The sequence below is a fragment of the Coptis chinensis genome, chromosome 4 (assembly GCF_015680905.1).
Source record: "Coptis chinensis isolate HL-2020 chromosome 4, ASM1568090v1, whole genome shotgun sequence".
Classification (NCBI taxonomy): Eukaryota; Viridiplantae; Streptophyta; class Magnoliopsida; order Ranunculales; family Ranunculaceae; genus Coptis; species Coptis chinensis.
The window spans coordinates 20251924-20324012 of NC_141459.1; the positions used below are offsets into that span (position 1 = coordinate 20251924).

The 72089-nt window shown below is 34.6% G+C and overlaps 3 protein-coding genes, 3 long non-coding RNA genes and 2 pseudogenes across 6 annotated transcripts; 1 reads left to right on the forward strand and 7 right to left on the reverse strand.

The window, feature by feature from the left end:
• Positions 1 to 10975: 10975 nt before the first annotated feature.
• On the reverse strand, positions 10976 to 12180 carry LOC147502468 (uncharacterized). The gene is made up of 2 exons (XR_015220007.1): positions 12054 to 12180; positions 10976 to 11189 (listed from the first exon to the last, which is right to left on the reverse strand). It is a non-coding gene; the product is annotated as an uncharacterized LOC147502468 (long non-coding RNA).
• A 16090-nt stretch (positions 12181 to 28270) lies between these two features.
• On the reverse strand, positions 28271 to 31667 carry LOC147502469 (uncharacterized; annotated as a pseudogene).
• Positions 31668 to 37262: 5595 nt separating this feature from the next.
• On the reverse strand, positions 37263 to 38889 carry LOC147502470 (uncharacterized). The gene is made up of 2 exons (XM_086604539.1): positions 38571 to 38889; positions 37263 to 38305 (listed from the first exon to the last, which is right to left on the reverse strand). The coding sequence occupies exons 1-2, from the start codon at positions 38887 to 38889 to the stop codon at positions 37263 to 37265; spliced, it is 1362 nt and encodes a 453-aa protein (XP_086460665.1).
• A 483-nt stretch (positions 38890 to 39372) lies between these two features.
• On the reverse strand, positions 39373 to 40220 carry LOC147502471 (uncharacterized). Its single transcript, XM_086604540.1, has 2 exons — positions 40058 to 40220; positions 39373 to 39971 (listed from the first exon to the last, which is right to left on the reverse strand). Exons 1-2 carry the CDS (start codon positions 40218 to 40220, stop codon positions 39373 to 39375), a joined length of 762 nt encoding a protein of 253 aa, XP_086460666.1.
• A 30-nt stretch (positions 40221 to 40250) lies between these two features.
• LOC147502472 (uncharacterized) lies at positions 40251 to 40804 on the reverse strand. The gene is made up of 3 exons (XR_015220292.1): positions 40701 to 40804; positions 40425 to 40608; positions 40251 to 40347 (listed from the first exon to the last, which is right to left on the reverse strand). It is a non-coding gene; the product is annotated as an uncharacterized LOC147502472 (long non-coding RNA).
• A 973-nt stretch (positions 40805 to 41777) lies between these two features.
• Positions 41778 to 44346, reverse strand: LOC147502473 (uncharacterized). Its single transcript, XM_086604541.1, has 5 exons — positions 44086 to 44346; positions 42958 to 43091; positions 42168 to 42858; positions 41937 to 42041; positions 41778 to 41842 (listed from the first exon to the last, which is right to left on the reverse strand). Exons 3-5 carry the CDS (start codon positions 42847 to 42849, stop codon positions 41778 to 41780), a joined length of 852 nt encoding a protein of 283 aa, XP_086460667.1. The 5' UTR covers positions 42850 to 42858; positions 42958 to 43091; positions 44086 to 44346.
• A 3428-nt stretch (positions 44347 to 47774) lies between these two features.
• LOC147502474 (large ribosomal subunit protein uL5c pseudogene) lies at positions 47775 to 48119 on the forward strand (annotated as a pseudogene).
• Positions 48120 to 60674: 12555 nt separating this feature from the next.
• On the reverse strand, positions 60675 to 61202 carry LOC147502475 (uncharacterized). The gene is made up of 2 exons (XR_015220008.1): positions 61042 to 61202; positions 60675 to 60947 (listed from the first exon to the last, which is right to left on the reverse strand). It is a non-coding gene; the product is annotated as an uncharacterized LOC147502475 (long non-coding RNA).
• Positions 61203 to 72089: the final 10887 nt, after the last annotated feature.

Here is a 72089-nt window from a genome sequence, read left to right on the forward strand (position 1 = left end):
TATTTTGTGGGTCAACTTTTATCATTCAGCTTGTTGGTCGGGTTCTTTTTTGGCCTAATTTAAAAATGTTGTCATAGGCACGGCTATATACTAGTGCCAAATATAGGATGTGATATCCGAGGCCTCTTGATAAAATAATAATCCTACCTACATTAATATCGATTCTTCCAAGATGCTCATAGTGAGCCACGCCAAAAAAAATTTTTAAGTAGGTACCCAAAATTAATTAAAAATCATAACAGTATTTTGATTATTTATAGACAGTTCCCTACTAAAAATTACACTAGACATTGGATTTGCTCGAAATTGGTTATGTGTTTTCTAGATCTATAAAATTATGAGAAAACAATTACACACCACATTAAAAAGGATTCGCGGATATATCTACAAATCATAACAACAACAAAATTGATTCAAAAACAAAAACATCATTCTACTTTTTAAACTACTTAAACCTAAAACCCAAATAGCCGACAAGTTCCATATATTTTGAAACTCTTCATAATTAAACTCCTACAAAACCTCTGAGGAGTCTTCATCAACTATCTTCTCTATCTCAATCAACACCCAATCTTATTTTTCCACTATTCTTTCAAGAAATCGAGATATATATTAAATTTTGAGTTATTCTTTTTGTATTTTTGGTTAGAGATTTCTTTTTGTATGATTTGTTTTGGGTAATGGATGAAACCATCGCCATCCCTCAATCCAATCTATCTTCTCAAATCGCAATGGCCATTTTTGTCAAACTCCCTTTCTCTTCAACCTTTGTTTATTTCTTATTTTAATTTTTAGTTTTGATTCACTTATCACAATATCATGGTTGACTCTTGATTTGTAATGAATAGTTTATGAAGTTTCAACGCCTCGACGGTTATGGTTTTAAAATGACTGAAATTTAGGTTTTTCTTTCCGCCTTTTCATTTCGTAATGGGCATGTTCAAGATATGTTGTCATGTTATGGTGCGAACTTCGCTTATGATTGCTTTCGCATTACCTTTCAAGCAAGGTATCAAAGTTTATCCTACATTTTTGTTTTCGCATCAGTTGATCTCATGTTGTTATTATTCTAATTCAACATTAATTTTAAAATTTAAAGCCTCAAAACATCTAATTGTTTCAAGCTATAGAATGATGGATAGAAAATTACCAAAATGTTAGCATTAGCACTATTGACACTTTTTAGTGAATCTTTAGCTCATTTGAGTGGGTGTATTGTCACGCTCGAGACCCAACACACATCCCGAGGACGTGGAATGAATCTCGAGGCCGACACCATCCCGATTCTACCGAATTTTAGCAGAGTTTCCTTTGTTTAATCAACATTCGTAAACCCTAAAACCTGTCATAAGCCTGTCATAACCTGGAAATCCTAAACTACAACCTTCTAACAACCATATATATACAAACCAACCTTCTAAACAACATTACATCCATCCACCAACCGTAAGTGTAATCGCTACTTAAATACATCAAATATTACATCAAAATGAGCTAAGCTCTTTTATATATACAACCAAAATGACTAGACTATCTCTATACAACCCAAAATATGAACTTGACTCGTCCTCGCCAAGCATAAGGGAATCCTCCCAAATCACCATAACCGCCATCACTAGGGTTAGGAAAACCCTCCTCCGCGAATCGCGCCTCGTCCCAAATGTTAAGTAGATGAGCAAACAACTATGCCCAAGAGAAAAACACATAGCCAATAAATAGTTACTTATAGAAAACATTTAAAACATGCAGTTTTCCATAAAAGTATTCAAATATCGCGGACTATATATATACATCACTAACTAGCAGAAATCATCTCACATGCTTCATTGATATACAAAATATAGTTTTTCACAATCATCATACAACTATTGTGGCCACGTGATCCTATTAGAATGGCGAGGGTACGACCGGTACTTAGCCCCAAATACAGTAATCTCGGCTCAAGATTTCCAAAGGTGAACCATGCACCGTTGTTTTCCCCGGATTTTACCGGTGGGAGCTGAATGAAATGCCGTTGTTGTTCGGCCACACAAAATCCCCAAAGCTTTTAGGGCTCAGGTGGGCCCCCGTGGACTACCACGACCCCCATACGGGCTATCACCTAACTTACGGTGGTCAACCGCTTGACGACCGCAGACCGCCAGATCCTCGACACATCCAGATGACTAAACTCTCACCTCGCTGCCTAAACCTCATCGAGGTAAAGATGTAACCCCACACAAGCTAATCACCATACAACGTGACACGCATAAACATGGTTATCTAGAAAAGTAGAAAAGGAATTCCCGGACTACATCCAGTGATGCATCCCTTTAAAGGTGGCCCACCACCTCCGAAGGTGTACACCACGGTTGAATCCTAGAGCTTAACCGCCTCCTAATCAGGACAACAGCTTTTTATTTATAGAATTCACAATTCCTTTTCTAAATCCCTTCGTGATAAATATAGTAATATCTATATATATACTCAGATATTCGATTGTTTTCAAATACTCTAGTTACATATTTAGTTTTTCTTTTAAAACTGTTGATTCTCAGAAAGTGAAGTTCTTTGATTTCCATAATCGAAAGTAGAAACAACCTATGACTCCCAAACGGGCCACCATAGTAAATAATAACCGATGATTCCCAAACGGCTAATCATCGTGAAATAACACAACCATCCCGAACAATCTAGAACCTCCCACCGAAGTTACAAACACCCGGTAATCCTCACCAAGATACAAAATTCATCTCTCTCTCCCATCGGAGACAAGAGACGCCAACCCTTCCTAAAACCAGCTTTTCTCTTTTAACAAAGAAAACAAATCTCCGCTACCCCGATTTTACCAAAAAACCCATTTCACACGAAAGCTATCTATATATATAGTTTATAGCGAGGAAATACAGTGCAAAATATGAATATCATATATACATGCATGGTTAATACGCTAACTATCTATTTCCTATTTAAACAATTCAAATCATGCATGAAAATAAGCAGACCATATATTGGTATGTAGGTTCCTACCTTAGCAAGCTCCGCTTCTCCTCAAGCCCACTTAACTAAATCCAGCCCGCTTTAACCAAATCAACTCGAATTCACTCCTATAACAAAGATATACATATACGCCGGTTATTAGAATTGATCGAACAACGAGGAATTCTTATCTAGTGTGCCGAGAAGAAATCTCGACGCTAAGAATTTGGTTTCGATAAATTTTCATCTAACTACCGCATCAGAGCTACAGCCATTTCGCATTGTTCCTCCTCGGACAGCTCTCAGAGTCATTTACATCCACCGTAGGACCGCACGCCAATGCCAATCATATCTATCAATCCCTAACTATTATGATTTTTCCCAACTCTAACTACAACAAATTCCACTCTTCAATTCACATTTAATCCAATACTACTAAGCTGGGTGTTCTTTCTTACTCATTCGATACTCAACGGATCTTAAACAAGTGTGAACTAGCATCAATGCTCTAAAATAGATTGAATATTTAAAATTCTTACCGAGTCACCGATCCCTCCTTAGTTTTCGCTCCACCACTATTTCACTCCACTCTAGCTTCTCCAAACCGCCACCCATCCCTTCAACACCCCCCAATACAATCAATTTCAGCAATACACCCTCAAGCTATCGAAATTGAAGCTAACTATTTATTTGAAACGAATTTAAACTCACCTTTCGCGAAAATACGACGCCAATTCCAAAATTTTTTGAATCCCCACACTTGATTTGAGTGTTGTTAGGGATTGGGTGTTCGAATTCTTGGGTTGAATCGGTTGAATTTGGGAGAAGGGAGTTTTCTCTCTCCTAGGTTTTTAGTATTTGCGAATTAGGGAAGAAGGAGAAATTAGGTGCGATTTTGGTTTCACATTTTTGGTTTTCCCTTTTCATTTTCGCTTTGTTCTATTTGGGTCGATATATTTAGGCCCAAGCCCAATATATTCCAATTAGGCTTAAGGTCCTAATACTCCTAACCACCAACTCGCTTTGACGTCAAGGTCGTAATTATTTTTCCGCCCATCCCACTAAATTTAATCTTCTATATTTTATCTCACCGCATGCTATAACGATGACCCAATCATGCGTAAGCCGTTAACTCGTATAGCCTTCCGAATGCGAAAAACCGCTAACCGACATTTTTGGTCAAATTTTTTGTATAAGATTTGCTTATCTAATCCGGCTTAGGAGTCGGAGTTAAGTTTCATTAAGTTACGTACGTTTGAAATATAAACCCGACGACCAATTTACATAAATGACCCTAGATTTAATATGAAATTTACAAAAATACCCTTAACGAGAATTTGAGTCTTTACATGTATGTACCTTCTGGAACTTATTTTGTTCATTAGATATTTGCTATGTTTTCTCGGTATCCATCTCATTATTCACACGGCACTGGATACAGAATGTGTGCACTGGGGATAGGATAAGAGCACCACCAATAGACATTCCCTCTCATAATATTCATGCCTTGAATTTTTTTAGACTAATTACATCCGGGGACCATGTTGAGATTCATTACAGGATTTTTTCAGTAAATATTTTTGCTCTTTTATAGTGTTTGCTAAATACCAAGAACAATTTTACTCTAATATGTAAGTTTTATGAAAAGTAATGACAATATTTAACCCATCAACTTTTATATATCATAAACTAATTGTTGCATGAATTAATTCAATTGATATGTAGGCTATGCCTTACAAAATCGAGGTATTAATATGAAGTAGCAAAGAACAAATGTGATTAAAGCCTTTTAATGGAGACACCCAAAGGGTTTACGCTTTGATAGTTATATCTTATGTTTTATAGTAGCACACCAAATTGATCGATATATATCATCAACTAAATATATTTACACATTTTGCAGTCCATTAATTTATAAGTTTTTTTAGTATTTATTTTTAACGCTTTGAAAAACTATTCAAATCAAAATTATAAAGAATGTAACTTTTCTTATTCTTCTTAACAGTAAAAAGGAAACCCCCCAATCGCAAATCTAAGAGGAAGGCACCAAAGGTTGTTCTAGGCAGTTCAATCAAGTAAGAAATTTTTCAATGATATGATACAAGGTGAAAACTGAATTCAAACAAATGTGAGAGCAACACAATGTTGTCACTGTTAGCAATAGAGTACGTCAATAGATCCACTTCAATATCGCAATTAGTATTAGAGGTTTAAAGTAGTACAAATAGCATTAAAAGACCATATCAATTTCTCATATGTTTTATTTGACCTATTAGTTTGGGACCTACATCCATATCTTCAGCACACAAGAATATAATTGATGAATGCATGTTCCATTGTGGATGTGCTTGGTCTTGATATCGTTGGTCTCGCAGTAAGTCAATTTTAGACTGTTTCATATTACCTTCTAATTCTACATAGGCTACAGATAGTATTTCGTATTTTATTTATTTATTTGTTTGGTTGTAATTCAATAGATTGCATAAGGTGCAAAAGCAGCTGGTGCTTCACGTGTCATTGGTGTTGACATTGACCGCAAGAAGTTTGATATAGGTGGGTTTAAGAGTTTATTACAGCTAAGGGTTTATATTGCACAATTTTATGCTCTCATATGTTGAACAGACTACGGGAAAAAGTTACATGCCCCCAATGCCTACATGTTGCATTGTTCTAAAGGTATATTTAGTTATATTTGCGAGGCACACACTAGATATTTTTTTTTAGTTTTTATTCACTTATTTTATTTATAGATTTCGATCAAGAGCACGGATTATGAGAACCATATGCTCCTACATCCGAATTCCAGGTAGCTACGCACAACTAATAATTGATTGATTTTGTTGCTAAAACTAAATTTCAGGTGTATATAAGTAATGTTAGATCATCACCAAAGAATTAGCTTTAATTGAACTTTTTTGCTAGAAATAGATATCCCATTTCTTTTAATAAATAGAGTTGATAGTTTATAGATAATCTATCTTCATTATGTATTTGAATTAGCAAAGACACTCCATGACATTGACTTAACAAGAAATTCAATTTGTTAATATAATTTTTTTTTTTTCTTAACTAATTTTTTATGTTTTAGGGGCTTGATCAGCATCTCGTGTGATCTAATGGACGATGAGTTACATTTTGTAATGATCTCGGTAAGAAGTCTAACTAAAAGTTATCACGAAAGCAAAGATGAAGCTCTTTATGGTATTGGATTCATTACAAAAGTTCGTCTAAATACTTTCTTGGACACTTGATAGATTTCATTATTTTTCATTTTCTACTAATTAAGATATGTGTGTGTCGTTATGCTTAAATTAAACCATTATTAAAATTCTTATTCATCTGCAAAGTAAATTCTTAGTGATGAACTTTAGAACAAAATGACAACATGTTCAATCCTACAGGAACTCCTTATCATGGTTACCGTTAACATGTAGTATGGAAGGATACCTTCGTATGTGCTTATGAGCTTAGACCCCATATATGAACACAGAGTAATTTTATATGTATATTTTTTTTGTATATAATCACTACATTAGATACTGGACATGTCTTATATGGGACACTGTTAAAGATTTTTTTAATTCTATTGCCGTATTATTTTTAAAGTGTAGTTTACCAGTGAAATTTTGGAGGCAACGCTGGACTTATCTCAACTAAAACCTCTCCAATTAAAGGACCTCTTATTAGCTAAGGTTAGCTTCGTTAGATTTGATCTCTTGTTAGAAGTGGTTTTGTCTAGGATAATTAGGTTAGAACATTGGATATAGTTGTTTTAGATGGTTTAGGTTTTGCTTTAATAGATTTCAGTATTTTACAATAAAATCATTATACACATGAAGGTGAAAATCCTTTGAAATTCTTTTGTGATTGATACAAAGTTTGCCATTTTGTAGTGTGTTGCTTTGATTTTGGTTGGACAATTTTGTCAAATTATGACCAAATAGAAAATTTACTTAGATTGATGTGTTGATCTGTTTTTATGCTTGGAGTTGCAGTTTAGAAGTTGTTGTTGTTGTTTTAGTGACGATGCAAACACAAAAGGAGACACTATCAGATTTGAATTGCAAAGACAAATTCCTTCTTCATAGTGTTACTATACCTAATGGTACAACTACAAATGATATTTCCTTTGAAATGGTAAGTTGGGTATTCAAGGTGTCATGAATTTCAGGCTACCATTTGTATTAGCATGAATGAAGTATAGTTGTCATGCTTTGATAATGAGAAAAACTAAATCATGCATGTCATCCTTTTAGTTTATTTTTCTACCCATGAGTCTTGAATCTTAAGTGCAAAAAGACTACTCAAAGCTGATCTCAAAGCTATCATTACTTTCTTCTTCATCAGGCCAAAGATTGAGCGGAGGCTTTTTTGTTGGCTTTCATCTTAAATGTCTTTCTTCAAACCATGTAAGTGAATTTTTATTTTTATCTTGCTTTCTTCTCTCCTGAATTATATATATTGAGTGTTAAGGATATTGTATGGGTTTATTTTGTATTTCAGAGATAAAGTGGTAAAGTACCATCTGTATGACTGACGCTTCTCCATGTGGTAGCGCATCGAGTGCCTGAGAATTTTACTGCTTAGCATATTGTTTAAACTATTTTAGGTAATAGAAAAGATTTTTGTGTAAACTTGCTTAGCATAATGGAAAGATTTTTTGTGTAATATTTTAATTAGAGCTATGTTGTTTAGCATACATGAAAATTAGTACCTTATCATTGAACATAAGCTACTCACTCGGTTTCAGTTTAGGATCTCAAGTGTTTTGAGCATTAATCTAAGGGTGACTAGTGTTAGCCCCCCTAGATAGGAAATTAAGGTCCCCCCTTAAATACACACAAAAAAAAAATCAAATTGGGTTGACCGATATATATTTTTTTTTTTTTTATTTGGGGGAGAGACCTTAATTTCCCATCTAGGGGTAATATTGGTTAACCCTTAATCTAATAACAAAAAATGTTCTTTTTTATTCCAGGTGTCTCAGGAAGCATGTAAATCTAATTACCAATGACTTTTGAAATGTGGACGTGGATAGGAGCTAGGTCTGAGCATTAGACAATACAATTCCATTCTCGGACGACGGTTATATATGAAAGTTTATGACAAGAGTGTCGTGTCATGATAGTTGTTGCAAGTAAATAAATGATTAGCATATGATTGAAATCCTGATGTTGTTACAAACAACTTTTCATTCCAAAATGGTAGTTGTAGTATATATAGAGATAAGTTTTTTATTAGCCATTTTTAGAACCAAATAGTAGGATTTCCACAATGCATTTGCCTAACTTTTAGTTTATTTGTTTTTGGTAAACTTTGTTAGTTACTCAATACTGTTTGAATGTTCTGTGCAGTATAAATTTCTATTTCAAATGTCTATATATCTTTATCAATAGTTCTATTGTTATCCATTTATGATGTTTGTTATATAATATAAGAGTTATTAATAAAAACATGCTTCCCAATTAAAAAAACAAATAATAAACAAGTATTTTCAATATTAAATAAACAATCCCCGCCATGGGCGGGGTAAAATGGTTAGTGTTTCTTATAAGATGGAGGTGAGAGTTTTTTTTTTTTTTTACAGCAAACTATATATAAGATGGGAGTTGATTTGTGTACTAAAGATCTAAAGCTCAGTGACAATTTTTTATTTGGTGTCAAATAAACATCTCGGGCACACCCATAGGTGATAATTTATAAATAAATAAGATCTCGATCTCAATCATATTATATTATCCGTGATGGGTTTATGAGGTCTATATCGAGTCATAGAGTCAGGCTCCTAAAAGAACTTTAAAATAAAAATACCAAATCTAAAATAGCCAACAACAAATGATTTAAAATCTAATTTTTTTGTGAAAATAATATAATGACCATAAATATCATCTATACAAAAATCTAACTCGTTTGATATCCGCTGACTTGAATAAAATTTGTTGTCCACTTTTGAAAAAATATGTAACGGTAAAAAAATGTTGAGTTTTTTCAATAATCTTTTGTCAATATTAAAAATTACTAAACGAGTTGCATTTTTGTAGAGATGATCATTGTGGTTAGTAGATCGATCGTATCCACAAAAAATTATGTTTTAAATCATTTTGTAGATAAAGTTGTGGGTTGTTTTAGATTAGATACTTAATTTGGTACTTCTCAATGCATGTGGATGGAAAGTTTATTATGTGTAGCAAAACTATATATTGATGTCATAGAATATGTTATTCTTGATAGTGTAATAATATATTAAAAGTGATTTATTTTCTTTCTCATCGCCATTTTTTCCTTTCTAAATTTGTGTAATATATAATAGAATATATAGAGTTGGTATCATATAGTGTAATTATATATTTTCCAACTTATATGCTGCAAACAATTAATTTTATATGACCTATATTTACTTTTTTCCCTCTAAAACCATGTTCTGTTTTTTTACCACAATAATTAAACATCATGCATGGAAATCGAATAACACAGTGTAGCTTATAACTCTCAAGTCGTTCACTTGAAGAACCTCATCAACAAACTAAATTACACGTAATACCACAACTGATAACCCTGTTGTATTCCTCACCGTTCTCTTTCTTCCTCCAGTTTATGTTGTTATATTGATTTGCCAAAATAAGAATTCACTTAAATGAGACACTACATATGTACATTCGATCATGTCTCTCTTCAATTAATGCATAAGAAAAAAAATAGACTGTACAATTCAAAAATAGAAATAACAATATTGCACAAGACTACAAAACATATTTCACAAAAATAGACATGTAAACTGGTCTTATTTTAATTTATTTAAATAATTTTCTCTCTTCAGTCCTTGAGGTTCTGTGTTAGATTATTCAACAGACCCTCCAAAGTCCTAAATGCATGCAACGCGAGAATGGATGAAGGTTTAGACATATATTATAAGGGACATTTATTTGCTAAACAAATTAAGTTGGCGCTAAGTGCACCGGGGGAAGATTTAGGAAAAGTTTTAAAGTTTTGTGTAGTGTGTGATGGAACTCACTTTTGTGTAGTTGGAATTTTAGAGTTTTAAGAGTTATTGATTTGTGATTGTAAGAGCGTCTCTGGACTTTTGAATGGATATTTTATAAATTCTTTTATCAATTCAACGTACAATATGTGGGAAGGCATGCACGAGTCGATTAGCTTTCTTTGGTTGATCATGGCAATTTTGTCCGCCTTGAAGTAACTGTTGTGGGTAAATATTGTCAACCCGATATTCCAGTCCGAATATCATAACTAACTCGAAATATGGACATGACTGTTTGTATATTATGCATAAGTTTATGTGTTACAGGAACAAGAGAGAAAGGAAGGAAAATAATGATAATGGACACGCATCATGATAGGATTGGGCACCACTATAGCTAAAAGACTATATAAAGTGATGATAAAGAGAAAAAAATAGAGATTCGATTCATTACAAAAATATTTGTAAAACCAGAACGAAATAGAAAGAAATAGCAACTTTATAACCACCATTAATAATGAATACAAAAGCTTGAGTTTCATTTCCAAACTCATTCAATTCATAATTGTTTTTAGAAGAAGACATTTGATCACCACAGTAAACATGGGTTTCTTCCATGTTGATCATGGTACTCTGATACTTGAAGTTGTTCATAAGAAGCTAAGTGGCGGTATCACGAGTCTACTTTTGATATTAGATGTTGGTATATTTTTTAATATAAAAATTTCCCATAAAATATGGGTTTATTCTAAGCTTTCTGTCAGAGTTCACTAATGAGACAGAACATCAATTACTTCTTACTAGCATTAGTGCACGTGCTCTGCACGTGGATGTTTAAAAATACTTTATAAAGTAAATGTGATCATATATAGTTTATTATTTAAAACTTAAGAAGACTATTTTTTTATGATAACAAATGCTTTGGATTCCCTGATTGCAGTAATTATTACTTACATGTGTCCCATTAATGCATTTAATATGGAAATTGTAAAATGAGGTCTTCTGAAAAGAAGTAAATATTTTTTATAACAAAACATATTGACTACAAAATACAATGACATGGTTAAATATATTTATTGAATTTAAAACATTTATACGTTAAACAATTAACATATATTTGTTTAGGTCTAGACCCCCAAAGCCGCTTTCCATAGAAGTAGTAAAACACAAATAATAACTGTTAATAGTAAAACTTTGACTGCATCTCCAATCTCGCTTTCATCAATAGCAAATGTGGTGCTCATGGTTGAAACTGTTGTTAAAGATAAAAAAATATTCCCAACGTTAAATAAATTAATCATATATCAGTCTGATGACAATACAAACAATTATGAAGTATAACAAATAAAAGAATCACTAAATAACATTGTATAATAAGCAGTATGAATTGTAAGAAAATGAATTACATTAAGTGGTTGGAACAAATTCAATATATTTCCCATTGGTTTGTCAATTTGAGCCCTGTGAATGATAATAAATTGGTAGATATATTGAAGGTTTTTTTTTTAAAAAAAAAAAAAAAAAACTCTAAAATTATTTTTTTAATCAAAGATTTACTATTTTTTTTGTTGACCACTACAAATATATATAACTTTGTCATGATATATATTAGAAGAAGTTGTAGATATTTCAACTATATATGGTTATCTTTTAAAAAAAAAAGAACCAAATAGTATTCAAAAGAATGTATAGAAAATCAAATATATTTTGTGTTGTTAAAATGGCTCAACATGGCAAAGATATACCATAGATATCTATATTGGTGACATCATGTTTCAATATATTAATTACGATGATTTCAGAATGTCATAAAAGATATTACATTAAACAACTGGAACAAATAAGTCATCTGATTTGTTATTGTTATAATAATTAGTATTATTATGGTTTTTATGAAAATGATTATTTTCTAAATCACAATATCTATTTTTTTTTTTATTATTTTTTTTTGTAGATATAGCCTTCAAATCAGCCAACTATTAAGTGAAAAAAAAAAATTTGAAGGTCATGATGATCTGTAATGGAAAATGTATGAAGAAGACAATGGAACAGGAGGGTAATATATTTAAGCAAAAAAGGATTAAAATAAGCATCAAAAATTTAAGAGAAGAATTACCTGACGGGGGTTGGTTGATGGAATCCACGAGATGCGAGAGAGGTGAGTACTGTTGTTGATCTGAGTCGTTTTCTTAAGAAATCAGTAAGGAAAGAGATAAGGTAAAGATATAAAAGTTTGTCCGTGAGTTGGAGACAAAGGGACCCTTTTTTTGTCTTAGTCGCGCTAACACGCTTTTAATATTTCGTGTCAAAACTTAATTTAAAATTTTCAAAGGAAACAGTTTAGATTAACTTTACTTGAGTAAATCTGATGGGATGTTGGATATTAAGGGAGGTCGACCTAATATATGTTATATATCCACATAGTATAATAATATAATTGGACGGTTCAGATTCAACTATATTTCATGAGACGTGTCAAAAAGCTACATATTCATTCAAGGGGCAAAAAAAAGAAAGAACCTTTTTTTTAATTTTTTTTGTATTATAAAAGGCTAAACAAAACTTTTCTTAGCAGTTATTTCTTTATATTTTTTTGGTGTGAAGTCATACGCACATATTGGTAACAACCATCATTAGCATATCCACCAATTGAAGCAGCATGATTTTTCATACACTCTCTATAACTCACACCAGTTTGCTTTGGATTTGTGGATGATTTATTTTTGTTTGATTCAATTTTTTTTTGCATAAATGAAAAGCACTTTTTTTTTCATATCCTACTTGCATATTTTCTAAAGAAAAGAGACTTTTTTTTTAACACAACGAAAAGCTCTTATGATGATGAAATGATATTTACAAATTTATAGTGGAGCTTGTATATTATTTTCAAAGTAATGACATGTACATACTTGTATGTTTCAATATATGTTTTATGTTTTTAAAATAACAATACAGTTGTATGGACGCAAAAAGTAATTGTCATGAAGTGGACCCATGCATAATGTTTTCATTCATGATTAATGTAGTAATTTTTTAAACTATTTTGCCCATGGGGTTAACTTTAACAATGATGTAATCCTCGAGTCCATCGCAATGACTTTAGTATGTTTTTTTTACTTTTTAATGTGGCGCATAAACATTGGAACTTCGGGTTTGAAAATGTGTCAAGATATTATGGGTAATGAGCTGGGTCTTACAAAGTGGTCATAGTAGTTGTAATGCCGTTATTGAACCCATTTAATTGGGTCAATCGGTTTGCAAAGGTGAACTGCTCAACTTAATCATATGCGATGGAGTATATATATTTGTTTTCTAGTTTTTTATTTTATTTCATTATTATTTTTTTTTTTGCTTTTATTATTTATTTAAAAAATTATGTTTTTTTTTGCTTTTCTTTTACTTTAAAACACATAGATTCTTTAAGAACCTTTAAGAAGTTTTCTTAAACATATAGATATTCCTTCTTTGGTCTTTTTTTCATGGTTGTTTTCATTTTTTTTAACAATGCTCATAACTATATATGATGATATACTATTTCGCAAGGATGACTAAGAAGGAGTTAAAGAAGAAGGGCAAAAAAAAAACATGTAATGGGTCCGATGGTTACGTTAAAGGTAATGGAAGGGTATATATCTGAAAGATTAACTGTTAAGTTGTTTTTAAGCGATCATAATATGAGAAAGAGAGAAAGGGTCCGAGAAGAATGATGTAAGAGATTATGAGCAAGAGATATAGAGAAAACTATAGCTCAAAGCGTTTTTTTTTCCCTTCTTTTTAAGTAGGCTATATTGGGCTATTTTATGTTAGGAATGTTGATTGTAAAGTTTAAGAGTAATGCCAAAACTTTTATACATACGATATTTAAAATATGTAATAAAACATATACATCAATATTTGGTATACCAACTACGAACATAATTTTAAACTGAATTTGGCATATGCGATTAGTGGGGGAAAGACTTATGGAGGCTCCTCCATATGCTTCCCGTACAACTTCAACTGAACTATTTCCGACTCTAAGCTACATATCCTTGTTTCCAACATATAGATATGTTCTTTACTTCGCAGGCGATCTCCATCAGCCCAACGGAGATCAAACTCTTGGGCCTCTATAAGACCTTTTAGAGTTATCTGATCTTCCTTTAGCTCTTCAACACGCAGATGATACTGAGTTAGAGTTTTTTCTAACTGAACTATATGAAGCTTTGTCTCTTCTAAACTGGTATCTTCAACCTTATGTGTCATTGCTTCTTCAGTTTCTTCCTTTACACTGCAACCAACATGGGTTCCAATAGCAAGCCTGTCATCGTCAGCAACTAAAGTAACAATCCGACTACTCTGCACATCTAAATATTCTTGGTACTGACGTACTACATCAGCAAGGAGCAATTGTACCTATATGAAACATTTAACTTGAATAAATTAAAAATCAAAAATCAAATTAAAAAAAAAAAAAAAAAAAAAGGTTAACCCATTTTGAGCATCAAAGAATTCTCAAAATAACATCCTTATTGTTTCCTTCCCCAATGGCTCCAACTCCATAACTAAACGAAGGTTGTTCCCCGATCATTATTTGGTTCAATGACATCTCTCCTACGTAGACAATCCCAACCGGTAGCATGGACGCACTTAACACGTGCTACCAACTCTTCCATAGCCTTGCGCTTCATGTGCTGCTCCTCAATAGTCTCTCCAGTGCCTTTCCCCATAACAAATAAAAAAAAAAAAAAAAAAACAAAACAAAAAAAAAAAAAAAATATAGCTATTTTAGGTTTCTCTAACCATTTGTCTTTTGTAACTTTTTTTTTAAAAGTTTTTTTCTACGGGGGTAATTTCAAACATATTTTAAAAAAAATTATGTAAAAAAATTTCTACCATAACTCTTAAACTTTATAATTAACAGGACTAACATAAAATAGCCCAATATAGCCTATATTAAAAAGCCATGGGGCAAAAAAAACTACTCTTTCAACTATAGTCTTTTACATAGTTGCTGGTATTAATCTCTCACACACCCTTGGACTCAGACCATTTAACTCTTATTCATATTATGTTGACTAAGAACACTACTAAACAGTTTATTTTTCATATATACTCTTCCATGACCTTAATGCAACAATCGGAGCCGTTATGAGCTTTTCCTTTTATACTGTTTATTTAGCGCCTTAATAGTTATAGTTATCACAACTGGGGATTAAAAAAAAAAAAAAAAACAAAAACAAAATTGTTATAATTTAAGATTGATGTAGTTTGATTCATTTAACGGGATGTTCAAATACTTATAATATGTAACATCTTTTTCCATTTGCAAATTTTGATCGTCAATTGAAGAGTACCCATTCTACATTTGTGTTATATAGGTTAAATTAAACAATTAAATTTTACCATCTCCTTGTAAAGCAAATGCGTTAAGCATATGCAAACAATCTATTTTTTTTTGTTTAAATACAACAATTAAATACTATATACAAGGAGGCAAATTTTAAATTAATTTTTTTTAAAAAAAATCTTGTTAGCAAAATTGTTCAGACTATTGGATTATTATATTTTGCAGTATAATAAACAATTACATTCTAAGACTACTTCAAAGCTGATTTTGTTTTTTAAAACAAACGTCTCCTTGGCAAAAAAATAAATGATGGAAGATCACTAAGATATTGGTGTAGTTCAATAAAACCAACTACGCCATTTTTTTTTCATGTGATTTTATGCTATTTCTAGATAAACCAAACAAACTGTTTAGCAACATGTGTGTAAATAGTATATAATAATATATAGTTATGAGTAATGTTAATGGATTTGATAATACCTTTGTTTTACCCGTACCAACAATCCATTAACTCAATTCCGACAGAGGAGCCTAAAGTTTCCTTCCTAACATAATAGTCAGGTGCAATTTAAAAAAAACAAAAAAACATTTTTGAAACACAAACTGCAAGGAATTGAACTAACTAATTTTCTATTTTAGTTTACCTTTCTAAGTTGGTTTCAAAGTTGCTTATTGAAACTTGGATAGTTCAAATAGACGTCCGCCGGTATCAAAATGGAGGGAAGAAGGAACAAACCTGCAGAAATGAATTCATTACAATTTAAGTAACAAAAGAGGAAAATAAAAATAAATGCAAATTAGTAGATACCGAGTGTTTGACGATGACAAATATTGTATAGCATCAATCCTTTTTTCTCTTTATAAAACCAGTTTAAGGCCTTTCCTATTAAACTCTGGCCATACGAGTGAGCCCAAGTCAAGTATTTGAAGAGGAAAGAAAATAATGGTGGGGATATTTAAAAAACTTAAAATATAAACCGGTTTGTTTTTTAGGTATGGTGGGGTTGAACACATTATAATGACTCAAGAGCCAAAATTTGGGGAGGTAATGGGCAATATGCTGGCTCTATATGTGTAGAAAGGGGCAAATAATGTGATGAGACAATATGTCTGGTAGTAAAATTCTCTCTTCCATCTCCAGAAGCGTTGGTCATACCTATCCGTTCTAATGGGGTCGTACACAACTATTTTGAAAAGTTAGCAGTTACCTATGAGAACAAAAAAAAAGGCTAAAAAGGTAAAGCAGGTAGGATGCATAATCATGCTTAATTTGGACTATGCATATGTGTTAAATACTATGTGGCGGAGCTAGAAAGAAAAAGACAACGGTGTATACTCCTCTAAACCAGTTGGCATACCTATTCGTCCTAACCTATTCGTCCATATGGGGGACACGCAAGCTTTTTGAGAAATTAGCAAATAATTGTGGGAAGAGAAACAAATTTTAAAAATATAAAGTAGGTGGAACACATAATCATGTTTAATTTGTACTATACAGAGGCGTGAAAAACTGTTTGTTTGCGTCAGCAAGAAATGGTGCGTACATTTAATAACATCTTCAAAAAAATATAAAGGACCTCTGTATATGCACTTTACTCTTATTAAACTACAGGCTATAAATGGAAAGAAAAAAGCAAATTACTATGTAGTCGATTTATTCGCCCACTCATCTAATTTTTTCCCAACACTTTGTAAGGGCATCATGCAGTACTGAAAAGGTTGATTACTTTTAAGGTGCCATGGTATTTAGTAGTAGAGTAGTAGTGATGTGTTCAAATAGTATAGAATAATATATAGATATGGGTACTATCACTACCTTAAATAGTACCTTTGAATAATTCCTAACAACAATCCATTTACCCAATGACGTCAGATGAGTCTCAAGTTTTCTTCCCACCACAATCCGTTTTCTAAAGGGAATGTGATTATATATAACGTTCATTATTTAAAAGTTAAGAAGACCTTTTTTTTATGAGGATTAATTTTTTGGATTTACTGATAGTAGTCATAATTACTGCGATGTGTTGCATTAATGTATTTAAAATGGAAATTGCGAACAGGTGTCTCACAGAAGAAGTAAGTATTTCAATAACAAAACATATTGGGTAAAAAATGTAATGACATGGTTTAATATCTTTACTGAATTTAAAACAGTGATATGGTAAACAAGAACATACATTTGTTTAGGTCTAGCCACCTAAAACAACTTTCCATAAAAGGAGTCAAACACAAATAATTACTGTTAATAGTATAACTTTTACTGAATCTCCAATCTCATTTTCCTTAACATCCAATCTGTTGGACATGGTTGTCACCAATTGTTTAAGAAAAAAAAAAAAAAAAGTTAAATAAATTAATCATAATGCTAGTTTGATGCCAATTCCAACAATTATGAAGTATAACTAAATAGTATCTTTACAAAAAAAAAATTATAGTATTGAAAAACAATATATAGAAAATCAAACTTAGGTAAATATATATTTAAAAATGATATATATTGTTTTACCCAAATTTACCCAAACAATTATGAAGTATAGCGAAATAGTAAATTTAAAAAAATGCAATAGTATTGAAAAGAATATATATTGTTTTACGCAATAGTTAAACTTAACAATTATGAAGTATAAATAAATTTACCCAAATTTGTTTTTTTGGTAATTTTTTTTCTAGATTTGTCAACTTTGTGAGCAAGAAGGCCACACAGTTCAAATCTGTCCTTACCTTAATCGAAGATGTAGGGAAGCAAGCTACAGAGGTATTATGTATTTGGTTAAGTGTTGGGATCGGTCAGGTAAAGTTTTTGAAATGTGGCTTAAATGTGACTGGGTTGGATGTTTTAGTAAGGAGCTGCAATTTACTGCTTCAAACCAACCAATGTTACCAAATAAAAAGAAAATGACCCATGTTGTGAATTGTGATGTTTGTGGTAATGAGTGCTGTTGTCAGATTGATTATACTATTTAAGTTTTTTTGCGTGTCAGGTGTAATGTTAGTGCTATATGTATTTTTTTAAGGGCAACGTAAACGTTTATTAAAAGTGTTTATTTGCTTATGATATAATAATAGATATTACACACAGTATTCAAAGACATAAATTTACACAACGAAAAACGTGCCATAACTTCAATATTACACAACTGATACGAATCTTAGAGAAGACAGTTGAGGACCTTTAATTTGAAGCATAATTAGATTATGCTGGCCCAGGCGGACGATTATAACGGGGAGGATGTCGAAGAAAAGTTGTGACAATAGTGTGAAGTTGTTCTATATGTTGGAGAATTTGTTGTTGAAGCTCTCCTTGGTGCTCGAAAATTTGTCTTTGACTCTCCAAAATTTGTGAGTGGTTTTCTAAGAATTGCGAGTAGTTTTCCAGAAATTGTTCCTGTTCTTCATCAAAGACTATAATACGTTGCTGTAAATCTGTTAACTGTTCATGCATAAATCCTTGCCGTTCATACATTGCCTTGATACACCCGTGAAGGATATGGATCCCTTCCATGGGATCAACTGTGTTCTGCAGGGCATTTTCAGCGAAGAAATCTATTTGGATTGGAGGTGAGGGAGGGATTCTCTGACGGTTTGGAGTCATTGAGAAGTTAGGTTTATGATGAGGAGGACTAATGAGATTGGATGAGGAGGACTTATGAGATTGTATGAATCAAAATATAAGCGTGCGTGCTTTATAGTGGCAAAAAAATAATTAAATATTAAAACATAATTAAAAATGTGGGGACTCTGTAATAATTTTAAGTTGATATGTAGAAGCGTAGGTGGGCTCTAAAGGAAAAGTTGAAGGGTCAAGTAGGTAGAGCAGGTTAATTTCATAATCTAGTTTTAAGCCACGTCAAATGTGCGTAATGTAAAAACTAATTTCTGCAAGAATCGCTGTCGGGCTTATCTCAATCAAGCAATGTGTATATTTTTTTTTTAATTTAATTCTAATGCACGTATTTGCATGTTCCAGATTGAGGAAATAACATGTAGATGTCTGACCATAAATAATAAAAAAAAAACATTATAGAAAGCTTTAAAAACTTAATAGAACGACGCCACGTATTTTTCTTAAATTACAAAACAAATTTACAGATGGATAAAAAAGTTTGGCCACTATCGATTTGAGCAATTGGCTGTCAAAGCCGCAGAATCGAATCGTTAACAAAACTTACTCTGCAAACTTGACAATAAGGCAAAGGTTTTGCAGCCTTTGGAAGCCATCAACGTTAAGTAGAGGCGTACGGACAGTTAGAAAATCTTGCTAAGTGTCTCTCATTGACAATGTTGGAACTATATATTGTGTAGCAGTTCCTGGCAGTAAGTTAATTAAAAAAAAAACAAAATGCAATTTAAAAAAAAATAGAACTAACTGTAATTGCATTTTTCGTTTTATGTAAATATAATGCATGTGAGATGTATCAAGCAATTTGAGAGCACAATGAGTTACATGTTTGAAGACTCAAGAAAACAAAGGTAAGGGTCTATTGACTGACCTTCTTTTTAAAGCACGGTATTGTTATAGAAGAAGCGCTTGCAATAGGCTCATTGAGGTTGATTTGTTTGTTTTCATTTCTGCATTAAAACAAACACAACGTATTATACGTTATTGATACGTTATACAAAAAATAGCTTATTTTGAAGTAGTAAACAATCCATTATGAGAGTAAACTAACTTTAGCTAAAGTGTACGACACAATATCAAATTTTAAAAAATGTTAAATTAAAAAAAAAAAAAAAAAAAAAAAAAAAAAAAAAACACCAACTGAAGTTTAAAACTGTTATTGAATAAGGAGAAAAAGGGTGTTTATTAAAAAAAAACAATAAAACATAGAAGAAGGAGTTAAATCATGATAAGTTTGACAATACTAAAAGAAAATTTAAGTATAAAGTGTTTACATCAAGCTAAGTACAATTAAGACGGTTGTTAACATCTAATAATATATGATTTTCGAACGACTCAGTAGTAAATGTTTTCTTAATCGGTAAACTATTTAAAAAAAAAAAAGGAAACTTATGGAGTTAATGGTTAGGGTAGGATTTTTTTTGTTGGAAAAAAATACATATCATATAACTTTTTGATCGATTTGCAATATTTAGTATTGAGAAGTCTTTAAAAAATATATAAAACAAATAGACAAAATCAAAAAGTTTTCGTTTATTTTTTTGAGTAGTAGAGATCAACATAGTAGGTTAAATATTAATGTTGCAACTGCAATAAGAGGTGGAGGGGTAGGTGTTAGTGTTGCTTCACCTTTTGCTTTTGTTATTATAAAGCCACACTTTGAAAACATTTATCTCAATGCCAATTTTCAAACAGAACTGGCTAATGGCAACAAAGATCACGCTTTGTTTGTTTTCCAACCTAATCTGTTAGCAAACACGCCATCCGCTTTCTCTTGAACTTGTGTAAATTTTGTTCTAAATCTCTTACTCTTAACACTCCTAGAACCACCACTGATGCAAACTCCTTTGCTCATATGATTACCAGGTTCATCTAACAATCGTTCTTTATCAACCTTACCCGTGATCAAGAACTTCTGGCGATGAAAATTCGATGACACCCACAAAGGCACATTTAAGTGATAAATCTCCATTGACAATAGTGGTACTAAGTGAAGGTATATGCATATATTGGCAACAACCATCATTAGCATATCCACCAATTGAAGCAGCATGGTTTTTCATACACTCTTTATAACTCACAGCAGTATGCTTTGGATTTATGGAATTGTTTTTTTTTGCCGACTCGGTTTTTGTTTGCATAAATGAAAGAACCTTAAACTTATCAAATCCTTCCCCGTGATCTTTTATAAAGGGAAAAAAACTTGTTATAGTACAAAATGAGAAGCTCGTATGATAATGAAATGATATATGGCAAATTTTATAGTTTAGTTTTTATAGTATTTTAAAAGTTATCACATGTCCATACTTGTATGTATCTATACATGTTTGATATTTTTAAAAGTCTATACATGTTAGAATGAATTGTTATTGAGGGGCACATTTTTTCACTTATAATTAAAGTAGATTTTATTTACTATTTCGTAAACAAATACCTTTTACCAATGATGTAATTCTTGAGCCCATCGCCATGACTTTTGTATGAGTTTTTTTGTTCTTTTTTAAATGTAGCGTAGAACATTGGAATGCGGGTTTGAAAATGTGTTAGATGATAATCTCTAAAGCACGGACGCACCTATCATCAATGGCTGTTTACTATTGACACGGACGCTGCATGGAAACGCGTCAACACGGGCCAAGACGCAATCAACTAAACCGGACGCAGTCAAGACGCAATGATGTCAACATGGTCCGACGCCGATTTTGACCCAAAAATAAAAAATAAATCAAAATAATATTAAAAAACTCAATTTTTTCAATTTTTGTTTTGTTAAGACTTATGATATGTTTTTAAAATTTGATTAGGAAATATTAAACTTAATTTTATGGTTATTTATCTTTAATAGTTTTGAATTTATGAATGTTGATACATTTAATTTAGTTTATAATGTTTAATTTATATAAAATAAAATTATAAATATTAATTAATTTCTGCGTCCTTTGACGCCCGTCCGCCCTTTTTTTTGAGATATAATCGAAGTCGCCAAGCAGCGTCCGGTCCGTCAGGTTTGGTCCTTATTAGATGATAATTTAGCTAACAGAGATGGGTCTTATATCATTAAATGTTTTGGTAGTTGGGACTTATTCAACATTCAAAGTTACTGTTGTTCGCTTTATTGTACTCATTGGATTTAGTCACTTGGTTTGTAAAGGCTTAACTACTTAACTCAATCATAGGCGTTTTAGTATATAAAGTTGATTTGTAGATTTTTATTTAATTTATTTAAAACATTATGGTTTGCTTTGTCTTTTTTGTTAGTTTAAAAAAACATATATTCTTTAATAAACGTCCGAATTTCCTTAGACATACATAAATCCGCTTCTTGTTCTTTAATAGTTTGTCATAGTTTTAATTTTTTTTTTTTTTTTTTTTTTCTAATATATTTAATTTTTTTTTTGTCTGAACAGTCCGTAAAATTTTATATGATCAAATACTATTTCGCAATGATGAGTAAGGAGGAGCTAAAAAAGAAGGGTCAAAGGATAAATTATTATGGGCCCGATTTTAACTTCAAGGTAATGGAAGGATATATAAGAAAAAATAAGTTGTTAAAGAGTTCTGTTTGTGATCATAATATCACAAAGAGAGAAAGGGGTTGAGTTGAAGGAGGTGTAAAAGGCTAGGAGCAGGAGGTATGGCAAAACTATAGTTTAAATTGTTTTTTTTTTTTTTAATTATGATTTTTTTATTAACTATGCTATATTGGGCTATTTTAAGTTAGTCATGGTAATTGTCTCGTGTAAGAGTTATGCAAGGCTTTGTATACATATGATTTTTAAAATACGTTTGAAATAACCCTGAGTAGAAAAAACGTTTAAAAAAAAGTAGTAAGAGACAGAGAGAGAGAGATGTAAAACAACTATATAATGGTTTGATGCATTTTTTTTTTCCCTGTTATGAAAAAAGGCAAGGGTGAAGCTGCCGAGGAGCACATGAAGTGCAAGGCTATGGAAGAGTCTTCAACACGCGTTGAACGTGTACATTCTACTGGCCGGGATTGTCTAAGCATTTCAAGTGTCTTGGAACTAAACAGAAGTTAGGAACGTCGGTCACTTAGTTTTATAGATGGGGTTGTTTGGGATGGGAACAATGATGATGTCAGTTGGTGAATTACTAATGCTCAAAATGGATTGACCTCTCAGTAAGTTTTTTTTATTGACTTTCTTGTTAGATCTATAAAGTAAAATGTTTTGTATAGGTTCAATTGCTGCTTGATGATGTCGCACGTCAGTATCAAGAATATTTAGAAAAACAGAACGATCAGACTGTTAGTTTAGTGGCTGACGATGAATGGCTGGATTTTGGAACCCATGTTGTCAGGAGTGTTACTTATCTAAATGGTTTTCATAGTTGATGAATTAAATTTGGGTAGTTCAAATCGACGTCAAACTGTATTGAAATGGTGGTAAAAAGCAAACCAAAACTGCAAAAATGAATTGAAATCTTTGAGTATGGTTTGTAGTAAGAATTTGGAACAAAAAAAAAGTTCAGATGGCGGCATAATGTAGATAACCTATATGTTTAATAATATTTAAATTAGTATATTTTATTGATAGGAAGCTCATGTACAAAGGTTGCTAGAGTTGATCACAGTAAAAAGCAAGTAAAAAATAAACATATGTACATAAATATTATTATTACACGCCGAGCTACATGACTTGAACAGAGTAAAATCAGTAGCATTTATTAGATGGACCTAGCGGCGGATGGAGGTACGCGTAGTAGTATTTCGTTCTCCATTTGACAGGCGAGTTGTGAGGAATTAAAGATAAAGACATAACACAGGTGACTTTTGATACATGGCTGTAGGCTGCAAAGGATACCAAAAAAAGTAGATGTAGTTAAAGCTTCTTGGTAACAAATAGACGAAATGAATATTCAAATAATGTCATACAAATGTATTTGTTGTTTATTTACCGAGTATTATGTGCTTTTCAATTTTTTTTTTGCTACTTGGATTTCAGGGTTGTCCTTGTCGGCTGAAGCATCTTTTTCGAGCCATTTCGTGGTTGCGAGCTTATAACCCTATGTTTGTTAAAAATGTAGCATGGTTAAAGTGTTTACAACAATTACTGTTTAAGCAAAGAAATAATAAATAAATAAAAGCATAACCTCACCGTCTCAATTACGTGACTATCTAAGTCAGTTTCTTCAGGGTAAACTTTGTCGATGGTAAATGATTCAAAAGTGTCCTTAGCACTGAAACCATTGATTTTAACTTGGAATATGAAAGATTTCCCTTCAATTTTTTGGAGTTCTTTGGAAGCTGCATCGGGACCATTTTGCTGTATTTTGTATAAGACATGTTTCAACTTATAGTCAAAAGATGTATTGATAAATTGTGAATTAACTTGCCTTTTGTATTATGTCCAACTCTTCAACCGACTTCATTAGCAAGGTTTCAGCATGCTTGTTGAAAGCGACAAAAGTGGTGATATCGGAGAAATCATTCACACACATTCGAAGTTTATACCTACTTTGAAATAAGAATGTGTTGAAGGATGTTGTTGGATACTTAAAGGAAAAACAGTGCAAAGACGTTAGTTTAATTTAACCGACCTTTTTTCTGTCTCCATCTTACATTTGGAACAGGGTTTATCAGAGTCACTTTGTGAGATAGTTATCTTACAACGTTTGCAGCAATTGTAGAACCAACTAACACTGTATACCTTGTCTACTATGGCAGCACAAGTATAGCTTGATCCGTTTTATGATTCATCTCTTCCAAGCTCCTTTAATTTAGCTATGGTAACTCTTCTATTTCTAAGTAGTTCTTCTTCAGATAGATTTTCAGGGGGACTCTCAACTTCAACGGAAATATATGTATCTCGGAAGCTAGTTTGTACCCAACAAAGAAAAGCGCACATCATAATGGGAATGAAAAAAAATGTAAATGAATTGCATTTGCATAAATATGCATAGTAATTGAAGTTAAAAAAATTGCACCCAATTATATATATATATATATATATATATATATATATATATATATATATATATATATATATATATATATATATATAATTCAATTGCGTTGTATTCCGTAACAACGCCAATTTCCGTGGTTGATATAGATTTTTGTCCCGCTAAGAGATGAAAGTGTAATTTTGCCTACAAAAAAATGTAGTAAAACACCTTTTTATTGGATGGAATTCCAGCTGTAAAATAAATTTGATATTAACTGATATTTGATACCAGAATAAATTGTCAACAATATAAATGTATATTTACCTTGATAATCTTTTGCATTTAGCGAAGTGGCTATAATGATTACATTATGTTTTGTAATAATTGTGTGAACCCTGTTATTACCCTTTAACTTCACACCTTCACTCTCTTCTGTCTCTTCTCAGAGATGAGACTCCCTCTCTTTTGAACCTCTCAGCTGAACCCATTTAGGGCTGCCTACGTACCCCCTTCAGGGAGGATCAAGCTGTGCCGTCGTTCTCCTTTTCTCTTCTCCTTCCTCTTTTTCTATATCTTCTAACCACCCTCTCTCTCTAACCGCTAACCGCTCCCTTATCCCACGATCTTCTTTCTCATTCCACCCCCACTAATTGTCCAACTATCTCTTGATATATCGCGGCTTTGTTATCGTACTCACGTATGCCCTTCACTATTCTGCCTCCCTTTGGGTCATTGAAGCCACACTAGTCCCTATGCCCCTTCAGATTCCGCATCCCTCCAGATTCCGCGCCCCTTACATGATTCGCGGACTGGATCACGTGCTCCCTCTTTCTTCTACCTTTTACGCTGTCTCGTCCCAAGACATGTCATCTTAAGGGTAACGAATTAGGCCGATCTGATGCCCCTCTCGGTCCGTCGCCGAAAGACGGTGGACCCGAAAGACCTTTGACGCCCCCTCAGATAATGCATTTCTAAATTCCAAACCTTCGCAGTATCATGACGTGATCTCATAATTTTGTGTAATCCTCTAACACTAGCTCTGTGCCATCTCGAATTATCTAATAGTTTGAATATGTCTCCATTTATATCATTCTGGCTCATATTGATATTTTCTCAGCTCATCTCTTGAAATTTTGGCCCCTACTAGTTTAAGGGTGTGTCCCGCCAACGCTTGTTTTGGACAAGAGGGTCCACGGATGGCTCCTCCCACTTGCTCCACTCATATAGCAAGGAATATATTCAGATAGCTTGCCCCCAGTTTGTTTTTCCACGGCCTTGAACTAGGCGGTGTCATCAACAGTGACTCGGTTTGCTCTCGCGTTACCGTTACTTGCCCCTGCTCTCCTTTATTGAACTCCCTAGCATGTCCGCGATGTGTCTCAACCCAGCCATCAACTCTCCCTCACATAACTCACCATTATGTCCGTGACGTGTCTCATCCCAGCGCTCAACTCTCCTTCACATGGCCCACTACTATGTCCGTGATGTGTCTCATCCCCGCCCTCAACTCTCTTTCAAAGAACTCACTACATAAGTTAAGTCAGACATACAGTCCACGAAGGGCTCATCCCCCCCGCTGTCTTTGATCAGCTGTGAAGCTTGTTCGGGTTGCCCCCAAGTTGATTCGGACATCTAGTCCGCGAATGGCTCATCCCCCCCGCTTTCTTTGATCAGCTGTGAAGCTTGTTGGGGTTGCCCCCAAGTTTGATTCGGACATCTAGTCCGCGAAGGGCTCATCCCCCCCGCTCTCTGGCTTAGAGGCAGCTCAATTTGCCCCAAGCTTGATTCGGACATCTGCGGTCCACGGCGGCTCATCCCCCCTCCTCGGCTTAGAGGCAACTCATTTTTGCCCCAAGCTTGATTCGACATCTGGGTCCACGGCGGCCTCATCCCCCGCTCTCTGGCTTAGAGGCAGCTCAATTTGCCCCCAAGCTTGATTCGACATCTGCGGGTCCACGGGGCTCATCCCCCCGCTCTCGGCTTAGAGGCAACTCATTTTGCCCCCAAGCTTGATTCGACATTTGTAGTCCCGGGCGGCTCATCCCCCCGCTTTGATCACCAGTGAAGCTTGTTGGGGTTGCCCCAAGTTTGATTCGGACATCTAGTCCCTGGGCGGCTCATCCCCCTCGCTTCTCGCGGCTTAGAGGCAGCTCATTTGCCCCAAGCTTGATTCGACATCTCATGGGTCCACGGGGGCTCATCCCCCCCGCTCTCTGGCTTAGAGGCAACTCATTTTGCCCCAAGCTTGATTCGGACATTTGTAGTCCGCGAAGGGCTCATGCCCCCCGCTTTCTTTGATCAACTGTGAAGCTTGTTGGGGTTGCCCCCAAGTTTGATTCCTCCGACATCTCAAGGGTCCACGGGCGGCTCATCCCCCCTGCTTCTCTCGGCTTAGAGGCAGCTCAATTTGCCCCCAAGTTTGATTCGGACATCTGCGGTCCACGAAGGGCTCATCCCCCCCACTCTCTGGCTTAGAGGCAGCTCAATTTGCCCCCAAGTTTGATTCGGACATCTAGTCCGTGAAGGGCTCATCCCCCCCGCTGTCTTTGGTCAGCTGTGAAGCCTGATGGGGGCAGCTCAGTTTGCCCCCACGTTATTTTCGTTCATAGCCCAATACTCATTAAACAATTTGAAGAAGTATGCTCTCTATTTCATTGATACAACATTTAACACAAACTATCATTCCTCACCCCACTTAGCAATATCTAAAAACAAGTTTCCTCTCTTTTAATTGTAAAACTAAACAAAAATTCCGAGGTTCCCCGTATAGCTAGTACGGGGCTCGACTCTGGTCTTACTCAATGTCATAACATGCAATATACATTTAATGCAGACAGTAAACTCTTTGATGATAATATAATGTATGCAAATAAGGTAGTAAATGAGGTGAGATGGATCCATCCCTCAATACCAGCTCAATCTCAACTCTGTTCCGCGGATCTTTCTCTTTCTCTGTAACCTGAAACTTTCATATTTGAGGTTGCATAAATAACACGTGAGTTTTAACGAATAATATTAATTCAGCATAAGTATTTGCATACAAATGTAATGGCAATCATATGCTCCAAACTGTGTACAATCCGTCTTACTCCGAGGTGTACAACCATGTTTCTCATTCATGGTCTGCGACCTCATAGAGTGAATAGGTTTGCGGAATACAATGAGGTCTGGGGACAATCCCAATCTGTCCCTAGATACATCTCTGCCAAGGACGGGGACAAGGCTTGCTTGCCCCTAGTGTAACTATGGCTGACAGTCGAGTCACTACTCGTCCGTCTATTATGTACATGACGGTAAAAGAAATGAGTTACCTGTCGCGGTGTATGCCTCTCTACGTTTTTAGTAATCATCTTACCATCCGTATATTCAGATGCTCCAAGCCGTTGATCTCAGTCCCAATCTATTGATCTCATTGTTCCTCTGTCTCCAACTTCCTCGCCGTCGATGTTGTTACATTGAATACTCTACAAAAACTAAAATCACCAATAACACAAAGGAGGGGACTATGCTGCCCCTTGTTAGACCCGTCACCATTCTGGCAATACTCGGCGTGATTGTCAACTTTTTAACAGCCCCGCCCAAACCCGAGGTGGTACACCTATCCTGCTACAACCATTCACACCCTACTAGTCCACCAAAGCCCACCCTATACCATCACTTAAGAGCCGTAAATCTTGATTCCAATTCTCATGCAAAAAGGATCCATCAGCATCATCCTCACACAAGCCATCCTCCCAATCTTGCAGTTGTTCACGGATGGACGGGACAAACTTATATGAACTATCAACCATTACAGAGGAAGACCCGAAGGATCTACAATGAAATGCGGCATCAACTTTATTTATGAGGTCTCTCAACTCCCTTGATGATGTCAAAACATTTAGTACCTTCAACACCATTTGTATTATTGTATCAACATCATTGTGAAGAAATTTGTGTGCGACCCCAGAAAATGCATAACCATAGAGCTATAGAAGAGATAATTGGACAGCACATATCCTTCCCAAGAAGATGTATACCCCTACTGTTGATTGGCACTATCTTTAACAAAGTCCCGGTTATGGGTCGTCCAGCAGATTGATCTATGAATGCCTCAAGATCTGCATACTTTATCGAGCTAACTTTCCAAGGCTCTATGTAAGTAATCCATACAAAAATACTTGAGAAGCATTTTAATATTAGTTTCCACCGACGTAACTAAAATGTCCTCGGATGAACCTCGCATAAAGGCCTCTCGAATCAACGAATTCCAAAGTGTAACGTAAACACCCATTAACAATTTGTGATACACCACTCTTAGACTTCACAAAATCATTAGAACCCCACTTCTCAACCGAGGACTTCCAAGATGCTTTCAAAGAGTTCAAACCCATGACTAATGTAAAACCAAGCTACTATTAAGATACTTCACAAATACCATCAAAATCTCCCCAAGACCCAAAGTCGGAAGCGCGTCTCCCTAACACAGCTCGAAAAGGAAATAACACACCAAAAGACTTGCAACATTCACAAGCAACGGAGAAAAATTCTTCTCCACTAACCAAGAATGCACCAACGTATAAACCACAAACTCCATTTGTAACATAACCGAACCATCACACTCAGACGAGTACTGCAATAACGAGCTCCTGTAAGGCTGATGCGCCTCAAAACCATAATTCGGTACAAAAGCATGTAAATAACTAATCCGATGACGCAATCGGGTATGGTGCCGTGGCGCCAGATTGCCATTTTCCACTTCTGTGATGTACCTATCTGAACTAGAAGGCAGCAAAGCCCAAGTAGCATCGACTCATGAAACACCCAATCTACTTCACCTCAATTTATAGCCAGGCTGACATCCCTATTCCACCCAATCCAACACCAATATTCATCAACCCCAACCCAATTGCAACTCAACCTTTGGTACTAACTTTAGAACACTCGCAGGCGGAGAAGAAGGTGGCGCTCTTTTGAACTCTCTCTCGCCCCCTTTTTTCTCAACAGAGATTTCACAATCCATCATAAGGGCCCAGCCCACAACGACTTAAGAATCGGCCCTACAACTAACCCAAGCCCAACTGCCTAAAGAAAAGTTACTCAGCATCTGAGAGTACTGGATAGCAGTCTCTTTCTCCTTCCTCGACAGCTTCCGCCACCACCCAACCGGTCACCACCGAACCAGCCACCACATCCTACCAATCACTCGGTTTTAACCACCACTGAAAACCCTATAGCTTTAATGAAATCAACATCCCCACATATGTATCCTCAAACCACTCGGTTCTCCTCACACCATTGATACGCTGGTTGATGGGAAAGTGCTGTCTCGATCTCCTTCATCGACCAAAAACCCGAACCGACTGAAGAACCAACCTCAAAACAGACCCAAGCGATTGCAACCCATCCAACAACACACAAATCATCGTCTTCAGTAATCTCGACCCAGTCCTGCAATTGTATACGCCCATCTACTCAAAATGTAAATACCCTACAGACTTTTTGTTCAAATCCCCACAGACGGCGCCATTGTGTGAACCCTGTTATTACTCTTTAACTTCACACCTTCACTCTCTTCTGTCTCTTCTCAGAGATGAGACTCCCTCTCTTTAGAACCTCTCTGCTGAACCCATTTAGGGCTGCCTACGTACCCCCTTCAGGGAGGATCAAGCTGTGCCATCGTTCTCCTTTTCTCTTCTCCTTCCTCTTTTTCTATATCTTCTAACCACCCTCTCTCTCTAACCGCTAACCGCTCCCTTATCCCACGATCTTCTTTCTCATTCCACCCCCACTAATTTTCCAACTATCTCTTGATATATCGCGGCTTTGTTATCGTACTCCGTATGCCCTTCACTATTCTGCCTCCCTTTGGGTCATTGAAACCACACTGGTCCCTATGCCCCTTCAGATTCCGCGTCCCTCCAGATTCCGCGCCCCTTACATGATTCGCGGACTGGATCACGTGCTCCCTCTTTCTTCTACCTTACGCTGTCTCGATCCCGAAGACATGTCATCTTAAGGGTAACGAATTAGGCCGATACAATAATGTCTTCTGGAATTGATTTGCCGATATCACCCCACAAAGCAATTGTTATTTCGGTGGCACTAAAAAATTGGAAGAATTCATTAAGTTACAACAATACATTTGATTTGTTAACTAAAGATATCAATGTTTAACTCACTTCTTATCCATGATCACGATCTCTTGTAAATTTGTTCCTGATTTGTCTTTTTGCTTGCCAACTTTTTTTAATACACCAATAACATCTACGTGTTGACGTCAAAGGAACATTAGAACTTCTGGCATTTAATTTCTCTTGTGAAAAGAATGTTTAATTTAATGTGAAAATATAAATTAGAAGAAATATTTAAGTTTAAAGGTGTAATATATAACCTGATAAAAGAGTTTTTCGCTTACACCTTTCTTGAAGGTTTTTGAAGTCAGTGAAATTGAACTTGTGCCTTGCAATTTCAGTGTCTTCTTCATCAACTGCTTCTATTAATGTTTCTGGCTTAAAATGAATCACAAATGGATGAACTACCGGACGATAGGTTGTTGCTAACATCACATCAAAGCGTTGAATGAGGTAGATTTTGCCTTCTTCTATCACTTTTCCTTTTGCAAATTTATCAAAGGCTTTAAAGTTTTCTGATGCCAATTTTGCATGTACGTGAGTTCCCTATGGATAAAGAAAAAAAAATTTATTTCTTTAAAAGATTATCTGAAATTTAATGTGATTGATTACCTGTGCATCTAATAGTAAAAAGTCTCGGCTTAAAACGTCGTTGTTATTCCAGTGAATTGACTCCCACATTCTTGTTACGCGAACTTTAACTTCCCACTTGTATGTACCTGTATGGAGATTAGCAAGAAATTGGCATGCTTGGGATGCCATTTGTTAATGGTTGGTTGGGGAATAAGTTTTCTGAAGTGGTTTCGACGGTTTTTTCCTCTAAGAGAAGGAATAACTTTAATGAACTGATAACAACTTTAAAGATAGGGTTGACAGATTGTATAAGTTTGCTGAAGCAACAAAGTAAGGTAATATTGTTTATATGTCAAGGTAATACAACTTAGAGGATTATTAATTCTTAAAAAGACAAAGGACATGTTTTTTGTAGAATGAACCTGTTGGGGTTCTTACGTGAAGCTTTAAATAAGTGTTGTAGATATGCAAATTTAAGGGCTAGTGGTGATAAGAATGTGTGCTACAGATATGTTTGGTCCCATCTTAACTATGCAACCAACTAACTTTTTTTTCCCAGCTTTTTGTTTCTCATCTATACTATTATTGTTGGCTGTTACCATGAATGAGTGGGGGGTTGTTGTGTAAGTTGTGCATGATAGATTTGTTTGATACTAATTTTGTTTGATACAGGCAAGCATTATGTAATGTGTGATTGACACGGATGATGTCCCACAATGTGGCAACTTTTTAACAATTCTTTTGATGGTGACTGGAAAATTAAGACATCAACTTCATCTACGTTAAATTTACTCACGCCTTGATAAGAATCAATGGGTGGGGTCGAGCTGCGCCGCCCGGTGCTTACGATGAAATCAACCTAGTTTTTTATTTTAAATTTTTCCGTGATCCTCCTAGTCAATGACTCTAATCATAGCTTCGTGGGGGTGGTTAGCTATCAACTGATGATGTTTTTTTAATAATAAATTTTTTCTCAGGTGACATCAACATCCACATATGGGCCGATGTACATTTAGGTGTCGTCCGTAATAACAGTGTGCGGCTAAGAGTTGAATGATCCCACTGTCATTATACAACCTACCAATTTGGTTTATGCAAAGTTTTTTTTTTCTCCCATACAATCTTTTCGTTGTCTTTTGGCATGATTCAGCGGGGTTGGTTTGTATCAACTATGGGTGATATATATGGTCTATAATAATTGCGTTTGATATAAAAAAAACATTATTTAATGTATTACGCCCACTGATGTCTGTTAACGTTGTAGCTATTTTTTATAGTAAGTTGTTTGTAGTTGTCATCAAAATTCATCTTTTTTTACATTACTGTAGTAATTGAATTTAAGTCTAATTTAATCAATCTGTAAAGGTCAGACGAATTATCGAACTAATAATTTTAAGTGACAGTAAAAAAAATTTAATAACTAACGGATCTTTGTATCTCTTCGTATGCTTTTACAATTAGTCAATTCTAATTTGGTGTTGTTAAATTGTGAACATGTAATGAAAAGAAACCTACATTTGAATCACATTGACAATAATAACATCGACTTAAGAGCTATATTAGACTCGACCGGTATTTCAACAACGCCAAACCCGCATACTATTTAAAGACAAATATATAGTAAAAATACATTATTGATTTTTTCTTACTTTTAGGCTAATTTAGTATACCCGTCTAGCGGAGCTCAAATGTCTTAAAAAAAAATTAATCTTAAATAAAGAAAACAATTAAATGTATAACGGATTTAAGTATTTTTCTATCTCGTGTCAACTATTAGTTAAAGCTCATTTGGCGATGACAAAAGTTGAACAATAACGAAAGGAATCTAAATGTGCGCCCCATCATCAAGCTACTAACGTTAAGATTTAAGTAAGTGTGGCAGATATGCAAGTTTAAGGCGAGGGTGTTCTAATAAGGTGCTATCCTGAGCTGTTCGATCCAACGATTACTATGCAACAAACCAATTTGTTTTTTTCAGTGTTTTTTTGCTCATTTATACTATTATTGTTTGTTGTTACCATGAATGACGGGGGAGCTACTGTGTAACTTGTGCATGATAGATTTGATTGATACTAATTTTGTTTGATACAGGCAAGCATTATGTAATGTGTTATTGACAGGAATAATGCCTTACAATGTGGCAACTTATTAACAATTTGTTTGTTGGGGAGTGGAAAAGTAAGAGATTTACTTCATGTATGTAAAATTGACTCCTGCCTGTCAGAAGAATATGTGGCTCAGAGCTGCTTCGGCCTGTTGTTACGATGCAATCAACTAATTTGTTATTTGTTATTTTTTCGTTATCCCGCTAGTCAATGACGCTAATAATAGCTGATTGGGGTGGTTAGCTATCAACTGATAATGTTTTTTTAATAATAAATTTATTCTTATGTGATGTCGACATCTACATATGGAGTGATGTAAATTTAGGTGTCATCCGTAGTAACACTGTATGGCGAGTTGAGTGAACCCATCGTCACTATACAACCAACCAATTTGGTTTATTCGATTTTTTTTTCTCCCCTACAATCTTTTCGTTGCCTCTTGGCATGATTTAGCGAGGTTGGTTTGTATCAATTGTGTATGATATATATGGTATTCAATAATAATTTCATTTAATATAAAATAAAATTATTTAATGTGTTACGCATTACCATGATGTCTGTTTACGTTGTAGCGACTTTTTAGAGTAAGTTTTTTGTAGTTGGTGTCAAAATTCAACTATTGCACATTATTGTAGTTATTTAATTTAAGTCTATTTTAGTCAAACTATAAACGTGAGATGAATTATCGAGCTACTATTTTTAAGTGATACTAAAAAATTTTAATAACTAACGGAGCTTTGTATCTTTTTAGGGCGTTTTAACTATTAGTAAATTGTAATGTGGTGATGTTAAGTTGTGAACTTGTACGAAATAAATCTACATTTGAATCACATTAACAATAGTAACATCCATGCAAGAGCTATACTATACTCAACTGGTATTTTAAGAACGCCAAAGCCGTACTATTTTTTAAACAAATATATAGACAATATACATTATTATTATTTTTTATAAAATTTAAGTCTAATTTGGTATACCTGTCAAGCGGAGCTTAAATGTCTTAATAGAAAAGTAACCTTGAATAAAAAAAAACAATCCAATGTATAACGGATCTATGTATTTTTCTAACTCATGTAAACTGTTAGTCAATGTTCATTTGGCGATGTTAAAATTTGAACACGTACAAAAGAAACCCAAATTTGCGCCCCATAAGCAATAGTTAGTTGCGCGTAAGAGAGTTTAATGCAACAGTGTCTACGTGACCGAACGATTAAATATTTTAACAAAAAAATTACCTATCGCACAATTACTTTGTGTCCTAATAGAATGGTGGAGTTGGTTTGGGCTAAGATGAGCATATATCATAATTGTTGACATTTTACATACTGACATTGATTTGTTTGCGTAGGCTTCAGTTTGGGTAATCATTTTGACAACCTCATCCCTGAATCAGTTTAATTTAATGTCTTAAGGACTGTGATGTTTATCAATGATGTGTCTCCGATAGTTAAGCTTCAAAAGTTGAGAAATTGTCTAACTTAAAAAATAGCAAGATATCTCATGAAATAAATTTTTTACAAGCTCATTTTAGAATGTAGCTGGTTAATTAGTCTAAGTTGGTCAGTCATGAAGAACATCATATGAATCAAACAAAAACAAACCAACTTGTTTTTTTCAGTGTTTTTTGCTCATCTATACTATTATTGTTGGTTGTTACCATGAATGAGTGGGGAGCTGCTGTGCAACTTGTGCATGATAGATTTGATTGACACTAATTTTGTTTGATACAGGCAAGGATTATGTAAGGTGTTATTGACAGCGATGATGCCTTACAATGTGGAAAATTAAGAAATTTACTTCATGTATGTAAAATTGACTCCTGCCCGTCAGAAGAATATGTGGCTTAGAGCTGCTTGGGCGTGTTGTTACGATGCAATCAACTCATTTTTTATTTTTTATTTTTTTGTTATCCTGCTAGTCAATGACTTTAATCATAGCTGACTGGGGTGGTTAGCTATCAACTGATGATGTTTTTTTTAATAATAATTTTATTCTCATGTGATGGTGACGTCTAAATATTGGCTGATGTAAATTTAGGTCTCATCTATACTAAAACTGTGTAGGGAAAAGTTGAGTGACCTCATTGTAGCTATTCCCTACCAATTTGGTTTACTCTACTTTTTTTTTTCCTCCCCTACAATCTTTTCATTGTCCTTTCCCATGATTTAGCGGGGTTGGTTTGTCTCAATTGTGTATGATATATATGGTCGACAATAATTTCATTTAATATAAAATAACATTATTTAATGTGTTACGCACACCATGTCGGTTTGCGTTGTAGCGACTTTTTATAGTAAGTTTTTTGTAGTTGGTTTAAAAATTCAACTATTGTACATTATTGTAGTTCTTTAATTTAAATCTAATTTAGTCAATCTGTAAAGATCAGACGAATTATCGAGGTAATAATTTTAAGTGGTACTAAAGAAAATTTAATAACTAACGGAGCTTTGTATCTCTTCAGGGCGTTTTAACTATTAGTAAATTCTAATTTGGTGATGTTAAGCTGTGAACATGTACGAAATAAATCTACATTTGAATCACATTAACAATAATAACATCCACGTAAGAGCTATACTATACTCGACTGGTATTATAACTACGCCAAAACCGTTCTTTTTTTAAAACAAATATATAGTCAATATACATTATTATTTTTTTCTTTTAATTTAAGTCTAATTTAGTATACCTGTCAAGCAGAGCTTAAATGTCTTAATAAAAAAGTAACCCTGAATTAAAAAAACAATTAAATGTATAACGGATCTATGTATTTTTCTAACTCGTGTAAACTATTAGTCAATGTTGATTTGGTGATGCCAAAATTTGTACACATATGAAAGAAACCCAAATGTGCGCCCCATAAGAAATAGTAAGATGCGCAGTACAAAATATAATTCCACAGTGTCTACGCGACCGACCTGTTTAATATTGTAAAAAAAAATTAACTATCGAACAATTACTGTGCGGCATAATAGGCTGGTGGAGTTGGTTTGGGCTAAGATGAGCACATATCAGAATTGTTGACATTTTACATACTGACATTGATTTCCTTGCGTAGGCTTCAGTTTGGGTAATCATTTTGACAACATGGTTCCTCAATCAGTTTAATTTAATTTATTAAGGACTGTGCTGTTTATGAATAATGTATCTCCCATAGTTAAACTTGAAAAGTTATGAAATTGTCCAAGTAAAAAAATATCAAGATATCTTATGAAATAAAGTTTTTACAAACTCCTTTTAGAATGTACCTGGTTAATTAGTTTAACTTGCTCACTCATGAAGAACATTATATGAATCATACAAAGTATCCTTCTAGGTCATTTCCAATTGTCGATAAGTTCTGAAAAGTAACTTTTTTTTTTTCGGAATCACTTTCAAAATATACTGCAAGGATAAAAGCGTTGTGGTAAATATAAAAGTTTCAAATCATATGTAGAGCAGGGAAAATAATGTTTAATCTGTACAGGAAAAAGAGTAAAATCGTTAAACTTGGTTGTTGGAATTTTGACTGCTCTACGTACACAAGCAAAATAAAGTGATGTTTGGTAAAGGATGGTTCTTCTTTGGGTTTATATTGTATAATAATGAGACTTGTTTGTTATATAAATTAAACATTATACAGAAATTAATATATGTGTATAAAAAGTAATATTTAAGTTGAAAATAGTAAAACAACTTGTTACTAAACACTGCAAGAAGCTAGGATGTCGTTGTAGACGACATTTCGAGTGTAAGTTCCAGGAAGGCCCTTGATTGTCCCTTTTTTAACTAAAACTTTCGTTGTCGTCTGTGATACTCCTCTTGATAAAGCAACATAGAGCTGACCGTGCGAGAAAACATGATCGGACAAATAGACCCCAACATTTGGAATGGTTTGACCCTGTGATTTGTTTATTGTCAGAGCAAAACTTAGCTTAATAGGAAATTGTTTCCTAGTCATTTCGAATGGCAACTTTGCATCCTGAGAGGGGCACAGTGGAATGCGAGGTAGGAAAATTCGATCACCAACGGAATTTCCAGTGACAATTTCTGCATCAATTACATGTGTGTCAAATCCTCTGCATATTAGTCTTGTTCCATTACATAGGCCATTTTTAGGATTCAAATTTCTTGTCAGTATAATGGGAGCCCCCAACTTTAGCTTCAATTTGTTAGGAGGTATACCACTTGGACAAATTGAATTCAAGTATTCTTGCTGGTATAGACCACGAGAGTCATTCTGAACTGAATCAAAAGAGTAATATGTGACTTCATCACCGGGAAATAGGTCAATTATTTCATCATTCAACAGTTGTACCGTATCATTCTTAGGCGTTACTATCGCCCTACTGGTCATGTAGTCTTTGTTACCAGCATTTCTATCTAATCCTGGAAAGATTTCATTTATAAGCTTAAGACGTGAATGCTCATTCTCCCACGGAATGACAATATCTTTGGGCAGTTCAATGATGTCAGTATCACAAATAATTGGCTGAATCCCATCGCCGATGGCCATGAGTAACTCTGCAAAGGCTGGGTCATTTTTAGCACGCATATTTTCTTGTAGACGTAACACACGAACTTGCTCCCAAAGTGGAGAACTTGTTATGCATGTATCAATAGTCTGTTCCCTTGTACCACGAGGAACAACTGGCAACACCTGACGAAAATCTCCACCCATTACAAAAACTTTCCCTCCAAATGGTAAATCACTGTCTGTAATATCTCTTAAAGTTTTCTCTAACGCTTCAAACGCGATAACGATGTGTCATCGTAGCCTCATCCCATATCGGTATGCTTTCGCCGCGAACAAAGCTGCCTAAATTGCCAAATTTGCTGATTTTGCAAGTGGAAGTGGATGTAATTGGAATTGGGATTTTAAACCTTGAGTGGGGTCATGCGACCTCCGGCATCATGATAGCAAGAATTCCCGGGTAGGTAGTTTGCTGCAATAGCAATCGTCCGTTGCTACGGAGTCTTGCTAAAATTGACTTATATAAGTATGTTTTACCTGTTCCGCCAGGGCCATCAACAAAGTATAGCCCACCATTCTTCTGCTGAACAGAACTAAGAATCTGGTCAAAAGCAATCTTCTGTTGTAGGTTAAGCTGACTTATAGACGAAAGATCTTCTGAAGTAACGGGAATAGAAAGTTCTTCTGTGACCAAACTTGATATATCCTCTTGGTCAACCTGATTAGAACGCATCTGGGGCAAATCGTAATCTGAAATTGACTGTCTATATTGTTCCAACAACAATTTAAGCTCCCTTAGCAAACGATTTGTCACATAGGTTGTGTTAAAACTCCCTAACGCGTAATCTTCAGCCATACAGCTATTAAATTCATTCCACAAATCACGTACTCCGATAGGATTACAATAAACCAGAATTGTAACAAATAATTGCCGTAGAGAACATGGCATCTGCAGTCTGGATGCTTCAAGTAAACATTGACGAACGTCATTTGTCTCTTTCTAGCACCCCAATTCCTCCCGAAAGCGACTTCTTTGAATGTAGGGTATAAATTAGATCCAACGGTCGCAAAATGTTCATATGATGTTGGGCCTTTGACATGGTTCAAAGAAAGATCCTCAAGTAAAATCTTTCACCTTCCATAGGGAAACCGCAAATAGCCTTCCAATGACACGATTTTGGCCAACTCTTGGTTGCCAATGCTTAGTTGACTTATCCCACACATAATGCTCGGGAATTTCATGGTAAAGATATTGTCTAGCAGCAACGCCCACGCTTATTCGACGGAAAAATCGGTTAACATCGTCGCGAGTTCCTATCATCACCCAAAAGATCCTCAATCACCGGTTACCTTGATAGGTTATTTCATGCATATTTGCCATGTGGACTTGCAAAGAATATACTGATGGGTATATTTGACTTAGTGGAAATTCGAAGATTCTCCAAAGGGCTTCTTGCGGGCAAATCCAACGGCCATCTACAAACTGCTTTATTTCATCTTGTTCATCTCTATTTGTCGACATAACTTCCATCGCTACTCGGTCTGACCCCTTGTAAATATACTTGTACAAATACTTGACGCTTTTAATACTTGAGCATATTTCGACATTGATATGGCAGTTGAACTTTTTCAATAACCATGGATTATAATGAACAACCCAACGATTATCTACACGATAATGCCGACCATGATTCTTAACAATAGCAAAAGCGTTGTTGTCCCGCCTCATATATGTAGCATAAGAATCACTGCCTTGATTAGTTGCTGGAATGAATTGTTTTGGAAATTTTTTTGAACACTTTCGATCTCTCATGCAGACACAATTAGGATTAACATTACCGCATGGACCATGTATCATGTGTTTAACAACAATCTCATATAGTTCTGGCTCAATAGCCGGATCTGGAATTTCTGCTCTAACAATCTGATCGTAAGCATCTGCAGTAGTTAACTTGTCAGCCTCATCAAGGATTAGAAGGATGTGCGCATGCGGCAACCCTCTTTTAGAATTCGACTACATGAACATGTCTTTGCCACTTTTCCAAGGATTCCTTTAACGAACAGATCATTTTTCAACTCTTCTAGCTTGGCACGGAAAATCCTGACTATCAAATCTGGTCTATCATTTGGAACCTGGCCTTCTAACAACTCAGCTTCGATCTCTGACCACGATGGATTGCATGTCATTGTGATAAACAAATCTGGTCTCCGTGATTTTTTTGAACCAATGCCATAGCATCATGATATCGACGATGCATGTCACGGGGACAACCCACAAAAGTGGCAGGCAAAATTGTTTTGCGACCGACATTGCCTTCAATTTAAAATAAAAAATAAATTAAAGGTTTTCCATTTGACTAAATTTAATAAGTTTTTAAATTCAAAGTGTACCTGAATGAAGTTCCCCCGAACTTAAAGAGTCTTGCAATCCTTGATAAAGTTCAGCCCTTATTTCTTGCTGGTGATCACGTATCCACCTCAATCTTAAAGTTGATATTTTAACATAGTTGTCGACTATGTATTGTTGTAGAAGACGACCACTACGGAGCAAAAGAGAAGGATCATGTGGGCGAATCTAATAAGGGAATTACAAATTAGTGGCATCCAATTGGGTAAAAAAGCATGTATATATAACATAATATTATAAAATGTTAGCAAGAGGCTTACTTGTAGCAAGTAACAATAAAATTGTTGACATGTAAGTCGGGCCCTATTGGAACGAAACATATGTAAATTCCATCCTGGACTGCCTTGAGGGAGTAGAAGAGGGTATCGAAGAAGTGGATCATAATAGCCCGATTAATGCGGCACATTTTCAAATTCACCAGAAATCCTTTGGGCTATGATGTCGCGTTCATTAAGGTTACTTGGATCTTCACTACTAACTAAAATCGCAGCTACTTGAGAAGACGTAGGAATACTATATTGATGATTTCCGGTTGGGTTATATTTAATAACCAGCCGAACATTTGGTGATGCTAATCGTTGCGACACCTGTCGGAAAATTTGGACGTATGGATTCTCTTTTAAAACGTTATGGATGATAGCCAATACCCGTCGGTCTAGTACTCCATTTTCAGCCATCCGATAATCAAGTTCATGATCTGTGTCATATATATACATTTGTAGAAATCTGGGTCTGTGTCCTGGACTTGGTAGTAGGCCACCAATACGGTGATAAATAGCACCACGAGCTTTATATGTGTAAATTCCTTCCCTACCATCAGCGAGCGCATCGTCAATGTCAACGCCCATAGAAGTGAAGGAAAAAACATGGTTGTACGCACGTATGTTTTTCCTAAATTCAACGCCGATTGTTGCTTGAGATGCATATAAATTAATCAAATCGGTTAGGCTACCATAGGAGGTAAAATAATTGTCCCATTGGAGCAACATAAACTTGGTGGTTCACGATTGAATAATTTTGCTTTCGACATTTAGAACAATTCGGCGGTGGTGGTAAACGATGTGTAACTACTGAGAAAAGAGTCATCATAGCCTCGAAATGCCAGTTATAATTACGCCTTCTTCTAGTCACAAAGCATGCTTGTCGACTATTCTTAACGCCACCTGAGGCAAAATGCTTTCGATAGTTAATATACGTATTACATAAACCAAGTAACTTAATGCAAGTAAATGGCTTATATAGATATTCTTAATTTAAGCAGTGAAGCCAACCTTGCACAGCGAAGGTTTCTCTTTAAACACGCGCGTTATGTAAGCCTCCAATTCCATCAACATCTATTACAAAGATAAGCATTTCTTAATGAATCGGTTTGTAACCATGTCTCCATATTCGTCGTCAACATCTGTTTATACAAAAAAAAATTAAAGTTATACGCGATACGTGAAGGAAAAAATATTGAGTAGTTATCAACGCAACCATAAGTTTGGATGTATAACCTACGAAAGGCTCGCCGTCACTGTCACTAATGTTATTAATGCCATTCCGATCTGGATTGATGGTATTGATATCATATTCATCAAGAATTTCATCAGCATGAATTCCTAGAACTTAACAAAGTTACATTTTATTTTGTAAGTACCACGGTATAAATGGAATAAATCTTTTATCAAGACACAATGGAATTGAAATTGCAGCGGAGTAGTTGGTAGAAGGGGGTTTAGCATTACCTTCATTGCTTGAACTTGCGGCTGCAGTTGACGTTGCATCGATAACGCTGGAACCATCGCTTCCCAAGTTCTGAGCATATTGTCGCATATGAGTCAACCTTCTTCGCTGTATAGTACGATCCACACAGAGTAATTGATCGGAAATATTTCTAGGTTGAGGTCGCAGGCGAGTTAGCTTCTGAGTAATGCACCTGTTGGAGCGTAATGATACATTATAATTACTGCTTGCACAACCAGATCTGTTTGGTGCTGCTTCAATAAATTCTGAAACTTCGTTTACCAAGTTACGAGCGTAACGCCTTATATGAGTTAAACGACTTCGTTGCGTAGGTCGACCATCACAAACCAACTGGTTTGCCATATTTCTTGTTTGGTGTTGTACCTGAGTAACCACCTGAGGCATTAAATTGTTGGAGTGCAATGATTCCTCAGTGGGAATCAAGCGAGGAACTGCCCACGCTATACGCATGCGGTCTCTTTGAGCAGTTATTGCTTCATTTCTTTGTCGTCGCATTCGTTGGTAATAATTTCTTCGTAAACGATTTCTTCTCTTGGCTACCTGTGTTAAATCCATATTAGCTCGCCTCTCTCGTTCCCTAATCCGCCGATTTCGTTGTTGTTGTTGTTGAGCACTATCATAAATTTGGAGTTCTAAATTCGAATTACTTCCATTCAAATCCATATGCTAATGCTAAACAAACGGCAATACAAAGTAGAATGATTCAAATTTCACCGTGTATCTAATTTGCTAATGTTTAAAAGTGGAATACGATTAGAAATACTTGTGTACCTGAAATTGCGCTGGAAACAAACTTGAAAGATTTGGTGACCCAAGCATATGAGTTCAGTTGTTTCTCGTTGAAAACAATCTCGCTCTGATTATCCACAGGACAGTGTATGACACTAACGCTGTCAATAAAAATCCTACAGGTAAATGGCAACAAAAATTTCATTACGTACCATCTTAAAGCAAATTTCCCAATTGTTAACGTAAAATAGTTATATGAAAATAATATAGCATATCCAACTAATAAATAAGTATATAAATAATTAATGTCTCATAATGCATTTGATTAAAAAAAATAAAGTCAGACTGTAACCGTTATGTAGCGTGGTTAAGGTGAACATGTTAGCTTTAGCTATTCTTTATTTTTTTGCGTGCAATCTGTATGTGATGTAGTGATACAATTTAATAACATGCCAATTTTAAAGTGCTACAAAGTCAATAAAGCAAAATAGCTAAACAATATTGTTGCCAAAACTATCATTGAAAAATCCTTTTAAGCTATTGGCTGAAATATTGTTAGCGGCAAGTCAAAAAAAAAAATCAATCTTCAAACAAAGCCCAATATGCAAAGCAGCTAAGTTTGATATGATAGTTCATCAATCTGAAGCCACAAAATACAATTGATCAACCCCGACACTCTATTTTTTTTTTAGGAACAAAAGAAGCTATGGTCCTATAACACATTACATAGTTAATTGTAACATAATAAACATTTGATTGTTCCTGATTAATGCACTATGATCATATACAGTTTTTCAACCACAATGTACTATAACGTTTTTTGTACCACCTTTGTATTGCTAGGTACCAAAATTCTGTTAAGTAAATTTGGGCAAACGAACGAAAATTACACGAAGACTACAGAGGTCAAGAGTAGTTAGTTTAAAAACAAGAAAAAAAAATGTCAAAACAACAAATGCCAGAGATTGAGTCAAGTAATTTTTCGTTTCAGTTTACTTATCTAAATGGTTTTCATAGTTGATGAATTAAATTTGGGTAGTTCAAATCGACGTCAAACTGTATTGAAATGGTGGTAAAAAGCGAACCAAAACTGCAAAAATGAATTCATTACAATTTAAATAACAAAAGACCTAGCGAAAAAAAAAAAAAAAAAAAGAAATTAGTAGATACCTGGAGTGTTTGACGATTACAAATAAACATTGTATAGCATCAAAGTTTTTTCTTTTTTTTTTGTTCTGCATAAAGCAGTTTAACGACTTTCTTATCAAACACTTAGTACGAATGCTGTGCTGAAGTGAGGCGGGGGCAAGTATTTAAAGAGGAAAGAAAATAATGGTGGGGATATTAGAAAAACTTTAAATGTAAAGTAGGTTTGTTGTTTAGTGACGGTGGGGCTGAAAATAGTATACTGAATGAGGTGCTTCAAATTTGGAGAGGTTAGATTAAACATTGTTTCCAGAAGAGAAGTTATAGCCACAGAGTTATACATCTGAACGGGGTCCCACAGAAGACTTTTAGAAAATTAAACAGACACTTATCGGAACAAACAAATAGAATAAATAGGAAAAGCAGGTAGGACTGGTACTCATGTCTAATTTGCACTGCTCAGATGCGTTAAACCCTGTGGAGTGGAGCGAAGCATAAAAGAGGCGTACATTTGATGATAACTTCAGAAATACATAAAAGCCCTCTGTATATGCACTTAAATTTGACTAAAGCACAGGCTAGAAATGGAAAGCAAAAAGTAAATTACAATTTTCTCCCTTTGTTAGCCAATGTTTTTTTTTTTGCTCAACATTTAGTAAGGGCAGCACGCGGGTATAAAAAGGCTGATTACTTTTAAGGTGCCAGGTTATTTATAGTAGTAGTGATATGTCACAACCAAATTAAGCACAACAAAATCTAACACAATTACATCTATCCAACGCATCCACAAAAATATATTTGTAACTATTAATTTACTTTTGACTTGTTGCAACACTAGATCAAACGAATAAGAGACGAAAATACTAGAAAGTAGACCCCACTACCAATTCCCAACTCTTCCACCGTATATTTCCCATCTCTAATTCACACAAGGCTTTTTGGCTAATAAGATTTAAAAAAATCGTTTTCTTCCCACCAACACCATGTAAGCATGAGCGGGATTGCAACTATTTATTTAAACACCCTACGTATATGTCTACTATAGTTTACATTAATTTTATTTTTCTAAAAAAAAACAATCAAATTTTTGTCGTTGCCGGGAATCGAACTCAGGTCCCCGGGAGACAGGTGGGATGTTTATATTTTGATGATATTAATGCTGATTTGGGTCAAATATTTGAGCCTTTTGATTTAATTGAGCTTTCATCTACGCATCAGTCTATTGGGGTGAGTCTATATTTCAGCGGGCCATTTCAGCCGATCTTTTGATCGAATTGAGTTCTCATCTACGCATCATATCATTCTACTGGGGTACGGCTATGGTTCAACCTTTACATCTCTTTTACATATGTTCATATGCAAAATGGCAAAATTGTATGGTAGATAACAAGATGTAACAATCTTTGTATGTACGAACAACTCACAGTAAATTTACGCTAATCGAGCGTGCCCAAAAAGCTATTTTAGATAACATGAATATATGATGGAATCAAAGACCATGAATACTGAGTAGTTGAGAATGCTCCTAGTAACCCACATCAACCATCCTTTTTTCTCTGAGACCGACACATCAGATTTTACATAAAAAAAGGACTTCTACGTTTTTTTTTTGCCGATTTCAATTGTTCGTAACCCAAAATAGATAAAAATTTCTTTCTATTATCTTTTTCAATTCTACAAAACACTCCAAATTCTCCAAAAAAAAAATCATCTCTTCAAACTCTCTCTCTTATTCTTCTCTTCTTCCAAAATTAAACGAGGTCAAAAAGGATGATAGAGTGATGAAAGCATTTACTTTGATTATTGTCATTCCTCTGCTATATATATATATAAGTGTTGAAGCTACTGTCGCAGGTTCTAATGAACACAACTGTGAAACAACGGAGCCATGCCATACTGAACTTCTCTCTGAACATTTACACAATGAATCAACGGAAAATATGATTGTAGGATCTGAATTTGTCGATGTTGGAGTAGCAGGCAATCCACCTTTTCACACAAGAGAAAATTCAAATATGCAATCAAGATCGAGAAAGAGAAAATCGGTCTTGAGATCCTCCCCCGAAGTGCGGAGTTCTTCGACCCGAGAGAAAATGGTCTTTGTAAAGCTCCCGATCCTACCGGATATTTCTGCAAATGTTAGTGTTGAAAGAAACAAAAAGAAAGATGAGAAAAAGGACAAATAAAGCAGTGGATGATGAGTTTTCGAGAACAAGAAGGCGCCTAAGATACTTGTTGTATTGAATGGGCTATGAGCATAACTATATTGATGCTTATTACGGTGAAGGCCGGAAAGGACAAAGGTTTGCATATTATAATCTCAACCATGCATCATACTAAAGATCTTTATCAGTTTTGGGTAGAAATTTTCATGTCCACTGTGCTTTGATTTTCTTGGTTGAGATTATATATCTAAAATACAGATCCTTGATTTGTCCGAAACTATTCCACTTTGCTTGCACATACTCTTATTTTGTTTAGAACTAGAAATGTTTCATTGGATGTCACCGGAGCCCCCTATTCTTTTTCATCGCGGAAACATAGTTAGATTAGTTTCTTTTACATGTGAATTGTAGTGGTTCCTAAAATAATACCTTATAAATGAAGACTTGCTACATTTCTTGGGCTGACCCTAACAATTGTAGTTTAGAAAATGAAAATGAGTGCTTATGGATCCGAAGATCCATGGAGCAATCTTATGTGGTAGAGATCTATTTTTCAATTGAATCATGCTTGATTATTGATGTGACAATTAAATTGAATTGGTTTTCCGAGCTCTACTTCTTGAATGTATCATGCATGATTATCAATGTGATAATTGAGTTGACAGTTTTCGAGTCTCTATGGAGTATTAGTAGGCCTGAGTTTGTAAGAGTTATAGAATGTCCTCATAGAACTTCTTGTAGGTTCACTTGAAGGTTCTAATGTTGCAAAAGGGATCCTCCTTACACTCCTAACAACATTCTTCTCTTATTTCTATAAAATATACCTTACTTGTGTGCATTTGTTTGACCGGTTTTCACCGGATGCAATGCAAATTTTTGGAGTAATATTATATTATTATGATTATAATTCGTTTTCCTCCCTTTTTCATTTAAGAAGTATTGATCTGTTCTTGATGAAAACAAGACATTGTTTTCATTTGTCAAGGTGAATCACACATTCTTTACTTGCTTTCTTTAACTGGTGCTATATGTGAGTCTACATTTTCTCCGGGACCAACTGTTTAATTCTTAATATGTTTAATTTGCAGTGCTGAGAAAATTAAGCCAGAGAAGGAGCTTAAACGCGCCAGCTCTGAAATTCTTCGAATCGAGCGGAGAATACGTGAATTATTTGAATATCTGGACTCTTTATGTGCAGAAGGAAGATTTGAAGAATCTTTATTTGATTATGAAGGCCTGATCTCCAGTGATGATGTAGGGCAAGTTTATGACCTCATAGCTTTTTTAATTTTAATTTTAATTTTAATTTCAATTTTAATTTTTTAATAGAATTGCACCTTATTTATTTTGGTGTGGTAGATCTTTTGCGCCAAATGCGGGTCCAAAGATCTGTCTGCTGATAATGATATTATACTCTGTGATGGTATCTGCGACCGTGGCTTTCATCAGATGTGTTTGGAACCGTCCATACTTTGATTATTGTCATTCCTCTCACAGGAGATGACATTCTAGGTCATCGACTCATCATCTTATTAGGCTCCCCTGAATATGTCGCAGATTATGTACTCATTTCTGGACCGACTTATAAACTTGGGGCTTCCTAGGACAAGGGATTTTCAGGGTGTCAGCCCGAACAGTTTTGATGGGCATGGAAATTATAGCATTTGTATGCGAGAGCAAGGTGTCTTCCCAGAGATCCGTTATGATTCCCTTGGTAAACCAAGGGGGATGGATATTTGCATAACCACCATAGCGAAAACTGATAAAGAAGGTCAAAAGCTACTTGCACTCATAGGGATGCCATTCAAAGAGGGTGGAAGCCAAACTGCTGTAGTTAGCAAAAAGAAGTTGAAGAAACATCATTTTGATTCCAAATCTAAAGGAAAGAGGTAAAAGTGAAGAGTGTTTCTGTTGTACTTTTTGTGTATTCTTGAATTTTCCAATGTCATGTTCTTTCAAACAAATTGTGTGAAAGAAGACAAATAGTTATGGTTTCCTCAAGTAGTTAGATTTAAAAGATACTCCAAGCCTTTGACAGTTTTGCTTTTGTCTTGGTCAGTGTTGTTGTAAGAGGAATTTTAAGTGTTGGAGGTGTTAGTTCTACATTGAAATTATAGACAAAAGAGAGAAGGAATCACTACATTAGATGTCAGTATTAGTATCTCGGGGTACTACAACAACAGCCAATGTGGGTCTTTCATTAGGACGTCTAGGTTTCTCAGTTGTTGCCACAGATGCTGACGTAGGTCTTCGAAATCTCGATCTTCTTCTCGGTTTAGAAAACCGTGTTAACTACACTGCTGTTGAACTGCTAAATGGAGATTGTAGACTTGACCAAGCATTGGTACGTGATAAACGTTGGTCTAATTTCGATCTTTTATGTATTTCGAAACCGAGATCGAAATTACCACTCGGGTTTGGAGGAAAAGCTTTTGAAATCCAAATTCTAAGCCCAGACTCAAATAACAGCAGCAGCAGTAGTAGCTGTAGTTCATCTTCAATTAGGGAACAATAACAAGCTTTGGTTCCAGAATCACATAGACTACAATGGAAAAACTTGATAGATACTATAAAGAAGAAATCGATGGTCGTGTTTTCATCATCGTGTTTTTCGATTCGGGTGTCGATCTAGCTGCAGATGGTTTAAAACTCACGTCAGATGGGAAACCCAAAATTCTAGACATTCTCGATTGGTACATACATTAGAATCTATTTTTTTTAATCATCTTACTTTGTTTTAGTATTAATAAAGAAATATTGTTGTTGAAGGTATGATTTAGCAGACTTGCAGAAAGGAAATGGATGCTTATGTAGGTTGCATCTATTACCACACCAATGAGTTTGATTTGTGTCGCAGAGAGCAGCAAGAGTTTAAGAACGCGTGTCCGTTCCCTGTATGCTATCGTATTTTTATATTCCTTTGTTGCCAATAATATGTTTTGTTTTTTGATGCATTGGATATTAAACGACCATATCTATATTTGCGCTATACATTATGTGATTCTAATGCAGATGGTTCTGTTGTCTTGGTTTGATTTTTTTTTTCCTGTTTCTGCAGGATTTTAAATGCTAAAAAAGGCAGGACATGGAGTTGCAAAAGCCTCCTCTGGGTAGAAGTGTTTGGCCTATCTCGGATCGTAGTTATGCCTGAAATGGTATTGAAAATGTGTCAAAATTGTTTTTTTTCCTGCCCTGCATCTAAATCTCAGTATGTCAAATTATATATTGGGGAGCAATATCTCCCTGCTACAACATAGTTCTCATTTTTGTTACCTGACTAGATGTCGTTTTCCTTTATTTCTAATGTATCGGGGCCAGAACCAGTGTAATTCAAAACTGGGTTTCTTTACGAAATTGATCATAAACAAATGCCCTTAAAATTCCGAACTCAACTTGAAGCCATTCGAGCAGTCATGGTTAGAATAAGAATAACAAAACAACATTAGTTCTTCTTCACTATCTCTACCAATATTTTAGAAATCATTTTGGAGGTTTCATTTGCTTACAGTAACCGAGCCGACGACTAGAATGTGTATATCAGGTTTCCTAACACACTCTCTGTGCGTGCGTATTTCAGTAATATGAATCCCGAGGGTGTAAATTTCTAAGGAAGAATCTTCCCTGACCTGGATGAAGAGTCTGTTATGAGTTTGAAGCTGGCAAGAATAGTTCTTATTAGACTGATTTCACGAGACGAGTTTGCAAATCAAAGACATCTCAGGAGTTTCTGGTTGCTACCTTCAAAGGGTTCTGACGTCTCTTCTTCCGCGGTCAATGAAGATTTGAAGGATGAAACTTCACTTAAAGATCTGTGCTGGTCATCGCTAAACTGGTCTGGGTTGGTGACGTACTTGGGGGGAAATAGTGAGAAGACCCACCTAGGAGTTTCATCTTTGCCAAGTCGAATCAAAGAAGAAGAGTATGTCAATACAGAATTGAAGACTGAAGTGGAAGCAAGTTGAATTTTTGTCTAGAGTAATCAAAGAATAGGAGGATGATAAAATGGATTTGAGGATTGAAGATGAAACAAAGCCTAAAAGTAGAAAGAGAAAACATGAAGGTGGAAAACTGAAAAAACCGTCCAAACTCTCTGTTCTTCTCTCAATGAAGGAAGCGACCAATACAGAGAGTATGGCAAAGAAAAAGAATGGGGAAGATTCAGCCTGTAGCCAGAAATATGGGGTTCCAAGTTACGGCGCTGCTTGGGTTCCAACAAACAACATCTTTGACAAGCAGAAACCGATGGAGAACGATGAACAAGATTCGAGTTGAGTAGTTAAGTGGTTAGTTTTTGTGGGGGTGGTGGAGAAGGTCGAAGTGGAATTCCAAATTCGCTCTTGCTAGCTCAATTTGATTCCAATTCTCTCTCCCCAAATCCGGTAAGCTATTTATGATGAATTTGCGCCTCACGTGTGGTTTTACCGTTTTAACTTGCAAAATTGGATGAATCTTTTGTTCAAATTGCTTGGTGTTTTGAATCCAATGTGTGTGTAATGTGATTAATAATTGAATTATGATCGTGGGATGTTTTTTAGCTCCATTTCTTTATCCGTATACCGTATAGAATGGCAATCCATCCATCGTGGGATGTTCATTTCCTAAAAGTTGCAGGTACTCCTCCTTCTATTTTCCATTTACAACACAGAAAAAGCAAAGATATATTCTGAGATCCAAATGACGTATATTTATCCATATTATTCTTCCGTGGATCGGTGTTTAAAAACGAGAAGTGAAGTTAGGGCGGTTTTATATGAAATACTTTGTTGAATATGTAATTCTGAACTTAGGATATTTATGTGAATCGGTTTTACTACAGTTGAATAAGTCACTAGCTGTTCTGATTAGTGTCTACAATGATTCTTTACTTTGACCAAGGTTTTCAACACTTTTATTATGTGATTTTCATATAGATGGTTTGAGTGGGACGTCCCAGAGTCCTCTGAAAAACATCAAGTGGACCTGAAGTCTTCTGAGAAGATGTTGACCCAGTTGGAAGATGTTGGACAACAGTTAGCAATGACTTTTAGCATTGATGGTTCTGCACTTGCTGTTGGTGGTGAGGTATGTTCAATCTGTTTTGATTGGAGATACATGCTTGCTGATTGCTGATACACATTTGATAAGTGAAAAATCAGTAATGATACTTTAGTTGTAAGCTTTAGGCTTAGTTATTGAAACCATTTCTAGCGTTGTCTTTAAACCAGAGTACTAGATGTTACTTAGTGTGGGGTAATTAAGTCTCTATATTTTGTTCTTCAAGGAAGATAGGAGGCATGATTATACCTTTTATCTAGGAGGTAATGATTTAGAGTGGTTCTTAGGTTCCTGAAATGTGAAGAAAAATATCTATGTTAATAGTTATAGGTATTATGTGACAAATGATACACTAAAAAAAGATGGAGATGATTATTAAGAACAATTCTATCCTTTGACTTCATTAACATTATGTTTATTCTGACAGAAGTATATTTATAGGCGAATATGTATGTATATGTATTTGCAAGTATTGCCACTTCTTATAAGTTAAAAACTTAAAAAGTATCTCAATTCTTAGGTAACTATTTATTTTCAACGGGATCAATTCTGATTTGTAACTTGTTTGTTTAGAAACATAAAAAAGTGGAGGATATCAGTTTGAAAGGGATCCAACAGGGTTGATTATCTTTGAAAGCAAGCTGATGTAAGTGGGTTAAGCTTAATCTTTTTTCAAATTGACCTTGAATTTGTGGTGGTTTTGAGGTAATGAACTTAAATTTGTGGTGGTTTATATTTTAAGCTGCAACTAATGATGTAAGTTGTTTATATATTGTTATTTTCTTGCCTGATGTCAGCTTCTTTGCTTTCACCTGGATAGTATCGTGCTTTACAGCTGCAACATTAGAACTTTCTCAACCAGATAATGAGGAACGAAAAGCAAAGGCTCTAGCTGCAGCAACCACTGAGTTGGAAAGGCTCTTCAACAAACAAGATTTTGGTAGAATGAAGGTTGTTGGCCACTTCGTTTACATGTCATCTAATAGCTTCTGTTTTGTTTTATCAACTAGCATTTTTACTTGAGTACATTTGATCTTGACCGGCCCGATATCAGACGACATGGATACCTCTTTTGTTTCTTTCCGCGGTCATTGGGCGGTTTAATCTTGGCTTTATCATAGGGAGGTTAGATCAAGATCTATTCATCATAGATCAGGTAAGTTCCTCAATGTGTAACTATGAATACCCATCCTACTTATTAGTTTACCATGTTTCTGTCTAAGCTATAGACCTACTTTGCAAGGATGAGGCATTTGGATGGTGACAGACTGACAGTTTGTGTACTGAAGGTTATTTTAAATATTTAATAATAAAAGGAAAAAAAGAGACCAAAAAGGCTAATCATAAAATTTTAGTGTTACAGGAGACTATTTGATTGAGGTACTGTCCTACTTTTAGGAGAGTAACATTTGTGGATTTCATGTGTAACTGGGATATGTTTGTAATTTGATGTTATGTTTCTAATGGGTTCCTTTGTATGGATGCCATGACAAGTGTCCAAAAAAAAAATTTATTACAACTAGATCTAATAAAACTGTGAAGAAAGATGATCGAGTTCTTTTTGGTACCGGTTTGAGTGGTACGAGATTCGGACCTGCAAAGAAAAAGGGCCGAAGAGTGGGAAAGAAGTCATATTTTTGTGAAGAGGAAACGGCCATGGAGACCTCGGTTTGCCAGACGTTGAGTTTTGATCATGAAGAAGATAAATAGGATAACAAGGTATGATAATCTCTTTGATGAATCTTTTCCTTATATTGTTTATCATTTTTTTAATGTGTAATCTGTGACGTTCATTTGGTATGACTAAGAATATGGGGGTAGATGAAAAGTCTCTTCTTATGTTTTCAGTTTTAAATGTTTTTAACGATGCTTTACTCAGTAATGAAATTAGGAAAGATAAACAAAGTTTAAGCATGACAACATTGATTTCCTCATGAGACCTACTTTTGGACTGTTGTTCCTTGACATAATTTAGTTCATCAAACAAGGTCTGTTGACTTTGTTCCTATTTTTTATGGTCACTTAGATTCTAGATTTTGCAATATCGGTCAGTTGTGACTCATTTATTGGTATAGTCTGCAGCCAATATCTTCTAATAATGGGATCCTTACATAGAGATCATGGATTTGTTTTTATTCCTCTTTGGTAGTTGTGTGGTATCTACCAGATTTTATTTCCTTTTGCTGCTGTTATAAGATTTGTTTTTGTCTATATGGATGATGAGCGAGATGCGAGGATGCAATTCGAGGACTTGACAGGGCGGAATTTGGAAGACAGGACAGGCGGCTTCGTGTTGAGTGGACAAAGGTATGTATGACAGGACAAATCAAGCCATCTGACGTGGGTTTGAATCAGGACACAGTGATACGTACATGAAGAGGTTCTAGTCAAGGAATCATCTGGAGAGGTGGTCGATGTATTAGAAGCTAACTACATTAGTAGTCAATCACAAAACGTTAATGACGGGCAACGCAAAAAGATTGACCAGCAGCGTCTCATGAAATTTATTACATACCATGGACCTCATGTTTTTGAAATTTGTCCGTCTATACCAAATGCTAGAATAATTTACTGTATGAGTTTGTGTTAATGTGTATGTATCAGATGTTGTTTACTTAAAGAGTATTGGATGAATTCTAATATTTTATTTATTGTCATTAGACTCATATAATTTGCACTATCTTCTTATGGTGAGCTCCAATTTAGATTAATGCTTCAACTCACTACCAATCAATATCACAAACGCATACACTTGTTATTCCTTCAGCTAGGCAGCCTTAGTTGTCATCTGGAAGTCACAATGCACCAGTTGTCCCCACTATGCAGCAGATAGCCCAGCAACCATCAGTTGTTGTTTCCTATTATATATGATCTATTTATGTTAATGGTGAAACATGTGTTTTCTGTTGGATTGGGATTAGTTAGCTCTTTCATCAAGTAAAATAGGATTTGGGATTAGGTGAGCTCATTGAATAAGTGAAATAGGATTTGGGATTAGGCTATTAGCTTTAATGAGGTCTCTGTGCGAAAATACTTAGGTCGGCGTGATTATCTGTTGCAAAATGGTATATTTTTGCTATCAACGAGCGTCTTTTATGTCACGATAAGTTTTGGGATCATTGTGTTATTTTTATTTATCTTTTATGTCATGATACTGAATGAAATGGTTTATCATAGATTTCTTGCTGTATTTTTGTTCTATATGAATTAAATTGGAAACGATCTTATTTAGATAACCTTTTTTACTATCCAAAACACACAAATTAAATAACGTTATCTTACTTGCATAGAAATTCAACTCAAATGTCCAAGGATAAATTTAAGAAGTATTATACAATTAAAACTCTAAAGCTAACTCAGTTCTTACACTAACAAAAGCTGTAAGCAAACTGTTTTTTCTGTCGCTCAAGATCCTCTTCAGTGTCACATATCTTATAGTAAACAAACTGCCGAAGTAGTAAACTCCCCAACGCCCTTAGCACCTCCAAGAGTTGTAACACCCCAAGCACAGCTGACAATAGAAATAATTCCCCCAAACACCTACAACTTAATCATAGCATTGATTATATCCTAAGGCTTCCAGTATAATATTTATATTAACACCATAAACCCCATCAGCAAGAAGGGCACTGGAAGCCAACCCAAACGTGAAACAAATCAGCGTCAAAATCGGCAAAGCAACACAACAAGCAATCACTCTCGGCGTCACAAGGTAATCTATTGGTTCAGTACCAAGAACTCTCAATGTATCAGTCTGCTCCGAAACTTGCATTGTTCCCAACTCCGCTGCAAATGCACTCCCTATATCGCCCCAAAGGTTGCTGATAAAGTCAAGTAAGTGTTGTCCAAGAAGACAATTTCTAAATCATTATCAGCTGCAGTGAATAAGAGCAGCAGCTATAAGAGGAGTTAAAGCTTTAGCCAAAGAGAGGAAGAGTTGTTCAGGTTTACCTTATGGATGACGAAAAAATATATACCTCCAGAATTGCTCGCTATAATAGACGATGTATTCTTGCACTGAAAAAGAATCATGGTACGAAGTGTTAATTTTTATTTTACACACTTGATAAATATTCTAACAAAATAATATATTGAAGGGTCTAACCTTATGCGAATATATTGAAGGTTCTAACCTTATGCGTCATGATGTCTGCAAATACAAAGAGCAACCATAGAGAAAAAGTGCTAAAAGAGCATAGAAGAAAACATCCATAGCTAATGGAATATCAAAGTCACACTGGTATGTAACTTGCGGAAAAAAAATACCGTTTTATACTCTCATTTGATTTTAAGATATTGTATAGATGTAAGTAACTGATATCTATATTTTTCTTTATGCCTTTATTACAGAGGAATTGATACACACACAGGAATTAAATGAGCAACATAGCAATCATTTAACCAATAGTATTGGTATGAACTTACTGATTTTATAATGACACAACAATTTTAATATCCTTTCCACAAGAAATGGCTCAAGTTGACCCTTTTTTGGTATAATTCTCAAACAGTCAATGTTGAATCTACAAAGGAATAGACTGCTAAAATAGCTCGCCTTAATCGAAGTCGTTTGTTGGCTTTAAAGAAACGTAATCGTTTGTTGGCATCCAAGGAACACAACTTGCGTTCAAATAAAGGTAAAATTGTATTCTATATTCGGTTGAGGATTAATTAAAGTTTTTGAAATTTGATATTTTTTATTACACAGGCCAAACAAGTACTTTGAATCTTACAGATGCTATGCGTCGTATAATGACTTCACTATCTCAAATCACAAATATCAGTGAAAGGAATAAACGTTTGCAAAAGCAAAAAAAAATTCATCGTGATCTAAGCAAGTATACTAACAGTGATGGTATGTGTTTTCTTCTTCAATTTTGATATTTTATTCAGAATGTTTGCCAAATTCACTACTAATTTTTATATTTTAGGAGTTCATGACTTTGGACCACCAACTGAAGAGTGTATGTACTGTGGAGCAATTCTTTGGGAAGAAGAAAGAAACAACAAAGGAAAATCATCTGTTCCAACGTTCTCTATATGTTGTGGAGAAGGAAAAGTTCAACTTCCACTATTTGAGGCTGCCCCTGAGTTTCTTAATAAACTCTTAGACTTGAAAGGAGGAATAAGATCTACTAAATTTAGAAGATATATACGGACATACAACTCCATGTTTCAATTTACTTCTGCAGGAGGGAAGATAGATAAGACTATCAATGATGGAGGAGGTCCTTGCGTTTTCAGAATAAGTGGGCAAAATCATCATAAAATTGGGTCTCTTCTTCCATTTGAAAATAAGCCTCCTCAATTTGCCCAGTTATATGTATACGATACTCAAAATGAATTGAAGAATATGATGCAAATATTCAATGAATATAATGAACTTCCTGATCCTGCAATTGTTGATGGATTGATCAAAATGTTTGATCAACACAATAGAGTTGTACAGTCTTTTAGGATGGCTAGAGACAGATTTAAAGAAGATGAAATGATTGATGTCCGCCTAAGACTTATTAATTCTCGGCAGAGTAATGGAAGACAATACAATCTGCCAACTGGCAATGAAGTTGCAACTTTAATTGAAGGGGATGGATTTAATGTTAATGATTTTAGGGACATAATTGTTAAAACTAGAGGAGGTTTGGAGAGAATAAATGAATTGCATCCTAAATTCATGGCTTTGCAATATCCTTTAATGTTGCCCGTGGTGAAGATGGCTATAGACCTGGGATTACTTATAGAAAACTTCCTAATAGTGAGGAAAATGAAAGAGTTTTTAATATAGATGATCATAAAAGAGATACGGTTAGTATGAGACAATATTGGGTTTTTAGACTACAAAGAAAGACACTAGAAAGTCGATTACTCTGGATGGGTGGACGTTTACGTCAAACAATCATTGTTGATGGTTATACATGTATAGAAGATCAAAGAATGCATTGGTATCGGACACACCAAGAAGAAATTAGGGCTGATTTATACAACAATGTGATGGATGTAGTGGTCGCAGGTATATAAGTAATATTATTTAATTTTTAAATTTTATTTCCATTAGCTTATGATTTGTTTTAATCTATCAATAACCCGTTTTAAAATAAACACACGTGATACTTCAGCAGCATCAATTGGTAAACATTTGATCCTTCCATCAACATTTACAGGAGGCCCTAGATACATGATACATACCTACCAAGATGCTATTGCCATATGTAGATGGGCAGGACCACCTGATCTTTTTATTACTGTGACTTGCAATCTAAATTGGAATGAAATTCTTAGTTATCTACAAAAAGACCCTGGACTATTGCCTAATGATGTTCCTAATGTTGTGTGTCAAGTATTCAAAATGAAGTTGGAGTACATCATGAAAAGATTGCATTATAGAAATCATTTCGGCAGAGTCATTGCAGGTTATAATCACATACCTTTTTTTTTTTTTATAGAATAGATCATGTCCAGTAAGACTATAAATTGACGTAGAGCAAAAACCTGCAAAATGTGAAACAATAGTTAATAATTTATTCATAAATGTGGAATTCATGTTTGCTATTAACTGTAAAATATAAATTTATGTGTTTAAAGATCCTATATTTAAACAGGGAGAACACTTACAAATTTTCTTCTATATATGGTCCAACAGATCTGCACTCAAACTTTTCTCTATTTAGAAGCAGTTGAGATATGTGTTTTTGATGGAAAATAGTGCATTGTGGCTAAGATAATATATAGTCAAAGTTGAAGAAGAAAACCAGGGGCTGTGATGTTAGAAACCAGAGACATCATGAAGAGGAGATGGGAGGGAAAAAGGAGGTGTTTTGTGGAATTTTTGAAAAAGTTAAAGCAGTTTTCTCTCCCGCCCCCAATATTAACAGAAAACTACCCAGGTTTGTGTTGTGTCTAGGTGTCATTTACTTTGTTAATATACTTTAGTACCCTTTTAAATTCAGTTTGTTAAGATTGATGCTTACGGTTTGTCTCATTTTCTGAGTGATCCATCTATGTCACTTCTTAATAAGAAGATATATTTCTTACTTATTGATAAGATCATATACCTTTATAATTATTTAAAGACTGCTACTAAATATTTTTTTTTGTGTGTGCAGTATCGTACGCTATTGAATTTCAAAAACGTGGACTACCACATGCTCACATTTTGTTGTTTTTACATCCGAAAGATAAAGCTAAAAGTGCTTCGGATATAGACAAGATGATATCAGCTGAATTGCCAGACAAAGCCAGTGAACCTCTACTACTGATTTCTACCTTTTAGAATCTAACATTATGCAGTCTGCAAAACCTGCATCAATAGCCCTGAGCTGACTCCCTTGGTCATCTATGATCATACCTCAAAACCATATCTATCAGCCATAACAGAACCATCTGCATTCACTTTTACAGCCCCAGGTAGTAATCTTAGGTTTGAAATTTGTTTGTACCCAATATCCCCAAATTATCCAAAAAGACGATACTTTAGTAGCAGCTGTGTTGGTACTTCCTTTAGCATATTCTGCAAGTAGATCTTCATGTCCTTAATTCTGCTACAGACAATCATGTCAACTAGTTGTGATTTATTGCATAATAGTAAAAATCTTATTAATACACAATCATAAACCTTCATTCTTAACATGTCATTTACTAGGTCCTAGCCTTAGCTCGACAAGATGCTCACTCTCAGTCCCAGGTACCACTTAGATAGCCTATTATTGTTTCTGTGAACCCTGCTTCTTGCCCCAAAAGATGTATTCTGAATAACTATTAGTGCATTTTGCTTTCTCCAGTATTCCTGCACGTAACTAGCACATCAACACCACGAGTAGAAAAAAATTCAGTCACCAAGTCATATAGTACAAGTACACTAATGCTCTATCTTCATAAGCATGAATCAAAACACACTATCAGTTTGATGAGGTATTGTCCCTATTGTCGATCTCTTCATATATGATGAGAATGCTTGACTGCCCCCAAATCTCACTTTAGAAAGACTGGAGCACCTCCTAAACCCGTAGCACAACCATAAGTTTAAGTAACCATCCGTTGATTTAGAAACTCTAGAGCACTTACTTGAAACTTGACCCAACCTTTCTAGCTCTTTCTTTATCTTGAATTCTATTGTAGATTGAAGAACCTTCCTTTCTTGCTTCCTTTATTTATGAAATTCCATACACAGTTTTAAGGAAACACATCATTGTTTAGGAACTACTCAAAGACTCAGAAAGTACATGTTGTTGCCCACATAAGGTCATCTTGACAAAACCTTCCTATGATTTGGGCTTAGCATTCACCATTAATGATTGCTAGAGGAGCAAACCCACATTACATCTTGCGTTGCCGTGAGTTAGGAAGTTAGGCGAGGGGGTGGATAAGAAGTTGGGAAATATATAAACCATTGAGATCAATCTTAATCACTCACACACTTTCTTTTAGAGAACCATTTCCAGGTTCAATTAAGATTTTGAATTGAAAAGGAACCCCATAAGCTCTTTGTTGTCTCGTCAATTGTACTAGAACCAACTTCTTTTATCACCCCTCTATAATCCATTAAATTCCTGACTCTCTCCACACCATCCCACTCACCCTTTGAGGCATATATATTTGAAAGCAAAACATAGTCCACACTATGATTCCGTCTCATTGCTAAAAGCTAATCATTTGCACGTTTCCCTAGAACAATGTTTCCTTGGATCCTACAGGCCCCAAGCAATGTTCTCCAAATGATGGGATTGGGTTCAATTTCCATCTCTTCTACAAATGCCTGCTCATGAGACCCACAAAGCACATATCCAGCAATCATCACATTCCACGTAACAACATCTCTCTCAGGTACCTCATTAAAAAGTTTCCTAGCACTCTCCATCTCCCCACGCTTAGCATACCCAATAATCATGACATTCCAAGAAACCAAATTTTTAACTGGCATCTCATCAAAAAGCTGGCGAGCCATCACCAACTCACCTCTCCTTGCATACCCAGCCATCAAAGCTGACCAAGCTACCACATCCCTCTCCACGGAACTCTCAAAGAGCATCCTCGCAACCTTCAACTCCCAACAATTTGTATGAAAATAAATAAAGGTATTCCTAACAAACGTATTCCACTCAAACCCAACCTTCAAAACCATCCCATGAATCCCATTATCCTATTAACCCAAGTATGAGCAAAAAGATTGCCACTAGAATAGGATTCATGCATTGGTTGTCTTTGGAAATGAACATCTCTATACAGGGACTGGTAATAAGCCAATTAAGGCATGGTCATTGCGGGTAATGGGAAGTGATTGAGTGTCAATTCAAACTGTTTCAATACCTATGATTCATAGTTTCCACAGAGCACTGATTTAGTCTGTGACAACATTCTCAAACAACGCCAAAAAACTTACTAACTGGAGCAATTACAGAATCACATAAAATCAACATAAGCTAGAAAATAATTAATCTGACTGAAACACACAAACTTGCAAAGTATCAAGACATATTACAATTCAAAACGGAAAAAACAGCCATCCAAACACCAAAAAACTAACACCAACTTTCTAAAACTAACAAAACATCAGGTCTTTCTTAAAAATATCCACAGCTAGCCCTTCAGCCTTCAACTTTCCTATCCATTTCTGTGTTCGCAACAGCGACACATTTGTCTTCCCTATACATACTCTGACATTTTACTCCTAACGTAGGTTAACTACCAAACCTGTCAAATCAAACATAAAATATTCAATTCAACCAAAAAAAAAAATTAGGAGAAAAACAAAAAAACGACAAGTAGATGATATAAAGGGAACAACCTCTTCATCAGATTCATCCAAATCAATATACTTCGTAAGAACTTCAACCAAATATTCCATACAGTTCAAAAAACTTAATCCTTTAAAATTTTCCCTATAATACGCGCATAAATTATCCGCTTCATTATTTACCCAGAACATCTTTATAGCATACGAACGAACACCAACACTTCACAAAAAAAAAATAATAATAAAAATAAAATAAAATAAAAATAATAATAATAATAAATCAAATTAATAACATTATAAGTAATTAAATTACAAATAAAATAAATAAATAAAAAAAACTTACTCATCTAATATGTTCCTCATCCTTAGAACCGACTGATAAGTTTCACTATTCGCATAAACATTAGATTCACCACGGTGTGTACAACACCTCTTCTGCTTGATTTTTTTAATGAGATATTCAAAAAAACCAAAAACAGTCATGCACTCATAAATAAATCCTTTAGAGTTCCTTTATATCTCAGGACATGTAACAATGTCGTCAGGCTTGAACACTCTCTGATGCTCAATTCTATAAGAGAACTCCTTCCCACTTCTGGCAAACACTGCAACTCTATTTTAAGAATGTATAAAACATTGTTCCACATAAATATATTAACTTTTAATAAGTTAATAAAAGTGGAATCCAATTAGGAAACTTACTAATAAAATAATATTTAGAAAGGAATCCAAATTAACTCTATTTAGTTAATGGCTTTCATAAAATACATACATACTTAGAAAGTTTAATCAACCATATATTGGACTATCAAGATAGCAGGCCCGACCTATCCCGACCATAGGTCGGGATTAATGGCTAGGTCCTATAACAATGTGAATATACATTCAATATAGCCTCCACTATTGAGTATCGACGTGTCCACTTGATTACATAGCCGAAGCCCATAACTTAAACTCATCCAATAGCAATGGCTTAATGCTATCCTTCACTACACTATTTGGGGCCGGGTCGTTTAGTTAGGCCCGTCTTAAAATTAAGAGCCTAATTTTAAAACGAACCTAACTGAAATGGGCCTAGTTCGTTAACTAGAACAGGCCTGGTCCATTCCATTTAGCCCAAAATAGTATAGTGCTTCTGTGTGTAAGACAGCTTCCACAGGACTATTAGTATTAAATATTAACTATTAAGCTTAAAAAGAAAGCTCTAGCATAGAAATGATAGAAGTAGAACTGACCCCTAAGCATTTAGAATGCTAGCTAATCAATTCCATAAGAAAGATTATTGGTTTCTCAATAAACATTAATTGTATGATTTGTATCAAGTGTCTAAGGCTCTAAGCACGTGGCTGGAACTCCAACTGTTTATTGCTTTGAACTGCAAAATTTAATATGACTGGTTTTTACATCACCAGGAGTGGACATGTGCGGAATTTGATATTTTGATATTAAAATTTTGTAATTTTTGTACAAATATGACCGGATCCCTCATTTTACAATGTACCAAAATTCATAAACAATGCCTGAAGTCTTCCTAAATTATTGTGTTGACGAAATTGTCTTGCATGAGTAGAAGAAGAAAACTATAGTCTCCATATTCCCAAATGTAATTTATAAAGAGTTAATGGATATGTATGATTTGGTGGCACCTTGCGTAAAATCAAATTATACGGAACCCATTGTCAATTTGGTATATATTATTCTATTTGTAGGACAGATTTATTGGCCCAAACATCAAAATGTGATTGACCGCAACTAAAAAAAAGACTTGTGAGAGAAACAGGTATAACTACGTTTTTTCATTAAAGTCATTATAGAGCCCGTCATAAAAGTTAACAAAAAATGTCATAATTGTTATAATTGTTATGACGGTTCTGGAGAAGTTAACATAAAAGTTTGAACTTGTATAACAAAAATTCATTTATAAACGTCATAACTAGATACATTTGCATGACACATTTTACTTAACCGTCATAAATTTACTATAAAAAAGGTCAAAAAATAAACCTGTTTTATGACTGTTTCTATGTAAGCATCACCCTGACAAAAAAAAGTCAAAAAAATAACACTAAAAACTATCAAGAATTGGTATATAACACGACAATTCTTTGAAAGCCGTCATAACTTCTTTTTTTTTTTTTTTTTTTCGCACCCCCTAGTGAATCTGAAATTCCTGTAAATCTGAAAATTCTTGTAAATTTGAAATTCATGTAAACCAATGCATTCACACATCTTGAGTTGACAACTCAACTCCACTATGGAAACTAGCTAGAATCATACTTTTATTAACATAAATCATTGCAAAAATGTGTTCATAATACATGATTTATTCACCAAGAAAAAAATTAAATATCTCAAAACTTGATTCAAAATCAAGTCTCATAGTCCAACAAGAATGCAATTTACATAACTCATCCAACAAATTACTAATCAACCAATCCATCTCAAACAAACTTAATTGAGCTACCATGTTATCTCTTTCCTCCATCGAAGCTCACTTACAACCTAAAACAACAATATAAAGAAATATGTGTTAGTTTGTATAATAAGTAAACTAAAAATATAATCATATAACCACTTCTACACAATATTTAAAAAATACACAAATAATGTGTTAGCACAAAAAGTCAATAACTACTAAACGAAATAGACAAACTTCCTTGAAATAATAACTAATCATGCTACACCAAGCACATAGGCTTCATATACAACCCAACCTCAAATACTCTATCAAACGTAAAAGATATATAAATGTAAAAGATATTGCACATACCTATGTCGAGATAAATTTCTCGATGTACTCGATAAACTCCAAACGAATTTCAATAAGAAGAAATGCAAGTTAATAGAAAGGAAACTTAAGGGTGTCTTATATACTCTATCATTAAAATGCTCCAGGCCACCTAATGAAAGGGAAAAACAAATGGGCATGTAACAGAAATGCAAGTATGTACAGATCAGTCCCAATCGTCCTCAACAGAGAAGCCAAGGTCAGATCTCCAACAGTGGCCTAAGGTGAGTGGATATGGCCTGCATTGACCCGTTGAGGGACCATGGAGTGGTCTGTTATGGTTTGCAGATGATCAAGTGGGGCTGGTGGAGTGCTGGGCCTGGAAAAACTTTACTTCCAACCTCACAAAGTGCTATTTTACAAACTTTTTAAGCAGAACACAAAACAAAGTCACTTGAGAGCTTCTTCTCTCTCTCTCTGGGCAGAGTGGTAGCTGCAAGTGCTGCCCTCGGGGCCTGAGGTATGTGACAATATTTCAGAACTTTAGAATATACGGTAACCCAAAATTGCAGTTGGCTAATTTAGATCTAGATGTGACCGATGAGGTTTACAGTAATCCTAAAGTAAACAAAAGAACTTGTTTACGTTGCCCACTCTAACATGGAATGATAGAAGCATCATGTTTCCAGCTATTGTTCTTACCCACTGACAACGACAGCCCAGTTCCATATGCATTACAAATTTAAAATAATAACTGGTCAATTGGACGTCGTTTAAGATGGGTTTAACGACCCTTCCGTGCTTATTAACTTTATAAAACAATAAACTCAAAGTTGCATAAGAACAAAAGTTCCTGCTAGGCAACATCAGGAAGAGAGAACTTGGTTCTATGGAACAAAAACTTAGTTCCGGGTCTTAAGGTGTATCTCATCAAAATCACAGGTATTGAAAAGGTTGAGAAGTTTCATGAAAAGAAATTCAGTATCCATCCAATCTAAAGATGGGGTTTCGCTTGAAATTTCCTATTAAGATTTTAAGAAAGCGAAACTTCATTAGGTATCGAAGTGTCTGATCTACATACCTGATAACATAACAACTTTAAGAATCAACAATTATCCTAAGCAAACACCTTGATGATACACATATAGTTGCAAAGATTCATTAAGTCAATAAATTTAATGACAACAACAGTTACACCAAAGTTTCAATTCAACTTGAAATTACCTTGATTATTGGAATCAAAATTATATACTGCGCTAATAAGTAAACTAAAAATTATTAATGTAACATAGTCGGGTCATCTCATAGAAATCATCATGAAACTTAAAATATTTGTCCTCAACTCCTCACGTGCACAAGCCTATAGCATAATCCTTAATGGAACACACCTAAAAACAAAAACATGACTGGAAAACTTGACAAAAAACTTCAAAAACTTGCCACACCCGAGAGCCAACTACCTAAAAGTAAGAATATAAAGTAACCTGCTAGAATAGATTATAAGATTTTTTAGATTATCATTTTTCTTGTGTGGAATAAATAGAAATGGTTCTTCAAGGCTGAAATAAGTAATGGTTTGGGTTATTGTACCCAAATAAAACCATGCTAACTATAATGGAAAACTACCTATTATTGCAAGGAAAATAATCAAATCGTTTGCCGCCAGGCTACTCCGTTACGTTGGAAATATAGTCTAAAATGGTAAAGTCCAATAAGGAATTCATTAAAGAAAAGCAAGGGTCATATTCTCTATTATTGTACCATTTATGGTGTTAGATAATCCAGAGTCCCTCACATGATTTGGCTTTGGTGTGTTGAATGAACTGATCATCCAAATTCAGTAATACTTAGTCAACAAAAAAGTTGCCAGTCTCAAAATTGGGAACAATATATAGACTTGTAACTTAGTAAGGCATCCTATAAACACTTGAACAGTAATCCATAACTAAAAGAGTTATGCACATCAGACTAGGTTTTACAAAATCTTAGGCATATGCGCATCAAGGTTAATTGTGCAACAGACTCACTCACCTAGTAAGCTTCTGATGTAACCAGATTATACTAACTGAAAAAACCCAAGCTAAGCATTTTATCAAACGTCTACTTCCACAAAACAGAACCCCCAAGTATTGAAATAATTTCAACCAACTACAAAGAATCAACAACTTGACAACAATATAAGCATTAACGTAACAACCCACTTTTGTGAAAGTTGAAGTTTTGCTAAAAATACCAACTTTTTTTTCTAATCACTAAAATTTGGGATAACCATATTCACATTTAATATCAAAACATTAATAAACGAGACTGAAAATCAGACAATGGAAAAATGACTCACTAGTTTGCAACAAGTTGGGCAAAAACCGAATCTTTCTTCTCAAAAGGAGCAGCGAAAATCGTCTCTTTTGTTTAAGTTCCAAATCAATTTGCAGCGGAAATTGTAGCTAAAGGAGCAAACTTGTTTAGCAAACCAAAAACACAATAAAAAACTTATCTTCTAAAACCATTTTCCTAGCGGTAGTTCTTGATGTTAAGAATGGCTTCTTGTTATGAGAAAGACGTTGAAGAAAAGATATAATAGAAAGGAGAAGGCCAACCGAGGAGATCAAACACCAAGACATAGTTGCGCTGGAAGAGTTAATAAAACCGTAGTGAGAGTTAAAGAGATAATGGAGCGTACTTGAGATGTTCAAGGTTTTTCTTTTTTTGTTTATGATGATATGAGAGTTTTCACGATTTTTCTTTTACTAAAGTTGTCTAACCTCTTAACGGTTCAATTGAACATACGGAGTGTGTCTCGACTCTCAACGACGACTTTTAGCTTGGCCAAAACCTCAAGTGCTATTAATCTGATTGGTCTTGACGGTTTATTTAGTTGCCTAAGTTGACGGTTCTTTAAAAGCGCACAAGTCAGGGAATTTGTAAACATTCTCAACAAACCAAAAAATGTCTAGAAAGGTGTTGACGGTTTATTCTATTCCTAACTTGACTATTTTAGAAAACTCGTCATAAACTTTTCGTATTTTCTAGGCACCTGTGTCATACACGATATAATATTGCAATAGCCATCATAAAACTATTATATTTTCTTGACGCTTGTGTTATACGCAATATAATGTTGCAACATCCATCATAAAACCATCATATTTTCTTAACACTTGTGTTATACACAACATAATATTACAATAGCCGTCATAAAACTTTTACCAAAATACCTCTTGACAGTTTTCAATAAAGCCGTCAAGATAGATAAAAAACATGCGTCATAATATGTCTTTTTTTTAGTAGTAGACTAATTTGAGTTATACTAATTTATATAATGATAATTAAAAATAAACATATACCAAAGAAAATAGTCAAATCTCATATGCTACTTGCATTCTTATACTTCATTTGATTTTAGAGTTCAGCTATCTGGGATAGGGGTGCCAATGGGTACCCGATTACCCGGAATCGAAACCGAATGTTCTGGTTCTGGGTCTTAAAAAGTTAGATCCATTTAAAACGGATCATTAAGAATCGAACCGATAAAGAATCGAAACCGTAGAACTAAATAGTAAAAAATCTGTGGGTACCCGAACCGAAATCGGAACCGATTATTATAATTTTGATATATAAAATTTAGTATTGTATTACATTTAAGATAATCAAACTCATACATTATAATATAAATATGTTTTTTATGTGTAAAAATCTATTAAATATATATAGCATAATAGTGAATGTGTGTTGTTAAATGTACATTTTAAAACAATACGTTAAACAAGTATATCATAAATGTTAATAATAATGTCACTACTAAAAAAAAAAGGCTTTTAATGACAGTTAAAAACTGTCATGAAAAATTTTATATTGACGTTTTTTGGATGAAAAATTAGCCGTAATTACTGAGGGTGTCATAAAAAGTCCATAAAGACCGTCATAAAATTTATGACAGTTATATCAAAGTTGTCATATCATGTATCTTTTTTATGTCCAAAATCAGTTCCAAGTGTCATGAAAGCGTGAGATATCTTGACAGTTTTTTGTGGAGCCGTTGTAATATATGGAGAAGAAGCGTCAAGAAAATTGTATTATTTTTCAAAAAAAAAATCAAAAAATCAAAAATAAAAATATTTTACTACAATAAAACTTTTTGTTTTCTTTATTGTACTACAACATATCAGTATACACCATTCTAAAATGCTTATACATGATAATTCCCAAACCCGGAAATTAATTTGCATCTCTCAAAAAATGCTAACTAAGCCCCTCTTCTAACAACATGAATCTGCCTTGGCCCATCCTCTTTCAGTCATCCATCCAACCAATGTGTAAACTTGCCAACAATAACCTGAGTAAAGACATAAAAGTTGAATTAGCGCTTGAAAATAAACTAAAAATGAAATAAACATCCTACAGAAAAATGAAGCTACCTGACAGACTAATCCTAGTGAATGAGTGGGCAGTTTAGTACAATATAACATACTAACCATTACAAAAGAAAAATGTTTACTCGTTCAAATGCTAACAACTTATTTTAATCTAACAAGGTGTTAAATAATGCCACCATGTAATCAAGGATTCCAGTTGCACCACAGAAATTAAAGCCCCTTGCACGCAAGCGGATACTACTTAACTGGTGTGTGTCCTTCACCTTTGAGAACTCTCAATCAGATTACCAACACCTCATCAGCAAGATCATCTAATATTAGAAGCAATGAGACAACATAATGGGAAGATATAAAAATAACATTATTAAGGAAAAACTTTTAACAAAAGGGGTTTGATTGTTTAGGTAGGGACACCTAAATTAACCCTGCATTCCAAGAGGACTGTATCATTATATGTATGTAAAGACTTAATACAACAAAGTTCTATTGGATTCAAGTTATCAGATGCTAGCATAATTCCATTGTAGCTAATGCCCAGTAATTAGTTAGGCAAAAACAAGTGCATCAAGTACTGAGTGAAGGTTTATGGACTAGACTAGTTATGAACTACCATCATCTATCGTTTTTGCAAGCAACAAAATATATAAGTAACAAGAAACACAGTAGAAAAGGTGAATCCAGACCGGTATATCTAAGTAAATGGGTCATGAAAAAAGTTTGGAATAATGGGTGACAATCACAACGTTTGAAAAATAACATACACTCTTATAAAATAAAAGTAAAAGTTGACAGAAGAATCAACAAGCTAGAACAACTAACTAACCTTTGGTATCACCAAACCACTACCATTATTTAGAACCCTAGGCTAACCAAGTAAAGCTTCACATACGATAACAAGCTACAGTCCCAAATTCATCAAGAGCATTTGATAGATTGAAGTCCTACACAATCCATCAAGTAAATGTAAATCCTATGTTAGGACCTGCTCCATGAACAACCTCACTACCTTGCTGAAATTCACAATCACCTAAGAACAAAAAAACTACCAAGGACTTGTTACTGGGAATTCACAAAATACTAAACATAATTTTTTCTAAAGTCACTACAATTTCTCATTGTCTCGGAACAAAAAGTAACTAGAGTTCAGTAATATTTTTGAATGAATCTAGTTCAAAGAAAAATTACAATGCACCATTTTAACATTTTTTTCTCTGTTATAATAAGTATCAAATACAATATTGTCATTAATATGGTCAATATTCACGCGAAAATTCATATTTACTTACTTGGTATGCCTTTGATATTTATAGATCAAATAGATGGTGTTGGGACTTGGTAGGCAAGAACTTGGAAACTGAAAATGGCATCCATAGTGAGTGACTTGAGGTCAAGCTAACCACGTGCTCTTCTATTCATGAAAATGTAGCTTAGTGCTTACCGCCTAAGCAAAGACGTTGTTGCTGAAAAAACTAATGCTGACAACACTAAAGGCTAATACGAGTCACGCTCATCAATAGCACTTGCAACATGGAGTAAGATATCAACCTTAATTATCAAAGAGAACACCTGCCACAAAGAAGTAACATTATTGCCTCATGTAGTTTGGTACAAGCAAGAAAAGGAAAAGAAACCGAAGACCCTTATCTAGACAAGCTAAGATGACAATTGACCTACTTAGACATGATAAGGGAAAAACTCTCTCGGAAAATGGAGTTGCATATTGGAGCGTAGATAAAAAAAATTGTCCAAATGACCTAATTAGCATAAGTGAGATTTACCCATAATTCTTTTACAGAATTAAGTGGGAACTAGCAAAAATCAGAATACCCAATAGTACGTGCTTATTAGAAGTGATTCCAAGAAAAAAAGTTCAAAAGAAATAAAAAATAGCGTTGCTTACAAATTAAAAGAAAATCAAAGAAATTAAGAATCTAATAGAATCAACACAGTAGCAGCCAATTATTATTACAGACCGACATCATGCAAGCACCTTATATTCCCCAACCCACGTTCAGGAAAAACATACAGAAACAACACAATAGTTCATTATTATTCTATACGATAAATACTTGCACAATAATTACTTTTCAATCAAAATGTTTAAATTGGGGGAAACCAAATTGAAAAGAGGCAACTTTTTTCCTTAAAACATCAAACAATATTGAAAAGAACGATATATATAAAAGAATCTTACTGTCTCCAAAACGTTCAGTAAAAATTGGATCCTTCTTAGCAAAATTCTGACTCCTCAAATATATAGAGTGCAAAAAATGAATTTTTCTTCTCAAAATGTGCAACGAAATTCTGCTCCCATGAGCTTCAAAACAAGTTTACTAGTTGAGGAGATCTCCTAGTGGCTTAGGAAGCAGTTTCGAGCATGGAAGAGAGAAAGAGATACGGAAGAGGAGGCTTGGCTAGGGTTGAGGGAGAGAGAGAGAGAATGGCAGAGGAGGAGAAAAATTGGTTTCAAGAATAGATGTATGGTTCGTGTGTGGCTGTGTGCGTGGTCACTTAATTATTTTCTTTCCTTTTTTTGTTTTGATTTCTTCTATGGTGAGAGTGTGAGACGGTGATACCTGATGACGCTACGTGGGCTTGAATCCCAAAACCAAACAACTCACAGGGTCCAAAAGATACCCCCCTTCTAGTGACGGTTAACCTAAGCACCTAAGCCGGCGTCGTAAATTTTCTTCACATCTGTATTAATGATGTCATAAATTAGGCAAAGCCGTCATAACAAAAAAGTCCAACTTGCCTATTTTAGGAAATCCGTCATAAATTCATCATATTTTCTTGACGTTTCTTCCATACGAGACATAAAGTTGCAATAACCGTCATAAAAATTTCACTGGGATACTTATCTTGACAGTTTTCAACAAAACCATCAAGATAGAAAAATAACAGCCATCATAATATGTCCTTTTTTTAGTAGTGTGTTAACGTGTATATTATGAATTAACTAATATACTTTATACACGTGTATATTTAAATAGGATATGTCATCCATGTTTGATATATTGTGGTACACACACTTATTATAAACCAATATGTAGTGTTTATGTTAAAAATTAGTGAGATGTAATTGTAAGACATATGTATTCGCATGTTCGATTTAAAATGCGAGTTAATACACATGTACAAATATATGTATATGCACGTAAAATATATCAAGGTAACAAATATATGTGATTGTACGTATACAGTACACGATCGAGTTAATACAATGAAACAAATATATGTGTATGCACGTAACAAAAAATCAAATTTTTGGGGTTAGATATTTGATTGTTTTAATTTCTATATCACAGCTTGAAATTATCACATGAATTGTAAATGTTTTAACGTGTATGATTAATATATGTTCATAGATTGATGTAAATATGATTGTTGATACATCACTAATTATATATAAAATATTATCATGTAGGAAAAGAAAAAAAATAAAAATAAAAATATAAACAAGGTTTAGTGTTTAAATGATTGAAATTGTTTAATAATCATAATAAATAATAAAGTCCCAAATTAGAACCGAAACCGATAAAAAATCATGGGTTTTGATGGTTTTGGGTTGGGTTCTATATATAATTCTCATACTAAATTAAAACTGTTGAGAACTGAAACCGATAGAACCACAAATAGTAAAACCCAAACTGAAACCGCTAAAACCCGACCCATTGGCACTCCTAATCTAGGATATCCCTATAGAGACGAGCTACTAAGACCGTTGGATCGTCTCAAATCTCCACAACTGGCAAACAACAAAAAGTTACAAAAAAAAAAAAAAAAATAGACGGAAAAAGGGAGTAAAATCAGGAAATATTAAAGAAGAGGTACTCTTAAAGAAGTGACGAACAAAAGGAAAAGTGGTCGTCTTTTTCACCATTAACCCAACTCATTTTTTTTTTTTTTTTTTTTTTGGTAAAAAGACTAATTATTTTATTATTCTCTTTCATTACTTTGAGGAACTATTTTCTCGCACCATTCTTTCTTCTCAGATT

What these genes read in the sequence shown, in the direction of transcription:
- LOC147502470 (XM_086604539.1), bottom strand. Translation starts at nt 38,889, where the DNA reads ATGGCTGAAGATTACGCGTTAGGGAGTTTTAACACAACCTATGTGACA. An exon ending in TGATGGCCCTGGCGGAACAG is followed by an intron (nt 38,306 to 38,570) that starts GTAAAACATACT and finishes TCGCGTTTGAAG; the next exon opens with CGTTAGAGAAAACTTTAAGA.
- LOC147502471 (XM_086604540.1), bottom strand. Translation starts at nt 40,220, where the DNA reads ATGACATGCAATCCATCGTGGTCAGAGATCGAAGCTGAGTTGTTAGAA. An exon ending in TGGAAAAGTGGCAAAGACAT is followed by an intron (nt 39,972 to 40,057) that starts GTTCATGTAGTC and finishes TAACTACTGCAG; the next exon opens with ATGCTTACGATCAGATTGTT.
- LOC147502473 (XM_086604541.1), bottom strand. Translation starts at nt 42,849, where the DNA reads ATGGATTTGAATGGAAGTAATTCGAATTTAGAACTCCAAATTTATGAT. An exon ending in CGCAAGTTCAAGCAATGAAG is followed by an intron (nt 42,042 to 42,167) that starts GTAATGCTAAAC and finishes GTTAAGTTCTAG; the next exon opens with GAATTCATGCTGATGAAATT. An exon ending in TGACGGCGAGCCTTTCGTAG is followed by an intron (nt 41,843 to 41,936) that starts GTTATACATCCA and finishes TTGTATAAACAG; the next exon opens with ATGTTGACGACGAATATGGA.